Raw genomic sequence first — 72,089 nt, forward strand, 5'->3', positions numbered from 1 at the left:
GAGCAAACTGCCAGATTCTATTTTCTTCCTGAAGTCTCTCTGGAAGAGTCCCTCAATTGTCTTTCCATGGTTCTGTCATGGCAGACATGGAATATAAAATGCCTTTACTGGGACTGGGAAGGTGGCTCAGTGGTAGAGCGCTTGCCTTGCATGCATGAGGCCCTACGTTCTATTCCTCAGCACCATATAAGCAGAAAAAAGCCTGAAGTGGCACTGTGGCTTAAGTGGTAGAGTGTTAGCCTTGAGCTGAAGAGCTGAGGGACAGTGCCCAGGCCCAGAGTTCAGTCCCCATGACCGACTTAAATAAATAAATAAAATGCCTTCACTGTCCCAGAAACAATTTGACGCTTCTCAAATACACATGTACAGACATCTGTTGGTTTAGTCCATCACCTCGCTTCTTTCTGCTTACATTATAAACCCTCAGAGGTCTGTATATTGTATATGTCTTAAACTGCTTACATCATAATGAATGTTTGAATATTGGCAAAAGAGAATGACCAAGAAGTCTACTATGAGCTCAAAAGCTGTATCCTAAAACTTCATACAGTCTTGGTACTATGCCTAGGGTTACATTAAAATGTTGTGAATTGGTTATACTGAGTAATCGTGTGTGTGTGTGTGTGTGTGTGTGTGTGTGTGTGTGTGTGTGTGTGTGCTGGTACTGGGGCTTCAATTCAGAGTCTCAAATTCTTGCTTACTTTTGACTTAAAGTTGGTACTCCACCATTTGATCCACATCTGGTTTTTTGTTGGTTAACTGGAGATAATAGTCTTTCAGATTTGTTTGTCCGGGCTGGTTTCCAACCACAATCCTCAAATTTCAACCTCCTGGGTAGCTAGGATTACAGGTATGAGCCACAAGTGCCTGGCATTTGTACTGAGTAATCTTAATCTAAGAAGACGTGAACATGCTGAGTCTACCCAACATCTGATATTCTCTCCTGCTCGCCACTTCCCATTTCCCAGTGTGAGAAGGACATACAGTAACTGCCCCCCAAATACTTATAGTATGAACAAATGAGCAAGGCACTTGATAATACTAATGGGATTCTTGTATTTCAGTAACGCCTTCCAAATTTTTATCTGTTGTGTCTAGCCTTCTGAGGGAGCTGACTAGCAGCATGACATAAGTCCTCTTTGGTCTGTCAGACCAGTTAGGGCACTGATGCCATCGCTTCCCACATTCTATCATTAGTTTCACTTTACGAGTGGGAAAATGGAGACTTCAGGAGGCCATATGTCCCAGACTGCACCGTGAGAAAATAGATCAATCCCCCTCGTGCTTCTGTCCTAGCCACCCCAAAACTCCCTCAGGCTTGCTCACAGAGCTCTAGCTCAGCCATAGCAGCCCTAACAGCTGGGCCATGACGACCTGAGCACTTGCTCCACCCCAGGGCTGTGAGTTCCTGTGTATGGGGACAATGCTGTACTTGTCTCTTAGGGACCATGAGACCATGAGGGCTGCACGCATAGACAAGGTTCAAGAAAATGTTAGGATAAATGAATATGAATGGATATATCAGAGAAACTGCCTAATGATAGGTAAATTTTATAGAATGCACTCCCTTGATTTTTGGAGTATGTCATGCTAACTAAGCCTAAAAATAAACCTGCGTTAAGATGGTGCTTTTGCTTATATATTTATATTAAGGTATGAATTAGACATTTTTGTAAACTTGTTTTCCTTCTTCTAGTAACCCGGTTTGAACTTAGGAACGTGTGCACCCTCGGCTCTTTCACTCTGCTGATATTCTATCATTTCAGCCAGTTAGCTGGTTATTTTGGAAATGGAGTCTCAAGAATTTCTCTGGCCAGCCTGGCTTCAAATTGTGATCCTCTGCATCTCAGTTTCCTCCTGAGTGGCTAGAATTGTAGGCATGAGCCACTGGCATTGGGCTCCCAAACTTATTCTACTTTTGCTAAATTGAAAATGTTTTTCTCAACAGCCTTTTTCTTTTTCTTTTATTATTTTTTTTGCCTTACTAGGCATTTGACTCAGGGCCTTACTCTTTGTTTTTTTTAAATTAAGTTTTTAATTGTGAAAATATTGTACAGAGGGGTTACAGTTACATGAGCAAGGTAATGAGTACATTTCCTATCAAACATTGTTGCCTCCTCCTTTGTGTTTCCCCTACCATCCCTTCCCTCCCAGCTGGACAACTACACTCCTCCTCCCCCTGCCCCGCCCCCCCTCCCCCAGCCTCCTTCTTGAACTAGTGACCAGGCTTGAACTCAGGGCCTTGTATCTTCCCTTAGCTTTTTTGCTCAAGGCTGACATGCTACCGTTTAAGCCACTTTTCCACTTCAGTTTTTGTGCTGGTTAATTGGAGATAATAGTGTTTTGGATTTGTCTGGTTGGCTTTGAACTACAATCCTCAGATCTCATCCTCCTGAGTAGTCAGGATTATAGACGTGAGGTACTAGTGGCCAGAATTCCAAGTCTTTTGCTTTTAGTTTGTTTTTCAGTTTGGGTTTGACTGTAATAAACACCTCTTCTGCTTGCCAGAGATCTTCTCAGAGGTGACAAAGATCTGCAGCTCTTCCTACCCAAACTTTCTTCCCTTCCTCCCTCTGGTGCATGTCATGGCTGAGGGCTTTGCCCCTGGTGCCCTCCTCATGCTCATCTTCCACAGGCATTTTCTTCAAAAATACCTTCCATTTCTGATGGAATCTGCTTTTAGAAGGACCTACATTTACCTCTCCTAACTGGCCATGGTAACAGAAATGGTAGCTGAAAAGGCCAGATCTGGGGACCATGGTGGCTTTAGTAATTGTGACAGAAGTTTGAGTTGAGTTGAGTTCTCAGTAGGGATGTGGCTGGAGATGGATTGTGGCATCTAGTGCTGGGGAACATGTCTCTTCAGGTTCCTTTGGCTTCTGCTCCTGGACTCTTAGCCCCAAGCTAGTAATCCCTTGGCCGAGCTGGAATCCAGACATGGGTTGGGTTATTTCTCTCTATAATACCGACTGAATAAATATTCCTCTGGGACATTATAACAACCAAAGACATCATTTAAATAACTACTAATCAATGAGAAATCATTAAAATGAAAACATTCTTGTTTTTCTGAAAAGAGAGCTGCAGTAGATTGTGTTATCATTCCTAACTTTTTTGTATACACGGCCTGCGTTAGTCAGTTTTCTGTTACTGTGATAAATACCGAAGGATCCACTTACAAAGAAGAAAGGTTTGTTTTGACAATACTTAATGGGGGTTTCAGTCTGTGCCTTCGGACCCAGGACCAAGCAGCACAGTACAGTAGGGAGTGCAAGTTGAGCAAAGCTGCTCCCTTCGTGGTGGCCAGAGTTGAAAGACAGCTTGAGGCTGAGGCTGATGCCCCTATATCCTCTTCAAGGGTACATGCCCAATAAGGGGCTTTCACCAGGCCTCACTTGTTAAAGGTCCTGCCACTTCCCAACAGGGCGATGGGCTGCTGACCAAGCCTTTGCCAGTGTGGGCCTTTAGAAAACGTTTATGCCACCCATAGCACTGATCCATGGAGGACGTCTTGGACATTGCATTTGTTTGTTTTTGCTGTGCTGGTGATGGAAGCCAGGCCTTGTGCATGGTAGACAAGTGCTCTACCACAGAGCTGCATCCTAGCTCCTAGGTTTTCTGAGCATGAATAGAAATGTGACTCCCGTGAGAACTGTAGGTACAGGATGCTCCTTCACCTGAGTCTCGGGATGATGCCAGAGCCCCATGATGGACTTACGAAACCCAGGAGAAATAGACCTTTGTCACTGTAAAATAAGAACCAAACTTTCCCTATGTGGCTTAAAAATACTAATACTAATCAGCCTAACTGGAAACCTGAATTGCCACAATGGAATTACGCTTGAACTTATTTAAAGAAAAGAATTTTGAGTTTTCACTGAGACTAGGAAATTTCTCATCATGCCAAGGTGTCATCTCCTAGTGGAGAATTGTACCTTCTGATATGAAGAAATATGGTCTTAATATGTTCTGATTGAACTTAATGTTATCACACTGTAAGAACTAGGGGAAGAGGAGGAGGCAGTGGGCAGAACTCTAACGGACTTTATTCTTTCCAGGTAAAATAAAAATGTAATTGTCAGCTTAAGATCACAGAAAAGATCCCACCAAAAATGAAAGACAACGACCTCCAAAATTAAATGAAATCCAGGCAGAGCATAATTATGAAAATCAAGGTAGCAGCAATAAACTTCCATATATGGGAGCGTTTGCAGGCAGTCCAGGCTGCATATTGCTGTTACTTCATTAGTTACAGAATAAGTCACTTCTGTGAATTATTCCCTAACTCAGTAGCAACGAAACTGTGCAGAATAAGGGAGTTCAGTAAAAGCTCCTATATCCATTCTATCTAAAGTATGATACTCAGGGATGAAATTAAAAACCACTCATCATGAGTCTGCTACAAGAACAAGAAGCTACATAGGAAAGCACATAGGAAGCTTCATAGGAAAGCACCAGGAACGGTGAGTAACTTTCCTACAATCTACCAAGAGAGGGCAAACTGGCAAATCAGAAAAACGATTGCAAATAATGGAAACATTCTTTCTTCTAGTAGCTGGGTATGGACCTCTGATGAAATTCCTCCTGCAGTCAGTTCTCAAGTCGCAGCAGTTAGAGAAATGCCAGAATGTCTCCTAAAAGACTTGAGAAGGCCGTTTACATGATTTTAGACTGAAGATGCCATCCACACACATGTGAAACATGTCCCAAAGGCCTATCATGTGCTTGGGCCAAATATCATTGGATGGTATACTTAACTTCCTTGGGTACAGGGCTGTTCCCTAGGCTCTGTGCTGCATAACTTAGTGTCTATTTAAGCCTCAAAGCCCACACCCCCATGTAGCAGGGATTGACAACTGCTCGCCAAAATTTAATTTCCTTCCCTTTCTGCGTGGGCTAGATTGCATTTTCCAGAATCCTTTGGAGTTAGCTAAGCTCAAAGAGATAGAAAGAGAAAGACAGAGTGGGGGGGGGAGGGAAGAGGGAGAAGGAGAGGGAGAGGGAGTAAAAGAGGGAAAGGGCAGAGAGAGAGAGAGAGAGAGAGAGAGAAGGGGAAGAAGAAGAGGAGGGGAAAGAGGAGGAGGAGGGGAAAGAGGAGGAGGAGGGGAAAGAGGAGGAGGTAGGAGAGGGACAAAGAGAGAGTCCCCAAAATAGACCCCCAAATGGAGCCTTGAGTAGAGGGGGAAAAAAGCAACCCAACACTGTGCCCTTAGTAACAGTAAAGTTTTTCTAGCATTTAGCTACAGAAAGGTATTTTACAAAGTACTTCCAGGCACTTACAGCCCAGGAGTAGATGGTTTACTTTTTTTAATGAGCATGTGGCAATGAAGCATACATAGACAGCAAAGAAGGAAATTGCAGGGTACATGTTTCTAGCTACGGAAGTCCTTCAATTACTGGAGAGTGTTAGAGACTTAATATCTGCCACCCTGTCACAAACATTTTTTGTTTTGTTTTGCTTTTTGGTGTTTTTTTAAAATTGTTGTTGTTGATCGTGGGACTTGAACTCTGGGCCTGGGTGCTGTGTGTCAGCTCTTCAGCTCAAGGTGAGTGCTCTGCCACTGGAGCCACAGCGCCACTTCCAGTTTTCTGGTGGTTAATTGCAGATGAGCCATGGACTTTCCTGCCAGGGTTAGCTTTGAACTGCAGTTCACAGATCTCAGCCTCCTGAGTTGCTAGGATTACAGATGTGAGCCATCGGTGCCCGGCAGTCACAAACATTTTAAAGAAATATAACCAACATCCATTGCTTTTTGCAAACAGCCTTCTGGAGACATAGTTTACACCCTGTATGAGTCAGATATTTTACAAGTACAATGAAGTGTTTTTAGTATATTGATAGAGTTGCGCAATCAATGTCAAGCTAATAGTGGAACATTTCATCTTCTCTTAGAAGAAACTGTCCTTTTTAATCCCTTCCCTTCTCCTGCCCCTTTACAGCTCTAAGCCACCACTAATCTACTCTTAGTCACTATTAGAATATCTTATATGAATAGAATTGTATATGTGATATTGTATATGTGATATTTTTCCTTTAAACTTTTTTTCCTTTAAATAGTTGTACAAAGGGGTTTTGACTGGACATGTCAATTTGTGAGTACAATGTATCTTGATCAATGTCACCCATTTCATTCATCATTATCCCGTATCTCTCCCAACCCACCCATTCTCTCATGTGACCTGGTTCCAGTTAGTATGTGATTTTTTTTGGAGGGGAATAACTTGTTTTTTTTCAGTGAGCACAGTCTTCCATTCCTTTTTATTTCTGAATGATATTCTATTTGTGGGTATACTATTATAATTTGTTATTGCATATTTTGATGGTTTCCAAGTTTGGATACTATAAACAGTGCCGCTATTTGTATACAAGTTCATATATGTTTTTATTTCTCATGTGTCGATCCTTTGGAGTGGGATTACTGGATCCCATTGTATCTCTGTATTTAAAGAGGAAATGCCAGACATTTCCTAAGTGACTATTCCACTTTATATTCCATCAGCAATATATGGGGTGGAGTGTCTCCATATTCTTGCCAATAAGGGTTAATACCTTATTTTTTGATCATAGCCCTCCTGGTGAGTATGAAGTGGTATTTTACTGTGGTTTTGATGTGCCCTTCCCTCATGAAATATGCTTAACATCTTTTTCTATCTTTTTTTATTATTGAGTTATCATAGTTTAAAAATATTATCTGGATACTAGAGGGTGGTATTTTTTTGTCTTTGTTTTTTGTTTTGGTTAGTCATGGGGCTTGAACTCTGGGCCTGGGTGCTGTCCCTGAACTCTTCAGCTCAAGGCAAGCACTCTATCACTTGAGCTACAGCGTCACTTCTGGTTTTCTGGCAGTTAATTGGAGATAAGAGTCTCATGGACTTTCCTGCCTGGGCTGGCTTTGAACCGCAACTCTCAGATCTCAGCTTCCTGAGATCTCAGCTAGAATTGCAGGCGTGAGGCACCGATGCCTGGCTACTAGATGTTTTTTAACATTAATTTTGGCAGTATGGGTTTGAACTTAGGGTTTTTGGCTTGTGAGGCTTACTTTTGCTTGGTTGGCATTCTACCATTTGAGCCACATCTGTAGTTCTGCTTTTTGCTGAGTTGCTAGGATTACAGGATTACAGGTATGGGTCATGGGCATACAACTTCAATATATGTATTTTCTGAGGGGGATATAATTAGCATATCATTAAACTCACACTTTAAAAGTGGACAGTCTAGTGGCTATACTATATTCATAGTGTTATACAACTGTTACCACCCTCTAACTCCAGGATATTTTCATTTGCCTCTAAAAGAAGAGCTTTATCCATCAATCAGTCACTTCTTTTTTTTTTTTTTTGCTGGTCATGGGGCCTGAACGCTGGGTCTGGGCGCTGTCCCTCAGCTCTTCAGCTCAAGGCTAGCACTCTACCACTGGAGCCATAGCACCACTTCCGGCTTTTTCTGTTCATGGGGTGCTGAAGATTCGAACCCAGGGCCTCATGCTTGCAAGGCATGCACTCTACCGCTGAGCTACCTTCCCAGCCCTAATCAGTCACTTCTTACTCTCCTCCTCATCCCCCTGACCTTCTTTTCTGGTAACCACCCCTGATCTTTTAGTCTCTGTGAATTCCCCTACTCTGAACATTTCATCCAGATGGACGTATAGAGCAAATATCTGACTTTCATGCTATCTTCTTAACACATTTTTTTCACAGACATATCCTTGCTGTAGCATGTTCTACTTCTTCATTTCTTTTTATGTGATCAAATGATAAACCATTGCATGGACACGCAACATTTTGTTTATCCAGTTAGGAAGGATTTTGAGGCTAAAGCTGAGAGCAGCAGGGAAGAGAGCAATGGCAGAGGATATCTGCCAGGTGCGGGGGGAGAGAGCTCCACAGGCTCCTCGTGCGCACAGAGCAGTGTGAGGTGCCAATACATTGATATAAAGTATCTGGTGAACAGTAGAGCCTAATTTTTTTTTTTTATAGGTTCTGGGGCTTGAGCTCAGGGTATTGTCCCTGAACTCTTTCACTCAAGGCTAGTGCTCTACCACCTAGAGCCACAGAACTCCACTTCCAGTTTTCTGGTGGTTAACTGGAGATAAGAGTCTCACAGACTTTCATGCCTAGACTGGCTTTGAACTGGGATTCTCAGATCTCAGCCTCCTGAATGGTTTAGGATTACAGGAGTGAGCCTCCAGAGCTTGACCCTGTTAGAATGTTTTCTAAAAGACCTCTAGATAGATGCCGGATCCTATAATGGAAAAATAGAAGACTGAATAGATAGCTGATCCTTCCACTCTGTTTCCTTGCTAGAAAGGCAGTTGATACCAATAGTGCTTCTGAAATTGTGTAATTTATGTTCACAGTGCATCCCTGGGATTTCTGAACACTGGTAGACTCAGTAGATCTGAGTGAGAATGAGGAGAAAACCCCATTACAGGTAGAGATGGAAGTAGATGGGCTAAGATAGATGTGTGATTTAAACATGTTCTTTCCTATTCTGGGCGTTATCATTTTACTTTTCTCTATGTGTTCTGGGGAACAAACTCACAGCCTCAAGCACGCTAAGCACACACTTGACAACTGAGTTACATTTGACTTGCTTTTCACTTTCTTCATGGGGTCCTTTGAAGCAAAAAATGATTTATTTATTATTTATTTGGGGTAAGGCTGGTCTCACACTCCTAACGTAATGATTTGGCCTTCTGAGTAGCTAGTACTATAGGCATTCATTGATGCATCTGGTTAAAAGCTTTCAATTTGTGATAGAGCCCAATGTAGCTAATATTTCATTTGTTATTTGTGCTTTTGATGCTGTCTGTGAAAACCTATCTAACTCAAGATCATGAAGATCTATGTTTTCTTCTGAAAGTTTCTTCTGACCTTTGGTAGTTTAAATTAATTTTTGTATATAATGTGAGATTATATACAAAGATTCCTTATTCTTTTGCATATGGACTGTTGACCCAGAACGGTTTGCTAAAAAGCTATTCTCTCTTTATGACTCAGTGTATCGGGAAGTAAGTGAGCTCTTTATTCAAAATGGCTAGGGAACCTACCACAATCATTTTGTCCTTTTTTAGGTACTTTGCCATTGTGTTTTAGAAGTGAGCTCTTTTGAAAGGTTAAAGTGAATGAGAACAAATTGCTTTAAGGAGGTTCCAAAAAAAAAAAAAACAAACCTAAAACAAAACACAGTAAAAACCAACCTTCAAGACATCCAGGTATGATAATATTTGAGGGAGAAATAATGGGTCTAGTTCCTTTGTTCCAGTAATTAGAACATCTCCTACTGTTACAGAAATGCACACTCAAATACTGTTACATTGGGGAGGTCAAGGCACTTTTCAAAGCCACTAGTTTGCTGTCCTCTTGAGCAAATGTTGGCAACATCTTTAAAAACCATACAAAATCCCGCCACCACTAGAATGTCTGGCCTCTCTTACGGAATGCAACTGACACGTTTATGTTAATTATTGACTAAAGCTGAAGAAAAAAAGAAGCGCTTTGTACAACGGGGCGGGGGGGGGGTGATTCTCCCGTGAGGCCCCGTGCCTGGGAACCGTTACGTTGGCCTGAAGAATGCCAAAGTCAGGGATACAAAGCATGGCCTGGAGAGGCTCTCCAGCCTTCCTCTCCAGCCTCCCTCTCTCCAGCCTCCCTCTCCAGCCTCCCTCTCTGGCTCCTCGCGGCGCACCGCTGTGGAGGCCTGGTTTAAAACCGGTCTCACAGATTCGGAGTTGCTCCTCCCTTCGCGCGCGCTGGCAGCGCTTGGTCCTCCAGGCTGCTCCTGGAGCAGGGGACCAAGCAATCTAGGTTTGGCCAGACTGCAGGGTTCGAGCCCACAGATCTCTGTGCGGGCCTTGCGTTGTCCCCCGCGGTCAGGGCGGCAGCGGCTGCAGGGCAGTGGCCGCAAGCGGTGCCCGCGCGCAGGGCGCACAGGTGGCATAGGGTTGGGGCAGGTTGGGCTGGGGCACGCTGCGCTGGGGCAGGCTGGGCCGGGCTGGGTGTGGTGCGGAACAGGACGACAGGCCTGGCCCCACCCGCTCTCAGATCGGCCGAGCGGCGGGCAGATGGGCAGATCGGTGGGACTGGCAGGCTGTGGACTCTGCGCAGGGACGTGGGACCCCAGGGCGAACGCGGTGCCGGGCTGCGGGGAGCGCGGGGCCGTCGCGGGGCGTCTGTCCTCGCGCTCGCTGCTCTCAGAGGCACGATGCCCTCCCTGTGGAGAGAGATCTTCCTGGAGACTTTTCTGGGTAAGCCCGGGTCGCCCTCGCCCCTGGGTGGCTGGTGCCAGCTCCCCCAACCCTCTGTGGCGCCCTGCATCCTGCCAGCTTAACTGAACTGGGAAAGGTGTGCAGAATGGAGATGTTTATCATCCCCTGGGAACCTGTGCTGCGGAAGGAAAGGGAATTGGAGACAAGACCGAGGTGGGGGTTCAGAAACTGAGGATCTACGGGGAGAGCATGCTCGGAGCTGCCACCCCTGCCCTGGCATTACACCCGGGCAGTGGGAGGACATATATGTTGGCCTTGAACTCGCCATAGCAGGTGCAAGCCCTTTCAGCCCCCCCCCCCGCCTCCACCTGTGACTTTTAAGTTTATCGCAATGCAATTCAGGACTGAACGTTAACAAGGGGAAAGGCCACCTCGTGTCCCCAGTGTGAGCCCCGGGCGGCCATGGTACACTTGGGCAATTGGCAAAGAGCATTTTGCAGCATAATTGAAATCAGTTTCCAGACAAGCATTTGGGAGGGTTTTGGAGGTGGCACTCTTTCGAACTTAATTTCTGGAAGGCACAACCTTTAGAAGAACTCTCCAGCTCCATTTTCCTGGCTCACCTTGTATGTTCTCAGCTGAGGAACAGGACTGAGACAACTACACAAAGTTTCTCCAATGCCAGGTACTCTGTGCCCTTGCTCAGTCCTCTGGACAGGTCTGGGAGGCAGCTAGAAGTTCTCTTTTCCTGATTAACAAAGGGAGATTGTTACGTAGCTTACTAGAAAGTTACCACACAGAGTAGCTAGACAGCTACTTGGCAGGCAGATTGTTTAAGTTGTATGTGCTGTTTGCTACTGTGCACTGTAGGCAATGACTGAACTTCCAGAGTGTCAGGACTTTTCAGCTGTTTTGTTTTGCCCTTGTTTACTTAGCTTGTTTATGCATTTGAAAGCATCCACCTTCTAGACCACTGGAGTTATGGGGGTGTGAGAGACAATCAGTCTTAACACTCAGCAGAGCCTAACATAGGATTAATTACTCATTCGTGTTAATCACCATTATCATTCGAGATTAGAGTTGGTTATTGGCTGAGGTGCTGCTGACTTCAGATCTGGGCGTTCCACTTCTCTATACTGCCTCCTAAGGGCTGGGTTTAACAGAAAAATATTGCCCAACTGAAGAGCTTCTGGGTGTATTGGAGATGAGCTGTGGGAACGCCTGTTATGTTTGTTCGTTTTGGCATTCATGATATTTTTGATTACCTATGGATCAAGTTAGATAAGGGAATTATCAATCAAGGTCCTGACAAGAAGCCAGCGTCAACTCACATGGTTCAAGATGAGGAAATTGTACTAAGGTTCCACCTGCAGGCACCTGGAACAACTAAGGGAACAAAGGGATGGTGAGAGACTTACAATAGCAAAAGCCTGTTTCCCACTGGGCTGAAGGATGGGGAGAAATTCTGTTGCTGGCACCCAGTGACAGTGAAAGCAGGAAAGTGGAGGTGGGAGCAGAGGGCAGGGCTGTCTGTTAAACGATGCCAGAGGCACAATTCTCTTTCTTCTAAACATTTCTTATAGGGTATGTTTCCTGGTCTCTCTACCATGGCCTGGCACCAATGATCTATTACTTTCCCCTGCAAACACTGGAGCTCACTGGATTGGAAGGTTTTGGAATAGCCTTTCTTTCTCCCGTACTTCTAACGATTTCTCCTTTCTGGAAATTGGTTAACAAGAAGTGGATACTGACTCTGCTTCGGATCATCACTGCTGGTAAGGTTTCAAGGTGTTTCTCTAAGATTTTTATTTTATTTTGTTGGCTGTGGGGCTAGAACTCAGGGCTTGGGTGCTGTCCCCAAGCCTCTTTGTGCTCAAGGTTAACGCTCTACCACTTGAGCCACAATGCCACATCTGGTTTTTGATTGACTAATTGGAGATAAGGGTCACAGGGACTTTTCTGCCTGGGCTGGCTTCGAACTGCGATCCTTAGATCTCAGCCCCCTGAGTAGCTAGAATTACAAGTGTGAGCTACCAGTGCCCAGCTCTCTAAGATTTTTTTATTCATATAAAAATGAAATGAAGGGGCTGGAAAGGTGGCTTAGTGGTAGAGCGCTTGCCTTGCATGTGTGAGGCCCTGGGTTTGATTCCTCAGCATCACATAAGCAAAAAGAAAAAAAAAGCCGGAAGTGGCGCTGTGGCTCAAGTGGTAGAGCGCTAGCCTTGAGCTGAAGAGCTGAGGGACAGTACCCAGGCCCAGAGTTCAGGCCCCATGACCAGACCCCCCCCCCAAAAAAAAGAAAAAGAAAAATGAAATGAATGAAATGAACTGTTCTTGACAGGCTAGATGATTGATTCAAAACTTGAAGATCTTTTTCCAACTACTACTTTAGAAAAATTTACCTTCCGTAAAATTGAAAGACTAGACTGAGAGTCAATTTGATTCATGTTTCTAACATCAGACTAGAAAGGCATAAAAATCCCTGTTATAAGCAGAGAAAAGGTACCTTGGTGAACAAGGCAACTCCTGAATATGTTGTGCTCTTTCTTCCAATGATGACAAAACACAATCAAACAAAAAAGAGATCATTTAAATAATATTGCATGACAGTTATGAAGCCATGGCCAACAGATATTGTACAAAGTAAACAGTACACTAAGAAAACTATTTGTAACTCTTTGCCTCAAAAGGATTATTTCCACATTTGTTCCTACAAACAAAAACAAAACAAAACAAAAGAACATCAACTTGCTAGACAAAATGGGAAGAAGAAATCATCAAGCTGGAAAGGGAAAAGGACTGGTTCTTAAAAATATAATAAAATATGCAGTCTTTTAATTTATGCATACATATTTGTCTGTTAGTGTCACAAATGAATTGACAGAAAAAAAACATGAGTGTGCTGTGTGGGTAGAGTGGAAAAATGGTCACTAATATAATGCTTGTGCGCATGTAAATTAGGATAACTTCCATGGAGTTAATTAAGCAGTATTTATAAGAGCTGTACATAACTTATACCCAGCAACCTTACTTCTAGAAATATATCCTACAGATGTATGTAAATGATACATGTGCAAAATCATCCAGTCCTGCTGGGGATATCTGTCATAAGAAGACTGGAAGGAGCCTAAATATCATCTCTAAGGAATAAGTTAAATAACCAATGGTTATGAAACTTGAAATACCATATAGACTACTATGCAACTATCAAAAAAGAGAAGCTATTATTAATAATGAAATATGGAATGCTTTTAAAGTATAATTTGTGAAATTGGTTATATTAAATAGAGCATATAGAATGCTAATCTCTATATAAAATTTGTTTGAAAATAAATTTAGTATTTGACCAGACACAATTAAGTATTCCTAAAGGAACTTAGAAATGGTAGCATTGCTACTAGGGTGGAGAATGTGGTACCTAAACACAGGTCTGACAATGAAATTCTATGCTTCCATCAGAAAGAATGACATCACCCTCTTCATAAGGAAATGGAAAGATTTGGGAAAAGTCATATTAAGTGAAGTAAGCCAGACTCAAAGAAACATAGATCCCATGTTTTCCCTTATTTGTAATAATTAGTATGTGTCTAGGATAGTCTTGGCAGATGAGTAGAATATCTCAATAGCTATGTACATATGACCATATAAGATGATGCTAAGTGAAATGAACTCCAAGATATGGAAATAAGAGGTTTTTCTTTGTTGTTGTTGTTTTTAATGTACTATGTGATTTTTTTCTTTTATGTTTTTTTTTCTTATGGTTTATCCCCTGTTGTCACTGTATTTGATTTGGTGCCCTGGGTATTGTATATATATCTATCTGAATTAGGGAAGGCAAGGAACAACAAAATGGGGAGACAAAGAGTGAACCAATGCAATAGCGATACTCACAAGACAATATGTTGGAAATGAACTGTATAACTTGGGGGGGGTGGGAGGAGGGAAAGTGGGAGAAAAATGAGGGAAGGGGTAACAGTTTGACAAGAAATATGCTCACTACCTTACATATGTAACTGTAACCCCTCTGTACATCACCTTGACAATAACATTAAATGAAAAAAATAAATACAGGTCTGCAGGGAAAAATTGGCACTGTTACCATTTTTGTACCTTTGAATTCTGAATTTGAATAGATCACATTGTTAAAGATAATAAAAATTTAGATGTATAGTTTCTATTATGAATTGAGGTTTTAGACATTAGTAACTATTGAGAATCTTTGGAGATGAGCCAGTAGTAAAAAAAAAAAAAAAAAGCAAGAAGAGATTATGGAGAGTAGATTCAAAATGAAAAATGCCAGACTGTAGATGGGTTGGATCTGTAGCTGAAATTGAGTCATCTTGTTCTTCTGTTGTAACTCAGTTTCTCTGAGATTCCCATGTGGCATTTGTTCATGAGTCACTGCATAGATCTTCTGTCTGAATGTAGACATTTGGTGTTTTCAGAAGCAGTACCAGGAATCACTAAACAATTACAGTGCTGTTGTTGTTTTGTGTGTGTGTGTGTGTGTGTGTGTGTGTGTGTGTGTGTGTGTGTGTGTGTAACAACCCCTGGCAGATGCAGAACAAAGTAGGTGCTAAGAGATCCATGGTTTTCCTGAAGGTATACAACTCTGGTTTTTCAAAGAGCTCCAAGTCAGAAGGAATGGTGGGAAAGACTCCTGGAAACTGCCCTTTACAAAGATGACTCCCACATACATGGAAAAACAGGCCAAATGATCAGGAAAATTTCAGGGCTAGGAATGATAGAAATGAGGCTTTCTGCCCTGAAAACGGAGTACTATAGTGACCGAGTCAACTGCTGTTGGGTTACAGAATCTTCATATTGATCACTGTGGCCTCTGCCTGGAAAGCCTTAGCTCTGGAGGCACCCACTAGCAGTTCATTATTTCAGTCCAGTTCTGTCTGGTAACAAGTGGCTATAGGGGATATAAGACAGAGTAGGTTTGGGAGGGGTAGGGATGGTGATTGATTGAGGTCCTTCTGTTGTTCCCCTTTACACTGCACAGAGACAGAACTGAATCTGGTGGGAAACTCAAGTAGAGGGAAGTCGCTCAGAGATGTGAATGGAGGGCCCAATCTTTTGCTGGCAGATGCTACTCAGAGGCTGCAATTAGTCATGGCCTGCCTTGGAATGCCCTTTAAATGCTTATTAAGCCCAGGTATAGATGGCTCAGGCCTGTAATCCTAGCTACTCAGAAGGCTGAGATCTGAGGATTTCAGTTCAAAGCCAGCCCTGGCAGGATCTGTGAGACTCTTTATCCCCAATTAACCAGAAAAGCTGGAGGTGGAGTTGTGGCTCAAGTGGTAAAGTGATAACCTTGAGCAAAAAAGCACAGGGACAGCATTCAGTCCCTGAATTCAAGCCCCAGGACTGGCACATACACACATAAAATGCTTCTTAAAGACAGGTTGCATTTTTTTAAAAAAGAGTCCTGAGGGTTTTTAAATGTAAATAACCTCACAGGTCTGTTTCCTGAAATTTCACCTCTGTTACCTGAAGCTAATTACTATGTAATTAGCTAAGAAGTCATTTATGTTCACTAATTTAGATTATTTCTGATCATAAATGTTTTGATCTACTAGGATCATTATGGTAAAAACAATAACAAGTGTTTGCATGGATGTGAAGAAATTGGAAGCTTAATGTATTTCTGATGGAAACATAAGAAATATTCAGTGGTACAGCTGTTTTGAGAGATTGTTTAGTAGTTTTCCAAGAAGTTAAACAAAATTTTCATGTGATCCAACAGTCCTACGCCTTTATATATAATATATATTTATATATAGCATATATCCAAGAAAAATGAAAACTTATATGAATATAGAAATGTGTACACAGATGTTCAAAGCAGCATTGTTTACAAATGCCAAGAAATGGAAACAGCAAGTGCTCACCAACAGATGAATGGATAAATGAAATGCAATATATCCACATAATATAATTTTAATTAGGCACAAAAAGGAACCAAACATTGATACCTGTTACAACATGGATTAAACTTGAAAATATTATGCTGAGAGAAAGAAGCCGCAGAACATCATAAATTGTATGATTGTATTTATGTGAAATGCCCAAAGTAGGAAAAATCCAGAGTCAGAAAGTATATTGATTGTGTGGGAGTGACTTCTAATAGATATGGGGTTTCTCTTTGGGGTGACAATGTTCTGGAATTAGTGGTGATAGTTGTCCAACTTTGTAAATGCACTCAATGATAAAAATCATGGAGTTCTATACTTAGATATGGCTACCTTTTTTCCTCTGTGATTTCTTTTTACACTAGGCCGGTACTGGGGCTTGAACTCAGTGCTTTTCACTCTTCACTTGGCAATTTTACTTATGGCAAGTGCTTTATTACTTGGGCCATACCTCCACTTTCAGCTTTTTGCTTGTTAGTTGGATAAAAATCTCACAGATTTGTCTGCCCCTGATAGCTTTTAAATTGAGATAATCAGATCTGAGTCTTCTGGGATTATAGGTGTGAATGGCTAGATATGGTAAATTTTATAGTGTGTGAATTGTGTGCCAATAAAAGTTTAAAAAAAGATAATGCATGTAGTTAGATAATAACACAATTCTCGAGTGTAATGATAGTATCACCAATATGTGGCAAATCAGACCATAAAGTTGCAATGTCTGCTTTTCACAAGTGCTCAGCTCTGCTCACTTTGTTTGTAGGCAGTATAGCTTCCCTCAAGGCTCCAAATGCCACACTTCGACTGGTGCTCCTTGCATTTGGTGTGTCTTCCTCGTTGGTGGTACAAAGTGTGACTTGGTGGTCAGGAAGTGGTTTGCAAAGGTATGATTCATATCTTATGTACTTGTGGACATACTGGTCTGGTTAGTTTCCAAAGTGAAACCCAGTGTGGGATTTGTAAATCACAATTTAACCTTCTATGTGATCTTACACAAGTCTTTGCTTTTCATTAATTTGAACAGTTGCTATATATACAAATATATGTAATAGATATGTATATATACTACAAATACATACATTGCAATTATTATATATACAAATGTATAACTATAGATAGAATTGTAATATAATAATATGCACATTGTCTCCAGGGATTGAGCCCTTACTCTTGCTAAACACACAGTCTACCACTCACTAAAAACCCTCAGCCTTAATAATATTTTAGGAATGAAAGAATTATTACACGTTATCTAGGTAATGGGGTATAGAAGGGCTAAGCCAAGTGGATTATTTCAAATTACCAACAATCAGCTTGAGATGATTTTTTTCTATGACACTGAAATTCACAATGCACCTCGAATCATGAAAGAGTCTTTAACAGTACTTTTGCACTGGCAGGTACCTCAGAATCTGGGGATTTATTTTAGGACAGTTTCTTCTTCTTGTCCTCCGCATATGGTATACCTCACTAAACCCAATCTGGAGCTCTCTGGTGTCCAACAGGATAATACTGACATTGAGTACCATAGCCACACTGGACCGCATTGGTGCAGGTAAGTAAATGTTCAATTTATTTGGGGACTTTCTCTCTTACAAAGTTTACCTTTTTGATGTGAATGTAGCATATCTGGAAAAGAAAATTGATAAAAATAGTTTTTCTGTATTGTATTTCCATCTCAGCTTTCCTCCCTTCTGAAATAGTGACTGAACTATGGTCTAAGCACACAGGGGTGTGTACCACTGTCGATGGGAGTCTAGACTCAGCCCCATTCATTCAGCTATCTTCCTCCTCTTCTCTCTCAACCTGGCCTCCAGCAGGGGAGTCTCCATCTTACACTGATCACACTGTAAGACTGGAAAGTTACTACAATCTAGATGTAGGCAACTTCCTGGGTTTAATCCAGGGATCTGAAGCTTGAAAAGAAAGGAAATCTTTGTAAGTTAATACTACTTTCTAAGCTAGTTTCCTCCTACAGAAGCTGGCTTTCTCTGAGACATACACAAACCCTGCTTGTGATCCAACTTGAGATGGTTCTAAAAAGAATAGAGAAGTGTGACTGGAGTCTAATTAACTTGGCTTGTGGCTTTTTGCTTAACTCAGTGAGTCACTGTTCCCTTGTATATACAAGGAGAAATCACACAGATATTAATAGAAGTGTTGGCTCAGCATGAACAAAAAGTGCTTGTGTAATTCCCCTCTGGCCTCAATTTTGGCTTGAAACTAAGGTAAGAAAATGGTGCAATTATCAGTAAAGGAGTCTTAACAGGCAAATGAGGAAACTAGCAGTAAAGGAGTCATGTCACATTAACATTAGAATATTTAGTGATTTTTCTAGTCTTCTATTGTATCTTTTATAAAAACTTATTTTTTTTTTGTTGATCATGGGGCTTGAACTCAAAGCCTGGTGGGTTCTGTCCCTGAGCTCTTTTGCTCACGGCTATAGCTCTCTCCTGCTTCGAACCATAGCTCCATTATGGTTTTTTGAGCGGTTAAGTGGAGATAAGAGTCTCACAGGAACTTTTCTGCCTGGGCTGGCTTTGAACTATATCCTCAGATCTCAGCCTCTTGAGTAGCTATAATTACAGGTGTAAGCTACCAGTGCCTGGCTTCTTTTATGTTTTATAAATTACTCCCAGGTAGGTGTGTCTCTCAGGTGCATCCTGACTTTGGATCATATTTGCCTTTTCAGACTTGAATTTTCTCCTTTTTCACCTCTGTTTCAAGTTTACGTGACCCACTTGCTAGCTGGTATTCTCTTACTCTGTTTTTGCCCTGTGCCTCATTTCCAAAATTCAGACTCTTTACCTGCTCCCTTAGAGTATCTGAGCACAGAGCAGGTGATTATTATTATTGTTGTTGCTTATTTTATTTTTGTTTTACCTTATTTGTTGGGTTATAGTGAATGGAGTCACCTACCTTGGTTTACTGCATTGTACTCAACAAATTGATCTTAGACATGTCTAAGTTCAAAGCCTCCAGGCACCTGATCTCATTTTGTCCACACCATCATCTCTTCCTATGCCATCTGCATAGCTCCCGCTCTGCTTTTTCTGCTCATCCCATTCTTAGTTTTCTTCCCCCTTGTGAATCCAGACTGCCAGTTCCACAGGCACACCCCAAGGCTTCCTTCTATTCTGCAGAGGACTTCACAGAGTCACAAGTGTGTAGCCTTTCAGGCTGTCTGTGTTTAACAGAAGAAATTCTCTGGCATTATCTGCCATGGTTACATGATTGTACATGAAGTCATCTCTGGGCTGGATGGAGTCTCTTGGTTCAATGAAACTATGAATTGGGCCAGTGGGGGCCAGTCAAGTGGAGTACATGCTGCCTACGCTCCAGGCCCAGTTTCTTAGTGCTCTCTACAAGCTGTGTGGTCTTGGGCAATTAATGGATCTCACTGGGCTGGTTTTCTAATCTGTAAAACAGAGTTAGTAAGAGCATGCACCTCATAAAGGTGCTGTGAGGATTAAGTGTGTGGGAAGAAAATTCATCAGTTGATGCACTGTTGTTACTTTGAGGTGTACAGAAAGTTCAGTGAGAGCCCTGTTCCTGTGTGTGTGTGTGTGTGTGTGTGTGTGTGTGTGTGTGTGTGTGTGTGTGTGTGTATGTGTGTTGGTATAGAGGCTTCAACACAGGGCCTGAGCTCTGTTACTAAGCTTTTTTGCTCAAGGTTGTTGTTCTACCACTTGAGCCACAGGTTTACTTCCTGTTTTATGCTGGTTAATTGGAAATAATATGAACTTTCTGACTGTGTTGACTTGGTACTATGATTCTAAGATCTAGCCTCCTAAGTAGTTAGGATTATAGGCATGATCCACCATCTTCAAGCTCCTCTTTGTTTTTGCTCTACTGAGGTTTGAACTTGGACCTCTCGTTTGCTAGGCAATCTAAAGTCTTTTTCTTTCATGGCCTGGTTTACTAGAAATGTCTCACCCAAGCTGGATGACATTTATTCCCTGACTATATCATTTGCTTTTAAAGCATAGATTTCTGCTCCATTCATTCTGTTAACTTCTCACAAATTCAGTAGCTTTCTGTATTTCTACTTGTCAAACTCCAAAATACCCTTTCTTCCTTACACTTAAACTGTGCCTTATCAAGCCTTCCAGAAATAATCTCTCCTATAGAACAGCTGTTTATCATAGCACACCTCTTCTCCCCTTCTAGAATAAACTCCTTGAATCCAGGTGCCATATCCTACTTGCTGAAAGTCTAGTGAAACCAGACCCAAACTGTGGAAGTTCCAGATTAGGTCTAGTCACTTGCCCATATACACCAAATAGTCATAGTGGCTCAGTACTGGTGGTTCATGCCTGTAATTCTAGCTATTCAGGAAGCTGAGGTGTGAGGATCATGGTTTGAAGCTAACCCTGGCAGAAAAGTCTGTGAAACTCTTATATCCAGTTAACTACAAAAAAGCTAGAAGTGGAGGTACAGCTCAAGTGGTAAAGCATCAGCTCTGAGGAAAAAAATTAAGGGGAAGTGTCCAGGCCCTGAGTGTACACCAAACCCTTGGTGTATGTATACACACACACACACACACACACACACACACACACACACACGAGTCATGGTGAAGAAATGATTTATTACATGGCATCCATGGGAAAATGGTACTTCAGAACATCTTCAGGAATATAGACATAGTCCTCAGTTAAATAGGGAGAATTGGGGATAGGAATTGAGAAAGGTATATATAGTTGAAACAGTCCATGTTTCAAGTATGGCTAGGTGGGTATGGCCTAGTGGGTGGGTGGTCTGTAGCTTTTGGCTGTTCTCTTCAAGATATAAGAAGTCATTGCCCGACTGTGGGGGAAGTTAGTTTTTTGTCATCAATGCTTATCCCTGAATCTTGTTCTCCTTGGGGCCCAGGGTGATTGGAAAATGATTGTGGGAGGCAAAAATTGGAGGGATGTCCCAATTTAAATTAATTTATAGGCCCAGAAGAAAGCATGCCTTAAGTCACCCCTACAAGGGCACGTTTCTGTGGAACTCACCCTTTTTCTAATCTTCTTTTTGATCCCAGATGCTGACTGCAGTCAATTTGAGGAGAGAAAGCACAGCAAGACAGCCAAGAGTGTGGACCGTGCCTGTAGACCTTGCCGGCTGCTGGCAGGGGCTGCCTTTGGGAGTCTTTTGTTCCTCACCCAATGGATCTTTGGAGAAGTCTCTCTTGTGTCCAGATGGGCAGTGAGTGGTCATCCCCATCCAGGACCAGATCCTAACCCCTTTGGGTGAGTGTGAGTTTGGAAGCCATCAAGAAATCAGCAGTCCTGGCTAAAGGAAGAAACTTGTCCTTTGTAGGCCAGCTACAGCTGTGTTCCCGGGGCATTTACCACCCAATCTCCTCAGAGACCACACAGAAATGATTGTAGACTCTGGAATGGAGGACGAGAATGTCATTTGTTTTGTGTTTATGGATGATGGGAAAGTAGAGGGGGAGAGGGAACTAAGGATTGTGAATAAGAGGTGCTCAAGTGCTAGCAAGGATGCCGTGGGAATTACCACCTGGAAGAGCCTGCTTAGTCAATTACTGATCAAACAAACTGACACTGATCTCAAAAAGGCAGAGACTAACCCAAAGCAATACTAGGTAGAAAATGACAAACTAGGGGCTGAGAAGGTGGCTCAGTGGTAGAGCGCTTGCCTTGCATGCATGAGGCCCTGGGTTCAATTCCTCAGCACCACATTAGCAGAAAAAGCCAGAAGTGGCGCTGGGGATCAAGTTGGTAGAGTACTAACCTTGAGCTGAAGAGCTGAGGGACAGTGCCCAGGCCCAGAGTTTAGGCTATTGATTGAGATTGTGGTCTTTGTTAGAGTTGCTTAATTGTGTCCTATGACCAGTATGACTATAATAATTTAAGGGTGTGAGAGAATTCAATTGTTATGTTTCCCTTGGCCATGAGAGACTGCAGATGCCATTTGGGGTTTACATGATCTCATTGTCTATTTCATATCCAGGTTTCTCTGGGCTTTACCTAGAGGTAGAAAACATACTTTCTATTTCCTATTTGAAATAATGAGAGAGTAACAATGTCAAATGTCTTACAGTATGTTTTCTGAATTTTACCTTATTTCTACAGAGGTGCAGTTCTGCTGGGGTTGGCTGGCGGATTGATGCTTTCAGCTTGTTCGTGGTGTCATGATGCGAGTTTGATCTGGTGGATTACAGGTATATGGCATTTACCTGCAGATGAGCCATCATTGAGATTGGTCATCCATTTACTTGTATGCACAAGCAGTTAGATTGGAAGGAGATATAGCTATAAAAAATAACACAAACTGCACGCATAGCAGCTGCTAAGATTCTTTCCCTTCTTGAAATTCCAAGCTTCTTTGTTTCTAAGAAATGTCCTGTTTTGGATTCTGTTATGATGCTCCATTTTCCTTTCTCAGTTACATGTGACAATTTCACTCCCTATTCATCCATTTCTGGAACCCATGTTTTTGTGAAGGCTCAAGCCATTTCTTCCCAATTATACCTTTTAGAAATACTGGTGAGGGCTGTCATATTTCAGACTGTCCCTTTCAGCATCCTGTTAGTCTTTGTGAACATGAGAGACCCTGATATTATTTTCTTGTGACAGAATTATGCTCCTCCATCTCTTCCTCTTGCCTTTTATTTTTGGCCAGGACTGGGGCTTGAACTCAGGGCTTCAATTGCTTGGCTTTTTCACTCAAGCTGGTGCTCTACCATTTGAGCCATACCTCTATTTCTGGCTTCTTACTGGTTAATTGGAGCTAAGAGTTTTACACACATTTCTGTCTGGGCTCGTTTCAAACAAGATCTTCAGCTCTCAGGCTCCTGGATAATTAAGATTACAGGGTGAGTCATCAGCTCCTGACTCTTTTCCTTTAAAAGGCAGCAACAATTATACAGAAGTCACTGTTGGCATTAATTAAAACCCCCTTCTCTTTTCCAGAGCAATACTACATTCAATGTCTGTGAGGAAAGATGTCCTTATGTATATAATTAAGCAGGTGATTCAGAGTGCTGCCCAGATGCCGTGAGACTGTGGGTATCAGTAATAGGAAACACTGGAAGAAAAACGTAAGAAATACATTTAGGCACACCGTCAGCACCACCATCCTACGTGGGAATGTGGGTGTGATCCAAGCAGGCTGCTCAGCCAGTGGTGCTGGCCAAGTCCTCTTCCTCCTGCAGCTGCATGAGAAAACCGCTGCAGTCACAGTGACCTGTCTTCTTGCTGTATATTATATAGTCTGCATTTCATCTAGAGGGTGGGAGCTGTGAGCCTTATTTCCCACCAGGGAGCTGCTTCAGGAGATTTCTAAGGAAAGGGAACAGATCACGGTCAGTGCCAAGTTTGCAAAGGAGTATCTACAGCTTCTTAATCTACATGCATATGGAAACATGAAATAAGGCAGCAGAGGTTTGTTCTGCATTTATGGCAAGTCTTTGCTTACGGAATATAAGCAAAGTGCTTATTGGACAGGTAATTGGCAGCTCTTTTTTTTCTCAGTGAGGGAAACTTTTGAACTCTATGACAAAGTTAATCTAATAAGATCCTTCATTAAACAATTTATTGTTATGATAAAGGTGATATACAGAAGGATTACAGTTATATAAGTGACCCTTCCCTCGCTTTCTCCCAGTTTTGGCTGTTCTTTTTTAAAAACATAGGAAGAGTTACAAGCTACCACCTGGATAGGGGCACATGCCCCATTGCCCTGTATTACCCCTCTCCTGGGGTGGCATGGCCCCACTAATAAACCTTCTTATAAACCTTAAAACACACACACACACACACACACACACACACACACACACACACACACAAACACAAACAGGAGAACTAAGGAGCAAAACCACAGAATTTTAAAGAATAGAAAAGCTATGAATTTATAATCTTGAACACATTTTTCTAATTAGGGCCATATCCTTGAGAGTCAAACCCTCGTTTTGCTTACTCTTTGAAGTATTGAGTAGTAGGGGTTTTTGTTTTTTGTTGTTTGTGGGGCTTGAACTCTGGCCCTGGGCACTGTCTCTCAGCCCTTCAGCTCAAGGCTAGAACTCTACCACTTAAGCCACAGTGCCACTTCTGATTTTCTGGTGGTTAATTGGAGATGAGAGTCTCGCGGACTTTCCTGCCAGGGCTGGCTTTGAATGGGATCCTCAGATCTCAGCCTCCTGAGCAGTAAGGATTATAGGTGTGAGCCACTGGCGCCTGGCCTTGAGTAGTAGTTTTAAAGACCTTTTTTTGGTGTGTGGTACTGCGACCTGAACTCCCAGGGCCTTGAGTTTACTAGGCTGGTGCGCTACCCCTTCAGCCATGCTCCCCATCCTCCATATTTTTGTTTTTTGAACAGGCTCTTGCTTTTTATCTGGTACTGGCCTTGATCATGATCCTATTTATGTTTCCTTTGTAGCTGGCACATATCACAACATCCAGATTTTCGTTTAAGTGGTTGAGATGATATCTTGCTAACATCATTTTTCTTAGGCTGCCCTTGAACCAGGATCTTTTCTTTCTAATCCTCAGGATTACAAGCATAACTTTAAGGGCAGAACTTTTTTTTTTGTCAGTCGTGGGGCTTGAACTCTGGGCCTGGGCGCTGTCCCTCAGCTCTTCAGCTCTAGGCTAGCGCTCTACCACTTGAACCACAGCGCCACTTTCGTATTTTTCTGCTTATGTGGTGCTGAAGAATCGAACCCAGGGCCTCACGCATGTAAGGCAAGAACTCTACCACTGAGCCACCTTTCCAGCCCCTAAGGGCAGAACTTTAAGGGAAACAAATTTAAAGTTTCTAGTAGGCTATGTGTGATAGGGAAAATTAGAGCTAAAATTCAGCCACAATTCACCTCTCATTCTGATATTCCCCTCACCATGAATTGGAGATCACACTTATCTGGAGATAGTGCTCACTTTTCACTGTGTTTTACCTCTGGAAACTCTTGATAAAGCCAAGTACAGAGAAATGAATCCTATTTTCTCATTGTACATTTAAGCTTACATACCCAACTGTGGACTCACAAGAAATTAATTATGACAGTGACCAAAGAATTTCAGAAAAACAAAGAGCTGGGTACTGGTGACTCACACCTGTAGTCCTAGCTACTCAGGAACTGAAATCTGAGGAGCGCAGTTTGAAGCTGGCCCTTGCCAGAAAGTCCATGAGACCCTTATCTCCAAGAAATTACCCCCAAAAAGCTGGAAGAGGGAATGGAGCTATGGCTCAAGCTGAGTTTAAGCCCAGGACTGGTACCAAAAGCAAACCCAGGACTCCCCCCAAATCCAAACTTCCAAAGATAGAGCAGCTTTAAGTTTTGATAGCAACTAAATTAGTAATATCAAAGTCTTATTAGAAAAATAGATGCAGATGTAATAAAAAAAACACTGATAGGGCCTCAGTGTACTAAGTACAATTTTATCATCTGAAAATTTTCACCTATTAATTAACACATCAATTCTTTCGTCTTTCTCTCCTTCCCTCCTCTATGCATGGGGGTTTAGACACAGGACCTCCAGCTCCCTAGTTGCTCTATCACTTGAGCCATAATCCCAACCCTTTCTTGTTTAGTTATCTTTCATTTAGGGTCTCCATTTTTTGCCTGGGTCAGGACTGAACTGTGATCCTCCTATTTACCCCTCCTCAGTGCCTAGGAGGGGCATGCACCACTATGCCTGGCTTGTTTATGAGACAATGTTTTGTTAATTTTTTGTGTAAGTTGACCTTAAACGGAGACCAAACTATCTCTGCCTCCTAAATCGCTAGAATTAGAGGCATGTGTCACTATGCCCAACCAACATGGAAGTTGGTATATGTGTTATTGGAATATTGATTACCATGGATTCTTGATATCTCACAAGTGAGTATTTAGAAGAGATTGTTTGGAAGAGTTCAGTGTCAAGCACCAAGGTATACAGTTAAATTTAGGGAAAATTTTGGTAAAAGTGACTATGGTATGTATCATATCCTACCAGAGGTACACAAAAAGGGAGAGAAATATGTAAGCATCTATATTTCTTTATATACACAGAAAATCCCCGGGAAGACTCAGAATGAGTCTAACACAGTTTTCCTTTTCGTAAGGGACTTAGTGAATGGCAAGATTCAGAAAAATCTCTTTTGTACCATTAAAAAAAATATTATCCTCGGAGCTGGGCACTGGTGGCTCATGCCTATAATTCTAGCTACTCAGGAGGCTGAGATTTAAAGATTCTGATTTGAAGCCAGTTTGGGCAGTAAGTCTTTGAGACACTTATCTCCAGTTAACCACCAAAAAACTGGAAGCAAAGCTGTGGCTAAAAGTGGTAGAACAGCCTTGAGCAAAAAATCTCAGGGACAGTGCCCAGACCCTGAGTTCAAGCCCCACAACTGAAAAAAATATCCTTAGAATATATTGCTTGCTTAAAATATAATTTTAGCTTAAAAATACAGAAACTGCTTTAAAAACAGAAATTAAATTTAAAAAATGGAAGCAATAATCTCTGAGAGAAATTTAATAATGATTTATTTTCCCTCTGCATAATTCTTTGTAGTAAAGAAAATCATTTTAGCATTTTCAGATTAGAAGAGCATATTAGGATTCATTTCTTTAAAAACAAAATTGTCACCATAAGCCACTAAATGTGGAAAATTCAATCTCATTAAGAATCAGTGAGAGCTATTTAAAGTATCATTCAATTTTCATCAATTTGATAATGAAGTTTAGAAAGAAATGGTTTTGGCAGTTTCAAAGGTATGGTCACTTCCCCAAGTTTTCTGGATATGGAAATGACTGCAATCACTTTCCAAAACAGCACTCACAAGTAATAACTTGAAGCTGTTTGAGGTAAGTAATTAAAGATGTGGAAGAGATTTATAGATAAACAAAGGTGCAGATTGCATAGTCCCAACACCTAGCAAGGTGTTAAGAAATGAAGAGAATAATGAATACTGATGGCTTCTTCTATCATCCTAGCTACTCAGGAGGCTGAGATCTGAGGATCAAGGTTTGAAACCAGCCTAGGCTGGAAAGCTGGTGCAACTCAACCAGCAAAAACCCTGAAGTGGAGATGTAGCTTAAGTAGTAGAGATTTCTTTTCTTTTCGTTTCATTTCATTTCTTTTTCCCTTTAGCAAAATGCTAAGAGATGAAACTCAGGGCTTGAGTTCAAACCTAGTAACAGTCCCCCCTCCCACACACACAAAAGAAAGGAAAGGGAATAAAAGGAAAGGAAAGGAAAGAACTTACTGCAGAGTTGCTAAAGTACCAAGTGCACTGTGGCTATCTCAGTCATACCTTCTTTTGCAGCTGTTGGGAGAGTAAATGTGCATATTACAGGACAAGGTGTGGCATTTAGATGGGCAGAAATTACTTTAGAAGGTGCCTTCATAGAACATTATAGAAATCACACTGGCTATATGTTTTCTACTATCTGGCTGGTTATGTTTAATAAATATACATTTGGTATTGCAAATTAATTTGTTTTTTTTTATTGATGCTACAACTGTAACATTGGTCATCTCAAGACCCTTCTTCTCTCCCCTCCCTCCCTTTCCTTCCCAGAGAATTAGCATTGGCCTGAGTTTTACTGCATTCTACTTTCCAGCTGGGCCTGTGACTGGTCTGCTGATGCTGGGCAAATCACATTAACCAAGGTAGACTTTGGTTTTCTCAGGGGTCTGCAGATTGAAACAGATACTGCTAAGGTCCCTTCTACACATTGGTCATCCTATGAACTACTGCTCTCTTGTCTCTCTCATTCATTCTTTTTTTTTGCCTCATAAACAGGAGCGGCTTCAGCTGCGGGTCTCCTTTACCTGCGCACATGGGCAGCGGCGGTGTCCGGCTGTGTGTTGGCCATCTTCACTGGGTCCATGTGGCCTCAAGTACTGGGGCACCTGATTAGCTCAGGGACAAGCCCTGGGGAAACCATGACTAGTGCCATGTTAGTGTATGTTCTAGAAATCGTTTTTTGTGCCTGGTGCACAGCCTTTAAGTTTGTCCCGGGAGGTGTCTACGCTAGAGAAAGATCTGATGTGCTTCTAGGTGAGTACATTTCAAAGGTCTGTGTTAAAGAAACTGATCAAAAATATTCCTAAGAAATGGCCAGTGTTGAGCACTAACAGAATCAACAGGGTGATCCTGGTGAAGAAATAAAACCTGGAAGGATGTCTGAATGATAATTCAAAACAAATTTCTTAATTCATTAGTGCATTACAATAATGTTTGCCACTCTAAAGGCCTTTAAATGAATTAGTTATGAAAGATGTTTAATCATTAATAAGGACTAAAGCATAAACTGGGTAACACATAATGTTAGGAAAGGGCATGATTTTGATGTCTGTCATAAATACACATAGTGATGGGGACAATGTTGGAAGGGGGGACATTGATCAAGATGCACTGTACTTTTAATCTGATTTGTATTGAAACTCTTTTGTACAACTACTTAAAAAAAAGCTGAGTACTCGTGGTTCATGCCTGTAATCCTAGCTACTCAGGAGACTGATATCTGAGGATTATGGTTTAAAGCCAGCCTGGGCAGGAAAGTCTGTGACACTATCTCCAATGAACCACCGAAAGGCTGGAAGAGGTGCTGTGGCTCAAGTGTTAGAGCCCTAGCCTTAAGCAGAAAAGCTTAGGGACAGGACAGCGCCCGCATGCTAAAATCAAGCCCAGGACTAGCACACACAAAAATAAATAAATACACAGAGGGGGGTTAGTTTTATCAGTGACTTTTATTTAGCATAGTTGTACTAATAAAGTATATTAGATGAACAATAAATTTCCAAATCAAGGAATTAAACACATTTTTCACTTCCTTGGTTATATAGTCATCATTATTAAGATGCCATCAACTTTCCTCAGTTTAAAATTTAAAAAATAATAATCCTTTGTCCATAATGAAATTATGAACGTATATCAGGTATATACGAATTAAGTACTGTCAGTAACTTTTGAAGTTTAAGTACTATCATCATATCATTCTTCAGTAGCATCCTAGAAAATGAGGAGATGATAACACTAAAAGAACATTCAGTCCTTACCTATGCATTCAGTAGCCCAGTTGCTTGCTTATTTGTTAAAAAAAAAAAAAAAGACGAAAAAGAAAAAAAGGTCATGCATCCTCTCTCATTCCTGGCCCATGGAATGATAGACAGGCTGCTTTGGAAGATGTGTCTTTAATCACATGTGATATTTTAGAAACAACTTCACTGGATTTGAGATTTCTGGGCAGTGCCCAAGCTCCTGTCTAGTGTGAGATGTGCACTTAGCTGTCTTTCCTCAGTAGTAGCTTGCTTTGCAAATGTTGGCTTTTCTTCTGCTGTCTTTCAGGTGGCTGTACTCTGCTCTGTGCTACTTTCCTGTCTCATGCCCTGCTTTTTTTCCAGCTTGCTTAGGGGTCTGCCAGGTGAAGAAAATGAATGAAAGTAAGAGCTGTTTTGTGTGTAAATTTGTGTCTTTAGAATGCCATGACTAAGGAGCTGTTGAGTTCCTCTCTGACCGCGTGAAGAACTGTAGGAAGCATGCAGTGTTACTGTTTAACAGAAATAGAGTGGTGTTCTGTTGATGATGCCCAAAGGCCAACAAATGTTTTAACGTTCAGAGCAGCTGTTAATTCAACTGAATTGAAAATCAGTACTAATCAGAGATAAGGACAAATTTATTTTCTAAGTTTTGCTATTTTCTGAAAAATTGGACGTGACTTTTTTTTTTTTTGCCAGTGCCAGGGGCTTGAACTCAGGGTCTTACACTTTTGCTCAACTTTTTCACTCACAGCTGGTGCTCTACCACTTGAGCCATGCCTCCTGTTTGCATTTTGCTGGTTAATTCAAGATAGAATCTGCCTAATCTGGCTTCAATCCAAGATCTTCAGCTCTCAGCATCCTGAGTAGCTGGAATGACAGGTGTGAGCCATCACCACTGGATATCTATATCTATAAATTTGGGCTTATATTTCAATTTGATTACATTATGAATTGATATACATATTGTGCCATATTTCGACTTACATTTTTATGAATGATTTAAAAAATATGCAAGCTATAGATATGCTACTTTCTAGTGCTTCCAAAGATAACTCAACTTTCTTGGCTGGCCTATGGGCATTCTGAAATTTCTGGCCTGAATCCTTTGCCAGTACCACATACCCAGAGAACTATGTCCTAAGCACATTTGTTGCCATAGTTACACAACTTGTGTACTATTGCAGTCCTCAACTTGGTGCATTTGTGGGCTCTTTAGTAGCAAAGGTTGATTCTCTATGGAAGTTCAGAAGGTTCTTTTCTTTTGTGCTCTGTTGTGCCTTTCTCTCAAATGCCATCAGCATCCCAACAACCAGGAAACAGGAAATTTGAGGCCATTCGTTGCCAGGAAAAGGCTAGCTAGAATTTCTAAAGTGGTTCCTCCTAGACCCTTCCCTCATTTCTTATGCATGTCCCTGTTAGCCAAAGTCTACTAGAGTAATTGCTTAGGGGCTGAGTAATTCAATAATTGAATCGCCTAGGTGTGTTCAATTGAAAAGAAATCCTGACTCTTGAATTTACCACTGGAAGAATTTTTGGATTAAACTAGACTACATTCTCACTTTCTTAACAGGGACGGTGATGCTAATTATTGGGTTGAGTATGCTATTTGGTCCTAAGAAAAACCTTGACTTACTTCTTCAAACAAAAAACAGTTCTAAAGTGCTTTTCAGGAAGAGTGACAAATACATGAAACTTTGTAAGTATAGCCTTTTCTCAACTAAGAGCTAGGTGTGGCATGCACCTTATTATTTCAGCTATTACAGGAAGCATAAAATTGGTGGATTATGGCCCAGGCACATATCCAGGAAGAAAATTAGGCCTTATCTGAAAACCTGCCAATGGAAAAAAGGATAGATGTGTGGTTCAGTGGGAAGGGGGCCTGTCTAGCAAGCATGAGATCCTGAATTCAAACCCGAGTACTGACCCAAAATTTATTTATTTATTTGTATGTAGAAAGGGTCTCGCTATTTGGCCAATGCTGCCTTTGAACTTGTGGCTTTGACTTCTTGAGTGGCTAGGATTACAGTCATGCAGTTCCATACCTTATATTCTGACTCTTAAAGTTCCCATGTCTAAAGCTAATGAAATTTATTCACATGTTATTTTTCCTGATCATGGAGGTTTGTTTCATGTTTTAGAATTTATTTTTAAGTGCAAGGCTCTCAGAACATGTTCAGGCATGTTTTTTGACATCTGTATGAAGTATGTATGTAGGTGATCCATGATAATTAACTTGCAAATTAGACATTCATAGACAAGCTCATTAGATTCAGTAATTCTGGGAACCAAATTTTCTTTTGTATATTTTTTCTTTCCGTTTAGTTTTGTGGCTGCTTGTCGGTGTGGGATTATTGGGATTAGGACTTCGGCATGAAGCCTATGAGAAGAAATTAGGCAAGAGGGTAAGTAATTGAATTGTTTGAAATGGAATTTTATAATACACACGTAAACATATATGTATTTTTACACATCACTCTTCTGATTGAATGCTAGACCTAGAGAGAATGACTATCTAGGATCCCATCTGATATTGTAATAACAACTGTTAAAGAGCCCAAGAAAGAGATCATGATCTCTTTATCACTATTAATGAAAAGAAGAAAAAAGTTAAATGGCTTCTCTTGTTCATCTCTGTAGCTATTGAAGGCATGGCATATCCTCAGGACTCAGTAAGTGTATAGCTATTTCTTCATTATGTCTATTAGAAAAGAATAACTGATGTCATATCAGTCAGGAACTGTTTTAGGAAGGAGTCATTTGAAGTGAATGTGACACTGGTTCATTCATTCATTGGTTCATTATGTGACAAATGTTTATTGGATGTCTCTTGATACAAGATCCCTGCTGCCCAGGAATTTGTGTTCTAGTAGTGCTAGACAGTATTCAGAGGCACAAATAAAGACTGTAACTTTTTTTTTTTTGTTGGTCGTGGGGCTTGAACTCTGGGCCTGAACGCTGTTCCTCAGCTCTTCAGCTCAAGGCTAGCGCTCTACCACTTGAGCTACAGCGCCACTTCCAAGACTATAAGTCCAATGACTGTGTAGGAAATAGGATTACAAGGTGGAAAGTGATGTGGTCGTTAGTGGAGGCCACTGAGGAGGTGATATTTCAAAGAGAGAACAGGCTCGCTGTTCAGACAGCTGGGATCCAGAGGAAATGTGAATGAAGAATGGAGGGATAACCATTTAATGTCTGAGGTGTATCAGAGTGACTGGCGTGGCTGGAGTTTGGTGGAGTGGTAGAAGATGAAGTTGGAAAGGCTGTGGAAGGCAACATCATACAGGGCCTCAGAGACCACAGTGAAGTGCTCTCATTTCATGTATACTTATGGCTGAAGCCAGAGGGAAATGTCTGAAATGAAAGCAGAGAAAATGATGATCTATTTGGCTGCTGAAGGAAGACTGGCTTGTAGGGGGACATTGAAGGAGAATAGGAGTGGTGGAAGGGAGTTCTGTGTCTTTTTTTAGTGGTTCAAGGGAAAAGAGAATGGTGATTTTGATTGGTGGGGGGCCAGTGGAGTTGGAGAGAAAGTGGAAGGGTTCAGACTCTATTTTGAAAGTAGAGCTGATATGACTAATGAGTGAGTTGGATGTTGCTGAATCAGGAAAGAGATGAAACCCATGCTTTTGGCTTGAACTCCTGCAAGGGAGAAGATGTCACTTTCTAAGGTGATAGCTTATGAGAAAGGATAGCTTGATGGATACCATTCTCTGTTCATGACATTGACTGAAGTCCATAATCCTTCTTGTATAATGATGAAACACTGGTAGAATTTTTTAAACGCAAAGATGTTACCATTTCCTTTTCCAGGCCTGAAACTGTACAGTCCAGTTTGAGTTGGGTTTTTTGAGTAGTAATTAGTGGAGATTCATTTTGATTTTTTTTTTTTTTTGGTCATGAAGCCTGAACTCTGGGCCTGGGCTCTGTCCCGCAGCTCTTCAGCTCAAGACTACCACTCTACCACTTGAACCACAGTGCCATTTCCAGCTCTTTTTTGTTATATGGTGCTGAGGAATCGAGCCCAGGGCCTCTTGCATACAAGGCAAGCACTCTTCCACTGAGCCACCTTCCCAGGCCTAGAGATTCATTTTGAGAGGATGTTTAGGGTTGGGCAGTGCAGTCTCTGACTAACTTTTGGGCTGTGAGGAGCTGTAAAAAGGGGTTGTGCTTGTGGACCTTGGGCTTGCCAGTATGGTAAGCAGTGCCACTCTGGAATAGACTGATCACTTTATAAATATGGCAAAGGCCTCTCTACATCCCTCTACAACTGACATATACCTTGCAAGGTAACCATTCTTAAGATAGCATAGTTTAACAATGATCATTTTCATGCTTTTCTGTACATTATTATTACCCGAGATAGATTTCCTATTTCCCTGTTTCCATATTTTTAACTTTCTCTAAATGATATCCAGCATGTATTTTGCAACTTGCTTTTTTTTAAAAAAAAACTATAATCCTCTCTGGGATATTCATCCACGTGGATGAATCTCATTTATTAGGGCTGTGTAGTGTTCTATTGTATGTACCATCCTTTGTTGATTTTTTTCTTGATGGACATCCAGGTTGTTTCTAACTTTTTTTGGTATTATAAGCATGGCTTATTATAAATATTCATTTTCCCAACATTCCCATGTACTTTTAAGCTCTAAAATTCACAGAAAATGTGTTATGACCTTATAGCAATTCATCATTTTAATGAGTTAAATGTAGACAAATGTGAAGAAATTCTTTCACTGAAATAAGAATTTTGGTAGAGAGGTAGAAAAGCTAATTCTCTGGAAGGCTCATTGTTCACTATTCTCCTAAATTCCCATTAAAATGATTTCTCAGGCACCAGCCAAAGAGTTCTCTGCTGCTATCTGGCCTTTCAGATTTGGATATGACAATGAAGGATGGTGTAGTCTAGAAAGATCGGCTCAGCTGCTCAGTGAGACAGGTAAGTCTTTCTAGAATTTGTTCTAAGCAAGATCATAGAAGAAGGGATTACCAGATTATATACTTTGGAGGCTTTGATGGGTGGAACCACATCTGTCTTTTTTCCCTCTTTCCCTCCACCCCCCCCATCTGTCTTTAAGAGCAATTAATCCAGTTGCTTCTGAAGAAAACTTAGTGCTGGGTATCTGCAGGAGACGAGTCAGGCCCTTGTTGGAGCTGCTCCTGCTGGCAGCTGGTCACCTGGTCACTGCTGGGACCAGGCAATCTCTGGATTAAAATGGTCAAAAGTATGGAACAGACAAAACATGGGCTGTAGTCTTTGTTCGCATTCCAATCGGGGGGCGACTCTCCCCACCCACAGAGGCTGGGGACTTCTTCCTCATGAAACCGTTAGACCAGCTTCCCCTCCATCTGCCCAAGATTGTCCCATGTACAAAAGAAGATAATAATGAAGCAACCAACATGTCACAAAGATCTAACTGTTCCCACCAATACGTCAGCTGTAAGGTTTTCAGGTAAGGCCTGGGAAGACTTCATGGAGCATCAAAGAGGAAAATGAGACTGTGGCTACAAAAAGGAAAAAAAAAAGGACATTTAAATGAGGTAGATAAATGGAAGCTAGCCTACCCAGTTTTGTCCCTGCCATACTGCACCTGACTTTAGGGGCCCAAAAGATAGTTTCTTGTGAAGTCATGCCTTTCCTTCTGGAATTGTAAGCATTCCCAATATTGGGCTCACCTGTTTCCTTTGTGAAGTGAGCATCCTTTTAGGGGACCTACCACCCTGCGGCGCTCATCACTGCGGAGCTGAGCACACCTCAGTTTTGTACCTGCTGATGCTGCTGGAAAATAAATTTTGAATGCTTCACTACCAAAAAAAAGGTCAAAAGTTAGGGTGATTTGTGAAGAAACTTGGTTTTAAGAGTCCCAGGACCAACTTTGTTTTTGTACCCTAAGATACTCATCTTTGTATAAAGCATCCTTTCAAACATCAGAGAATTTGCTTCTTGCTGCATGGAGTTTGCAGCAGGATAACTGAGGGCTACATCGTTCCTGGTGATGGCATTGCTCTTGTAGAAATTTCTGAGTTTCTCTAGGAACATAATGCCACAAACATTTTTTCTGGCCCTTGGTCCTTTTTATATCTTGATTGTAAGCCTCTTGATTATAAGCATCAGGCCAAAGTCTAAAGAAGTCAATAAATTTACTTCCAGTGGAAACACTACAGAGCTGTTCACCTTGGAATAAAACGCTACTCTGTGCCTTTTTATTGTTAGAAACAATACATGTTGGAATAAATTAGGTCTTTGTGAAAGACATTGATACTACTTGAAATGGGGGTGGGGAAGATGCTCAAATATGCTTTCATTCTTCCCAATATTTGCTCAAGGTGTTCTGTGTTTTAATTGCATTCCAAACACAGGAAACTTGCCTTTAGAGCTCAGATTTGAACCACTTCCCTGTTGTGACTTATAAAGGAGTTACTTTGTTTGAGGTTTATGAGTAAAGGGAAAAAGGTTAAGGATGAGAATAAAGGGAGGGCTTGGTTTAACCACCTGCCTTCCAAGCACAGGGTCCCAAGTTGGAACTCCAGTACTGTCTAAAGAAAAAAGGTAAGGGAAATAAAATAAAATTTCCAGTTATACATCTCAATTCTGTGTGTTTAATTAAGGTCTGGTGTTAGTATTACCTCTTTGGGATTATATGATTGAGAAATGAACTAAAACAAACATGAAAAAGTTAATTTAATGGCATACCATACTGGAAATCTGAAGAGTGACACCAGGGTTAAATTCCAATTCTTGTTCTACTTCTTTTAAAAAATGATCAATATGCACATGAGTCATTTAAATATACTAGATTACTGGTGTGTTATTATAGCTTTTCTTTCTGATTTGTCAGGCATAGTTTGGCAGCACAAAAACACATTCAATAAAAAAATGAGTATATTGAAAAAAATAAGAGGGCTGGGAAGGTGGCTCAGTGGTAGAGCGCTTGCCTTGCATGCCTGAGGCCCTGGGTTCGATTCCCCAGCACCACATAAGCAAAAAGAAAAAAGTCGGAAGTGGCACTGTGGCTCAAGTGGTAGAGCGTAGCCTTGAGCTGAAGAGCTGAGGGACAGTGCCCAGGCCCAGAGTTCAGGCCCCACGACCGGACCAAAAAAAAATGAAAAAATAAGAATAAATATTTGCCAGGTGTGATGATTCAGGCCTATAATCCTAACACTTGGGAAAAATGAGGCAGGAGATCATGAGTTTAAAGCCTGTATGGGCTACAAAGTAAGGTTCTATCTCAATAAAACAACATTTATTTTATTTTGTCAGTCGTGGGCTTGGACTCAGAGCCTGGATGCTGTCCCTGAGCAGCTCTTTCCTTCAAGCCTAGTTCTCTACTGCTTTGAGCCACAGCTCCACTTCTGTTTTTCTGGAGATAAGAATCTCACAAAACTTTCCTGGCTTTGAACCACAATCCTCAGATCTCAGCCTCCTCAGTAGCTAGGATTACAGGCGTGAGCCAACAGCATCCAGCAACAAGTTATTTTCTGCTATTTTCATTTCTGATTTCTTTTTTTTATTAATAAGTTTTTTTATTGTAAAAATACCATATAGAGGAGTTACAATTACATGAGCAAGGTAATGAGTACATTTCTTATCAAACATTGTTGCCTCCTCCTTTGTTTCCCTTTACCATCCCTGCCCTCCCAGCCCCCCCCCCACCAAATTGTAAAGTTCGGTTTTTGACATAGTGTCTTGGTACCTCTCATTGTTGCAATGGCTCCAGCTGTATCCCTATTTATACAATTTGTTTTTTCCCTTCCCCTCCACAAATTATACCAACATCAAATACAGTGAAAACAGGGGTTATACCATTGGGGAGGGACATAAAAAGCAACAAAGAAATCACCTTATAAATACGTTAGAAACAATAGCAAGAAAGAAAAACCATTTGAGTCCTTATCTTGGGGTTCATTTCGCCTAACCTTAACTTATCTGACCATTTCTGCTTATCTCAGACATATACTACTTATTGCAAATAAGGGAAACCATGGGACCTATGTTTCTTTGGGCCTGCCTTACTTCACTTAATATAATTTTTTCCAAGTGGTTCCATTTCCTAACAAATGAGGCAATGTCATTCTTTCTGATGGAGGCATAGATGTGTGTGTGTGTGTGTGTGTGTGTGTGTGTGTGTGTATCTCACATTTTCTTGATCCATTCATCTACTGAGGGGCATCTGGGTTGGTTCCAGATCTTAGCTATGGTAAATAATGCTGCAATAAACATAGTTGTGCTGGTAGCTTTAGTGTGGTCTTGTTTGTAAACATTTGGGTAAATGCCCAAAAGTGGGATTGCTGGGTCATAGGGGAGCTCTATGTGGAGTCTTTTGAGGAACCTCCATACTACTTTCCAAAGTGGTTCCCTTCTGGCCACATCCCCTCTGATTTCTTTTCTTTTCCTTTCTTTCTTTCTTTTCTTCCTTCCTTCCTTTCTCTCTCTCTCTTTCTTTCTTTTTGTCAGTCATGGGGCTTGAACTCTGGGCTTGGGCGCTGTCCTTGAACTCTTCAGCTCAAGATTAGTACTCTACCACTTGAGCCACAGTGTCACTTCCAGTTTTCTGGTAGTTAATTGGAGATAAGAGTCTCCTGCCAGGGCTGGCTTTGAATCATGATCCTCAGATCTCAGCCTCCCGAGTAGCTAAGATTACAGGTGTGAGCCATTTCTACATTTTAAAAATTGTATGTTTTTCCCCCTTTTAAATCAGGTGCAGATTTTATAACAATTTTGGAGAGTGATGCTTCTAAGCCCTACATGGGAAACAATGACTTGACCATGTGGCTTGGGGAGAAGCTGGGTTTCTATACAGACTTTGGCCCAAGCACAAGGGATCACACTTGGGGGTGAGTATACCTTGAACCAGGCTTGAGCATGGTCACGAAAGAGTGGCTCAGGATTGGAGTAGAGAGCAGAGATGATCATCTTCATCCTGTCACGGTGTCCACTCCATGCTTCTTGGGAAATGGGAAGGCGCTGGGACTATGCATATACCTTAATTTTTAAAGCAGGTTTCCTGTTGCTGGTTATTTCTAATTGAGGTAACAGCAGCAGGCCTATCTGACCTACTGCTGTCCTCAGAGAGCTTAGGATCAAGTGTAAAAAACCAGGAGGGGCTGGGAAGGTGGCTAAGTGGTAGAGCGCTTGCCTTGCATGCATGAGGCCCTGGGTTCGATTCCTCAGCACCACATAAGCAAAAAGAAAAAAGCCGGAAGTGGTACTGTGGCTCAAGTGGTGGAGCCCTAGCCTTGAGCTGAAGAGCTGAGGGACAGCGCCCAGGCCCAGAGTTCAGGCCCCATGACCGGACCCCCCCCCAAAAAAACACAGGAATTCACTTGACCTCCATATGCATAGATTATTTATTCTGGATTCTACTGGCCTCAGATGGAAACTATCTGGGAAAAAAATGCCCGGCAAGTTCCACAAAGCAAAAGTTGAATTTCCCACACAACGATTATTCCATTAATAGTAGAACCAGTTATGCAGATGTTGGCAGTACATTCCCAGTGCTTCATTCTCATGCTCCCAAGCACTTACTAAAACAAACTTGATGGTGTGCTGAGCACCGCAGCAACACATGCTAACTGTGATGTGCAGTGAGCTGACGAGCGGACTGCCCCGTGTTTCTGCCACATTCCTGCTCTGGATGCAATTAGGGAAAGGCTGTGTGTGTCATGGCAATTTCTAATGTGTTTTCTTTGTCCTGGCTGGAGGACATGATGGGGCTCATGTAGTTTCTTCTCATTCCCTTACAGGATTATGGTGCTGTCCAGATACCCAATTGTGAAATCAGAGCATCACCTTCTTCCGTCACCAGAGGGCGAGATTGCACCAGCCATAACCCTGACTGTTAACATCTCAGACAGACTGGTGGACTTTGTTGTGACACATTTTGGGAATCACGAGTGGGTGTCTTTGGTTTACTTAAGATTACAACTACTTAAAGATAATAGTAATAATAGTAATGTAAATTAAAAAATAATATATAAATGCTAAGAAATATTAGCATATAACTTCATTTTTTAATGATAATTTTTCTTAGATACTTCTTTTCTAACCTTCAAATGATTGTTTTCCCACATTGTAACCATCAGACATAGGAGTCTTTGAGATGCAGGCAGAGATGTGCAGTGCGGGGCTGAGGGAGCCCACAGTTATTGGCTTGTGTAGTCTGTCTCTGTGTGGGTGATACACCAAGTTCATTTCTGCATGCAATCTTCAATCTGTAAAGAGCAAGTACCATTATTGCCCCATTTTACAGATGAATACAAGTGGAAGAGAGCAGTTAGGTGACTTGATAGGATCTGAGTCACTATTTACTGAGGAATCAGGAAATTAAAATTTAATACATAAATTTAATACATAAATGATTTGGACAATAGGGTATCAGTGCTCCTATGGACATGCTAACACATTCCCCAGCAACGCACGGGACATATAAACCTGCCGGCCCTGCCAGCTCCTCTGTGTGGGTGGAAAGAATGGGACAGAAAATACTCTTGCTTGGAAATGGATAGATCCAAGGAAAAGAGAGAGGGAAAGGTTTGAGAGAAGCCATGTCTAGCTAATGCTTCCCAACTGAATCAATTAGGAAAGTGCTCCCTAGTAATAAAGACGGGAAGAGAGACCCGTGATGGTTTTCTAAGTCAATTCCTCTACAGGGAACATGGAGAAATGAAGAAAGAGTTGTATCTCCAAGAACAATCATAAGCACTGACTTAGTACTGACCAGTTCCTTACTAATTGCAACCAAGCCACTACGATATGGTAAAAGCAAAACTAAAAGTATACAATTTATACTCTGCAACATGAAACAAGATGTTAGGTTCTATGTGCTACAAAATAAGCACCAAGCTCCTGCCCACCTTAGTGACAGAAGAGGTCACAGGACTATAAAGTGACTAACAGAATATTAGAAAGACAACAATGGCCTGTGTCTTCTAATCAACAATGGCCTGTGTCTGTTACCTTATTGTTTTGGTTATTTCTGTTTTTCTCACACTAATATTGATCTGTGAAAGCATACTGAATATTTTTCTGAAAGAAGATAGAGTATTAGCCATACAAAAAAACCATCTAAATCTGAAAAAAAATCTTTATGACTCATTATCAGACTCATACCTCTTTACAAAAAAAGAGTGAGCTGGAAGACAGCTGCTATTGATGGTCCGTATATATTTTTCTGTTGCTAGACACTGGTTGCCTCTCTGATTCCTGTTTAGCTTTCAATTACCTAGGTAACTAATTCCCTATATTGAATTCACTTGGAAACATCTGGAGCATTTCAGTTTTCTTGGCTGGATCATGTCAAATATGATGACCTATTTTCTACCAAATGGATTGTAAGTCTCCCAAAAGCTTGAAGTATCTGACTAATTATCCTTTTTATGTCTATAGTAATTAGTGTAATAAAAGCAACATGTCCAAACAGTGCTTACATAGAAGCCAAGGAGGCTTTCAAAAACAAAATGTTCAAGTTGGGTGATGGTGGCTCACACCTGTAGTCTTAGTTACTTAGGAAGCTGAGATCTGGGGATTTCAAAGCCAGCCCAGGCTGGAAAGTCTGTGAGACTCTTACCTTCAACAAACTACTCAGAAAAAGCCAAGAAGTGGCACGGTGGCTCAGTGGTAGCCTTGAGCAAAAGAAGCTCAGAGCAAGCCCAGGCCCTGAATTCAAACCCCAGGACCAGCACGCGCACGTGCGCGCGCGCGCGCGCGCGCACACACACACACACACACACACACACAGAGTTCAACTGAAGGAGCTGTGTAGATTACGTAAGTCTGGTGTGCTCTGTAATTGTTAGGATTTTCCTTCTTACTAGTATTCTGACCTCTTCTGTTTGACAGTTCCTTAACTATAATACTGCTTCAATTGAACAGTTGGACAAGCACTTTATTTAGAATAGTTAATTTAACTTGAATCCAAATTATTTGTGGAGAAAGACCATGCTGTTCTGACTCAGTAGTCACTCTCAGTTCAAGCACTCTATGCTTTATTTGTTGCATAATTTTAAAACATTTGGCCAGATAAGAATTGCTTTGGGTTGGTACCCTGAAGATATTCTTTGGGAAACTTAGTTACCTAAGGGTTAGTAAAAATGGTTTTACAACTATAATAGAGTACATTTTTGCATTTTTTTTAGAGATGACCTTGACAGGAAACTGCAGGCTATCACTGTTTCAAAACTACTGAGAAATTGTTCGCATCAAGTGGTATTTTTGGGCTATGTCACTTCAGCACCTGGTTCCAGAGATTACATACAGCTCACAGAACATGGCAATGTGAAGGTAACATACTCTTAATAGGATTTCTGGTTGATTAAATAATCTGCCACTTTTTTACACACCCCACCCCTCCACAGCCTAACAGCATATAATCTGATTATCCACTGCTACATGAAAACCATCACAAAACATATGCTGATTTAAAACATCAGCAATCTGTACTTTGGACAGGGCTCAGTGTGGTGCTCACCTGACACTGCCATTATGAACAGATCACAGGTGGTAGGCAGGTGATTTAGGCTTGAGACCATGGTTTCTTTCTCAAGGTATTTGAGCATCCTCCCCTCAGGGTGGCTGGGTTCTAAGAGTGAACATTCCAGAAAATAAAGAAGAACGTGCATTGTTCTGTCTGACCTAGCTCTCTACATCATTTAGTATTGTTGCTCTTTCCATCACCCAGTATAATCACATTCAACTGGAAAAAAAAAACCCATAAACCTCATCTCTTGTTGTGCGGAGTCTCATCAATTCATCAACTATATGGGCAGGAGAAGGAAAGTGAGATCGTGTTGTGGTCATGTTCAGAAAGTACAGTCTACCACATTGTAAAAGTTAGTTTAGGATCTGAGAGTAAAATATGATATGAAATGTTACATAAGGAGAATGGCTTGCTCTGAATGAGTCTTTGGCTTTTTGGATCTAAAACAATGGAATTCTTCAGTGTAGCCAGATCTATGCACTGTTTGGAGAAACTGACACAATTTTGTTTTGCTTTTTTAAGAAATCAAATCCTCAAGAAGGCTGGTAAATATACCAAGCATACCAAATACAATCTACTGAGAAACATAATTGTAATATTACTATGCAAATTTCTGGTTCTTTTCATCTTGCTTTTAACTTCATGTCTCAAGATAATAGCTGCAGAGGAGAAAAAAAGCTTATCTATCTTAGGTTTTACTATTTTAACTCTTCTCAGAGTGTAACATTAAAAAGACAGGGTTTTCTGCATGTGGCAGAAAATGTAAATGATGGTGGTTTGAGTAAGAGAGGGTGTGTGTGTGTGTGTGTGTGTGTGTGTGTGTAAAGGCATTGGTTGTCTGGATTTGGTGCTTTTCAGCCACAGCCTCATTCATCCAGGACTCCACTCTCATGGCCTCTACTGCCAGTGATTCAGTCATAGAGAATAATAACATTGATGTTCTAATTTGCAAGACAAGGGAAAGGATAACAAAATGGCCAAAAGCATATGCAAATTATTTTGAAATGAAAAATTCAGAAAGTTGACCTCCAATTCACTTGCTTATGACTGGATTTTTGTCACCTAGCCATGTTTCACTGTTCACAAAGTCAGCAGGTACAGTATTCGGACCTGATGGCTATAGATCCAGCGAATCTGATCCTTGAAAGAAGAGCCAGTATTGGGGAGATGAGTTAGATTCTGAATTCATGGAGAAGGCAGAAGTAGAGTCTTGATGGATTCTGATTTCTGGCTGCAGTTAGTGGGTTTATGATAGTGACATTTATTATTATTGAGAATACATAAGAACAATTTTGCACAGACAATGAACTCAACTGTGAGCTGAGCCTGAGGTGTAGATGGGACCTTAGTGGAAATTTGCATGGTCAGGTGAATGTATGGGTCTGGAATTCAGGAAGGTAACCTTAATTAGAAATATGGATCAAGGAGTTGCCAGCATATAGGCAAGTATTGATACCCTGGAAATAGATAATAGTATTTACAAAGTTAAAGAAGTACAAAAGGAAGACCAAAGAGAGTCCCTTCAATTAGTGTGCCATATTGAATACCTGATTCTGGGTACTTTATAAAGAAACGAGGCTTATTTAACTCACATTTGGGAGACTAAAAGTCTCAGATCAGTTGGTCTATCTGTTCTGTGGCAGGCCCCTCACAGCATCAACATGGTGAAGAGCCGAAGGGGAAGCAGCCATGTACAAAACAGGCCAAGGGCATGGCGTAACTTCCCTTTTTAATAATGCGCTCCAGTGAGGTGTAACTCCCTCTGTGAGATCAGCATGAATCCTCTCGGAAGGAGTGACTCCATTCACCTAATCACTTTCCATCAGGCCCTGTCTCTTGAAGGGCCTACACTGAGGACCAGGCTAGCATCCCATGACACTTTGGGGGATGCACTCCAGTGACATGTAAACCCCAATAAAGGCATGAATATTGTTATCATGGGAGATGGTAGTGAGGAAAACGGAGGTAGGTCATCTGGGGAAGGATCTTGAGAGAAGCTCGAGTGTCAGGGAAAATCTGCATAAAATCAGGATGTATTGCTTATTCATCATTATGCAACAACTAACCTCAGCCTTACTGTCTTAACACAGTAATAGTTAATAGTCTATGGATCGACTGAGTGGTTTTCTGTTCTCTGGGAGCCGCTTGGACTGCCAGCGAGCATCCTTGCTATGGCTGGAGGGTGGAGTGTGGCTTCCACTCCTACCTGTCACACGTTGATGCTGGACTTCTGTCTCTACACGGTTTCTCATCACTACTAGCCTAGATGGTGCCTCATTCATCAGCTGTGTGATTTGGGGCTAGTTACTCAACCTTTCTGGGCCTCAGTTTCCTCATGTGAAGTAGAGCTAGTAGTATCTATTGTATTAGTGTTGCTAAAAGGATGATATTTCATCCTTCGTAATAAAAAGTCTGTAAAGTCCTATCAGCTTTACATATTGGATTATGTGTGTATGAGTCTATGTACAGAATCAAGATAACAGTATAAAAGCTTGTTGGATAAGAATTTTTGCATCTTAATAGGAAGGGCATTCTTACATTTGTGTGTGTGTGTGTGTGTGTGTGTGTGTGTGTGAGAGAGAGAGAGAGAGAGAGAGAGAGAGAGATGTTTGAACATGGTGTTAGGGAAGAGACATCTTGTTTGAATTTTTACTTAATCCTTGGTTGGTCTCCATTATCATGTTCAAAAGTGCATTTGAGATTGTCAGTAGATTCTGATATTGCTTTCTCTATTAGGGAGTTTATTAGTATGTAGAGGAATTTTAATCATACATACTTGGGTGAGCAGATTTTTGTGTTTAAGAAATGAGTACTTAAATTCTGTGGTCTTAAAGTTTTTATAGCATCCTTTAAAAACCTAATAAAATAAATAAACAGTCATACATACATATAGCTAAATGACTCAAATTTTTATCTCTTTCCAAGGTAAGCCAGAACAATTCTTCTTTTATGCATTTGCCTTTTTCATCATTAACATCTTTTGACTATTATTAACATTTAAAAATTTAATTTTTGGGGGCTGGGAAGGTGGCTCATGGTAGAGCAATTGCCTTGCATGCATGAGGCCCTGGGTTCGATTCCTCAGCACCACATAAGCAAAAAGAAAAAAGCCAGAAGTGGCGCTGTGGCTCAAGTGGTAGAGCGCTAGCCTTGAACTGAAGAGCTGAGGGACAGTGCCCAGGCCCAGAGTTCAGGCTCCATGACTGGACCCCCCACCAAAAAAAAATTAAGTTTTTAAGACTTTTACACTTCCATCATATATACACAAGGACACATGTGACATAAATAATAACAGAGATTCATTGGCACTCATTTACCAATCACTGAGCTGTACCCCCCCCAATAAACTCAGAAAAAATAGTAAGTTGTATATTCTTATTTATTTATTTATTTTTTGGTCTGGTCATGGGGCCTGAACTCTGGGCCTGGGCACTGTCCCTCAGCTCTTCAGCTCAAGGCTAGCGCTCTACCACTTGAGCCACAGCGCCACTTCTGGCTTTTTTCTTTTTGCTTATGTGGTGCTGAGGAATCGAACCCAGGGCCTCAAGCATGCAAGGCAAGCGCTCTACCACTGAACCACCTTCCCAGCCCCTGTATATTCTTATTGATTTAAAGTTGCATTTAATTAAGTTGTAATAGTGAAACTCAGGGTTGGTAAAAAGTCAGGTATATGTTTGCTTGTAGAATATTTAAAAAGAAGACAGTAGATATTTTTCCCATTAGCACAAATAGTTCCATATTTATTGTTTTCCCAATGCAGTACAGAAGAAAACCATTTCTACTCCCCTTCTCAGATGAGAAATGACCCTGGTTTCAAGCTTTCAGCATGAAAAAGGCTTCTGATTACTCCCCAGATGTGTTTACTTCCATGATTGAATTGAACAAACACAGCTTGAGCACCTGCAAAACCCAGGCTGCGTGCTAAGTACCAAACAGCCAAAGTGAATTCTGAGTCTCTGTGCTCAAGCAGGGGAAGGGGAAGACATAGAAACTAAACACTGTGGCTCCATGGTATGGCTGGTGGGTGGATTGACTGGTAAGAAGTGCTCTCTTGTTCTCTCGATAAGAAATTTGTTAAGCTGCAGGAGGGTGCAACCTAGAGTGTAAGAGCCCAGTTAGCTGTCTCACTCGCTCTCCAGACCATCTTCATCTCTGTGTTACTGATGTCTAGTTCAGAGATAGAGGGCCAATGAATGAACAAATAATTTGGAACTTAAAAGATCAGTAGGAGACAAGAGAAAATAGCATGCATGCAAGCATATTTATCACAATAGCTCACATCTTTTAAAAATAATATTCAGAATAAAGCATTGTTTTGGGAGTACTTAAAACACTCTCTGCTCTGTGATAGGATATTGACAGCACAGATCAAGACAGATGGTGTGAATACATTATGTATCGGGGGCTGATCAGGTAAGTGTGTAAGCTGTGGCTCAGGTGGTAGAGCACCTGTCTTGAACAAAAAGCTGAGGGACAGCACTCAGACCCTAAGCTCAAACTCCAGAATTGGCATACCCACAAAAATTCTTTGCTGCTTGTGGTTTCTTCATTTTTCCATATGAACTCTTCAAAATAAGAACTATTTGGATAATGTCTATAAAGTATTTCAAATTTCTTGGAGAGCTGAAAGCTCTAAGTCAAAATAGAATATGGATTTTTTTCTGATACATACAATCTTTTATTTTAGCCTTGTAAGTGCGGCTGAAAACATGCATGTGGTATTTGGGTTTTTAAAGGTAAGAAAGAATTTAGGCATACATGGGGTCCTGAAGAAATCCTGTTAGTAACCAAAATCATAAACATGTGGGAAGCAATTTGTATAGGCAGAATATTCATTAGTATGTAAAAGGAAAGTAAGGTTGCTAAGTATATTTATTTAAACAATGTGACTATTCCTTATTCATTTACTATATTATGAAAGAAATATTTTTAACAGAGTAATGAACCATGTTAATTGTGAGTGTAAAGTGAGACACGAGAAATTGGCCAACTAGTATACCTCATCAGATTGGGAGAGCACTGGTGATAGACCCCAGGTTCTTTCTCTACTCATTAGACTTTTTTATATGATAATAAAACCTTTATAAACCATTGCTACTTTTGCTACAGGTTGGGGTATGCGAGAATCTCTCACGCTGAACTGAGTGATTCTGAAATTCAAATGGCCAAATTTAGGATTCCTGATGACCCCATTAATTACAGAGACAACCAGAAAGTGGTCATAGACCACAGAGAGGTTCCCAAGAAAACTCATTTCAATCCCAGGTATGTGGTTCCTTTATTGTAGTATAAACCACCATGTCCTTTATAGAAACCTAAATATTGCTTCAAAAATGAGCTGAAGATTATAATACATTCTAGATAGTTGTTCCTGGTAAGGGAACCTAAGGCAAAGATTTTAAATTTCTGCTTAGGTTGTAGTTATGGTCCCTCTTTTCTGAAATGGAGATACATGGAGCCCCTTGGGTAAAAAGGTGATGATGTCATCACCATCATCATCATCATCAACATTATCATCATCACCACCACCATCCATCACTGCCATCACCAACTCTACCATGATGATAATAGTGAATAAAGTTAAGTGCCTTTCTGTCCCATATCCTCTTCCAGGTTCATTGTATGCTATCTTAACCCCCCCCTCAATGAATTGCTAATCCTATTATCCACATTTTGTTAATAAGGAGGCTCAGATTAAGGAGTGTGAAGTTCACTGGGGATTTTGTGGCAGAACTGTTTCATCAGCATGATGGGGTTGCTGTTGAGTCTCAGCTCTGGCTCCACACTAGATCCACTTGGACAGCTTTTTGAAAATACTATTGCTTAGCTAGGTGCTGGTAGTTCACGCCTGTAATCCTAACTAATCAGGAGGCTGAGATCTGAGGATCAAGGTTCAACCCAGCTTAGGTAGGAATAAACTACCAAAAAGATCAGAAGTAGAGCTGTGCCTCAAGTGGTAGAGTTCTAGCCTTGAGCAAAAGAAGCTCAGGGACTGTGCCTAGGCCCTGAGTTCAAGCCCAAGGGTCAGCACATATGTGTGCGTGCGCACACACACACACACACACACACACACACACACACACCATTGCTTGAACTGTATCCCAAACTGATTCATCAAGACCTCCTGTGGTAGAACCTGGGTTTGAGGGTTTTAAAATCTTTTTTGTGTTAGTTCATTTGCAGTTAGAATTGAGACTATGGAGTGTGGATAATTTGTTGCAGATATTCTACTGTGTAAAATAAAATGGGTTTTAATTTTGTTCAGATTTTAATAGAGGTTATTTATTTGTAACAAAGCATGATTTGGGGTATGTATTCATTTCACTACCATGGTTGCATGATTAGAAGAATTCTACATAAAACAACATAAGGTTGGGTGCTGGTGCCTTAAGCTAGTAATCCTTGCTACATAGGAAGATATAATCACTACTTGAATTCTTTAGCTTTTGTAAGGGTATTTTTGGGCATAATAATTGTCCAAATTATTGTTTCAGTGATGGAACAAATGCAAAAAAGTCTTTTTTCCCCCATCTTAAAATTTTAGTTTGCTTTTACATATGCATGAATCATTTATGTTCTAAGTGATTTTATAAGTTGATTACATCAATCTTGGTTTTATAATAGCTAAGTAAAACTACAACAAATTATGGCTGAACTTTTATACAGGAGGCTATCTTTCTGAAATAGTTTTACATATCAATTATTTCTTTCTTAGGTTTGGATCATATAAAGGAGGACACAATTATGAAAATAATCATCGCTTCCACATGAATACTCCCAAGTATTTTTTATGAACTATTTAAAACAAGAAGTCATTGACTGTGAAAATATAAAAAAAATACTGTAAGATCAAATGAAAAGATTAATTAAAGCGGGAAGATACAAACAACCTCAATTTTTAAAAAGCATAGAGCTATGCAGTAAGAAACTTCAACAATTTATAAAATATATTGCCTAACAAAAGCATTTGTCCAAATCACTTTTTTTTTTTTTTGGGTCCAGTTGTGGGGCCTAAACTCTGGGCCTGGGCACTGTCCCTCAGCTCTTCAGCTCAAGGCTAGCGCTCTACCACTTGAGCCACAGCGCCACTTCTGGCTTTTTTCTTTTTGCTTATGTGGTGCTGAGGAATCGAACCCAGGGCCTCAGGCATGCAAGGCAAGCACTCAACCACTGAGCCACCTTCCCAGCCATGTCCAAATCACTTTTCCTAAAATTTTTTCTTTTTTTTGGGGGGGGGAGGTCTGGTTGTGGGGCCCGAACTCTGGCTGTCCCTCAGCTCTTCAGCTCAAGGCTAGTGCTCTACCACTTGAGCCATAGTGCCACTTCCGGTTTTTTTCTTTTTGCTTATGTGGTGCTGAGGAATCGAACCCAGGGCCTCAGGCATGCAAGGCAAGTGCTCTACCACTGAGCCCCCTTCCCAGCCCCTTTTCCTAAAATTTTTAAACAAAAAATAGAATGTGCAGTCATGTAAAAAGTTTACTACTAGATAATTTTTTAAATGACTTATCTTTTAAATTCTGTGAAACAGGAAATTGACCTATTGAGTAGCTGAAAGACTACTTCAAAAAAGAAAGCAGCCTTAAATCCTTGGGATAAAGCAGGCCAAAAATACTTACAGACCTAGTCTAATTGTTAGAAGAACAATATGTCTGTGTAGCTATTAGTGACTGCAAGCATTTGTAGCTGTACCACCCCCACCCTTCCCTGAGCTGTGAGACATTGTCTATCTTTTCTCCCATGCTTAATATCACTCCATGGTTATAGACGACACCTATGTGGATTCTACCAATCCCTAACCAGTGCTAAATGCTGTCTTTAGTGTGTGCTTCTAGTGAAGATTATCTTGAGTTCTGGGCAAATAAAGGGAAAAGTAACATGTATTCTAGATTGATGGGTTGGGAACTTAGGAAATAAATGACTGTGATGAAGAAATAAATATGAGCCAACCATTTTGTTGGCCACTACTAATCAGTTCTTTGGAATCTTGTGCTTTAAATTGAGGCATTGCCCAACAAAACCCGGAGCATGTTTTAAGGCAGCTTTTCTGCACATTACAAATGAGCTTTTTGATAAGCACTTCCCAGTACAGGGCATATGCTTTATTGCTTAGATTTTGTCACAGGAAATCCTCAGGTTATCTCTAGCAGAAGGCACTGTGTCTTTACTAAGAAGCTCTGTTTCCATTTTTCTTTATCTCAAAATATTAAAAGGATATTCCTTTTTCTTCTACTAACCTTGTCCTTTTTTTCTTGTCATTGGGGATTGCAATTGCTAGAATACTCTTGAGGTTTAAATTTATGCTCAAAGCCTTTGCAAACACCCTCTCCCTGCTCTTTCAAAGAACTGGGCTTTGCTTTATTGGCTACATAGAAACCTGTCTCATTTTTTTTCTCCCACAAAATACCCAAAGCATTGAAGAATACCTTGGAAATCGACATCATAGGTAAGCAGTGGAAAATGCCCCTCCAGCTGCTTCTGAATGTGCCCATGCTGAACAGCACATCTCTTATGCAGAGCTAGGACTTCAAAGTTACACCAAAATTAAAGTTCAATCAAAGCATCATTCACTTGGAACATTTTGGCTTTGTGGTTATCAAGCAGCCTCTTACTTGCAGCAGCTTGAATTTCCATAAAAGGAACAACAGGAGTGCTACATTGCATTACTTGGCAGTGAAGGTAGCTGTTATTGTAAAGAGGAAGAAATGAATATAGAGGGAAGATTATAGGAGCAGAGTCAGCTGCAAATGAAAGGCAGAGTGTCTGAGCACTGTGGGAGGAGATCAGTGGGAAGGGGAGGTGTGCCCATGCTGTAGGTCCTCTTATTTCCCTTATTGTCAGTGTCTGAGGCCTGTGGAATTTCTGTGGCTTGCCATTTGGTTTGCCCTACTTGTCAGGAAAACTGGTGTGCCTCAGAGAAGTGCAGTGGTTTCTCAAAGGGCAAAAGTAGGGCGGGGTCTCTGCTAGGTTTGCATAAAGGCAAATTTCTGGGGTGCAGGAAAAATTATTTATTACAATTACTACTCTAGCTCATTGTATCTTAGTGTTTTGAATGTCAACTTTTGGATTGTGTTGATAGCAATGCTATTCAAAGGATATCCATCATATATGTATATATTGATTAGATAGATAAACATGTAAGTATTAATAAGTAAATATATATAGAGACATATACTCTACTAATTAATACATATGCTTATGAGATACACCCAGAAGCTTTCACTTGTGGATGGCCTAAACAAATATCTGAAGTGAAATCACAAATTCTCTTCCCTTATTTTGTCATTTTGCTAAGTAATCCTGGGTTAGCAGAGGGCATTTAGCTTCTTCGGTTTGCTTCCCCACTCTGGAGTTTGAGGGTAAGGTAAGATGTCACCATCTCACAAGCTGTTGTGAGTTAAGTGAGTACCCAAAGCACATTGGGAGCCTTGAAGCAGAAACCTGTTCTTTTCCTGGCTAGTTGGGGAGCCCATAATATCAACAGTTTAAGTTTTTTACCCTGTTGGGGTAACTCCATTAGTTCTAAAACACATCAGCATGTTAGATGTATGGAAGCCATACATAAGGTCTCTTATAGTCTACCGTACTTTGATATACATTGAGAAGCCTTGACAGGAAGGGCAAATGGAGAGAGCAGTGAACAAAGTTGCTCTACATATATCCTTTCCAAAAAGTGCCTATAACTTTCCACTAAAATTCAAATCCACAAGAAATGGTAGCATTGAGTGCTGGTGACTTACAGCTGTAATCTTAGCTATGGAGGAAGCTAAGATCTGAAGATCATAGTTTGAAGTCAGCCCAGGCAGGTAAGTCCATGAGACTCTTATCTCCAGTTACCCACCAGAAAACCAGCAGTGGTGCTGTGGCTCCAAGTGGTAGCTTGGTAGACTTCAGTGAGAGCTCAGGGACAGTGTCCCTGAGTTCAGGCCCCACAACCAACAACATCAACAACAAAGACAAATGAAGAAATACTAGCGATTCAAGATATTGTAGATGGAAACAGTTCGATATTACATTATTGCCAAGCACACTAGAAAAGTCACATGACTGATTATTCTGAGGGAGTAAGCATTCAAAGTTCTGACTTAGGCTGCACACGCTTCAGCCTAGCAGCTGAACACTGCTGAGTGCATTCCTAAGTATTGGTAACAAGTGTTGGCCAAAGCTTTTTGCTAAGATCCTTTAGAAAGTGTTCTAACCTTTTGTGTATGAGAATCGCCTGGGGGAGCCTGGGTAACTGGTACATTACTGGGCTTTGCCCCTAGAGATTTTGATCCTATAGGTATGAAGTAAGGCAAGAAATGTGTTTGGTTCAGAAGCTTCCCTGGTGATGTGATTGCAAGTGGTTTGCGCAAAAGAATTTATGGTTTTTGAATCACAGATGTTTTTTGGAGCTGTTAAGTACTTTAGAGCTCATTTGGTGTAAGAGTTCTTCATCTTTTTTCTTCATAAGAGCCGAGATGATTGCCACAAAGAAAAATGCATGACACTTTCTCATTAATATATTCTGATTTGCCAAAATCACAATGTTAGAGAGAATGAAAAATGCTACAGTTTGAACAGCAGCAATTCATTGCAGACGGAGGCATAGATTTTTCAGTGTATTTTACTCAGTGTTCTACTGTTGAACTTAATACTACCTCTTCAGAAAACTCTTCAGAATGCTAGGTAGAAAGAATAAGCAATAACACAGGGTGACCCTGAACTCAACTCATGTTTCTGGAATTGTTAATAATTTTGAACATGCTATTAGCGATTGATTTCCTGGTGATACGAAACACAATTGGCACATGTCATTGTGTCAGAGCTAGTTGTCTCCTGGAATTTCTGCTCCTTTTCTTCCCTGGGTGAGAATCTTCAAACTTTAGATAGGAACACAGATACCCAGAGAAAATATAACTCCCGGCATCTCTTACAACTAAGCATGACCATCGGACTAAGTTCTTACCAACAGGATAAAAGGAAACAGTGTGTGGGTTCCAGACAATGCCCATTTGGGTAAGGTCATTCACCATGATTATTCAGTTTCAATAGCTTTCGTGTAGCTTTGTTCCCACCAACTGAAGCTCTACCCAAACTCAGAGATTTGCTTTTCTCAGGAGGTGAGAATACTATTTAAACTACAGATCCCAAGGGAGTGGAATGGGACAAGAGGCACCATTATCAGGAGGAGAAATATGCCGGATCTTTGGAGGTTAATTCTCTTTGGTCACCAGGCTGTAGAGGGATAGAACAAAAGATCCTGACATACATACATACATATGACAAGGCTAGTGTGAGCAGGGAATTAAAGCACACAGCTTTCAGGTAGCGTGAAAAAAGGTGAAGAGGAGAAGATTTACCCACTGAGTGGGGTTTTGCAGTGCTAGGAAATTCAGCCACTGGCGTAGAGAGCTAGACACCCTCCAGGGTGTCACATTGAGGAGGGGTTAGGTACTGACTTCAGGAAGTTATGGCCAGCAATATGCTTTGAGACTGACTCAGAGGAAAAGCAGTCAGGAGAGTTTTACTACTGGCTTAGTCACCTGGGCTGATACATATACAAACCATAGAAGGTTGGGCTTAAGCAACAGATAATTATTTCTTATGCTATTTGGTTCCTGGCTAGTAGATGGCTGCTTTCTCATTATGACCTCAGTGATAAAGAGATGTAGTCTTTCTTCCTCTTCCTCTGGGGACATTAATGCCATCACAAGGTCCCCATCTTCATCACATTATCTAATTACTGCTCACAGGCCTTATCTTCTGATGCTATCATGAGCGAGGGGAGGGCACAGTTTGTTTGGACTACCAGAAACTGGGTGGTGTATAAGCAGCACAAAGTATATACAGTTCACTGTCTGGAGGCCAGGAGTTCAAGATCCAGATCCCAGTAGACGAATCATCTGGAAAGGCCGGCTTCCTGGTACATATGTATTACCTCTCTGTGTGTCCTCATGGGATTGAAAAAAATCAGAGGAGCTCTCAGGAATCCCTTTTATAAGAGAACTAATCTCATTCCTGAGAAGGGTGTTACAGTCACCCACCGAATATGTCACCTCTTAGTGACATGACATGGGGATGAGAATTTCCCCTTATGTATTTGGGAGGAGGAGGGTGGCTAGAAATGTTCAGTGTATAACAGCTCCATCCAGAACTTGAATCAGGGCAATGTGAGAAGGTATAAAATTCATAAAATAAGGGGAGAAAACTGAAAAAAAAAAGGATTACATTGCACAGGTGATGATTTCATTAGTGATCTGGAAGGTCGAACGAAGAGGTTTATCTAGAATGGAAACATTTAAAAAGAGTCCATGAGGGAGGGAAAATTAAGGCCCACAGCGGATAGGTCCAGAAGTTTGTGCATTTGTGCAGAAACAAATTATAAGGAGAATGGAAAGAGGAGAGATAATAGAGATATGATGGACCATAACCTTCAAATCCTGAACAGGATGAAGGAAACTGATCTACATTAAGTGATACCTGGGGAGACATTTCAGAGGTCACAGGATCTAGGGAGATTTCATGTTACTTCAGATCATGGGGTTGGGAGTTATTGCTTCAGTACCTTAATTCCTGAAATAACTGCTCCTGTGCTCTGCTGACAACATGTGGGACAAGTAGCCAAGAAATATGTCTTAGCTGATGTGCCTCAAGGGAAATATGATCCCAAAAATAATATGTTTAGATTCGAGACATAACATCACATATAATGGGATACAACATAATAGTGAGATAAACAATAATAACAATAATTCATGGGTGAGATAACTATATTATACTTATGCCTGCTGGTGAAGCCTCATAGAAAATGGACCCAAGAAACCTATTGCTATGCAAGCTGAGTTTATTGAAATGTGCTGAGAAGAATGACCTTGATCACACCTCAGTAGAGGCCCCAAGGAGGAAATGGGAGGAAGTTAGGGAAGGGCACTTATAGGGAGAGAAATATGTATTCTTGATGCCTGGGTACCAAACCCTAGTACAAAGGGAAACAATAACAGCAGTGTGAGACATCAACTAACCTAACATACACAACAGATCTCCTGTAGTTAAAAGTACACAGTCTGAAGTCAGGCACCAGTGGCTCATACCTGTAATCCGAGCTACATAAGAGGCTGCAATCTGAGGACTGTGGTTCCAAGCCAGACAGGGAAGGAAACATTCCATGAAACTCTTATCTCTAACTACCAAAAGGCCAAAGAGGAGTCTCTGTAGCTGAAGTGGTAGAGTGCTAGCCTTGAGTGTAAAAGCTAAGGGATAGTGCCCAAGCACTGAGTTCAAGCCCCAGTAAACACAAACTTTGCACCTCCCCCTTCCACTTCCACATCCATACCCACACTTACACCCACACACAACCACAGAAGTACAGTATCTGAAAACTTTCAGCATGTCCTTCTGACATTCCTACTGGAAGTTAATTGAAATGGCCAGGGTCACTGCTTTTTTTTTTTTTTTTTTTGTAGGTCGTGGGGCTTGAACTCTGGGCCTCGGCGCTGTCTCTCAGCTCTTCAGCTCAAGGCTAGCACTCTACCACTTGAGCCACAGCGCCACTCCTGGCTTTTTCTGCTTCTGTGGTGCTGGGGAATTGAACTCAGGGCCTCATGCATGTAAGGCAAGCATTCTACCATTGAGCCACCTTCCCAGCCCCAGGTCGCTGCTTTTATTCACTGTGGTTCAGTGAAATGGTTTTATCATGTTTATTAAAGCCAAGGAAAAAGTGCTGGTTACTGCATTTGTTTAAAGTTTCTGTTGCATTAACATTCAAATCTCAACTGCAATTGGCAAGCACAGAGAGAAATGGAACAAAGCAGCCTACATAAGAACTGTCCATAGGAGTGATAAATCTCAGCGTTGTCATTTGGACAGGTACTATTCCTTTATTCTTTGGCTCTGTTCTCACCTGGATGGACTGTATTCATAGGCAGTTCTACCTGAGTGCAAAATGGTCACAAAAATCTGTCTATTCTCACCACCCCAACTCCCTGACCTCACCTTGTCTTTCTTTCTTGAATTCCTTTGGCTTCAGCCACATTGACTTCCTTTCTGTTATTCACATATAACCTAAACAAACCTGCCACAGGGCATTTGTGATTGCTGTTCCCTTTGCCTTTCTGCTTAGAGCAATTGTTCCAGTTATTCACATGACTCATGGTTAAACTCTTCTGACACTCTAGTTACATAGGAAACAGTGAAGCCTTCCCAAACATGGTTTAAATTACAGCATTACGTCTCCCCGAAAAATCGCAAATCATGTTATCATTAGCCAGATCAATATAGAGAATATTATATATTATATATTTGCCTGCATATTTCCATTTGTTTCCCATAGTTTCCAGTACATTATAAGCTCCATGAAGAAAAGGCTTTTAAATAACTATATTGAAATACAATCTACATGCCATATTTTTGTCTTAATGGAAAGTGTATGACTCAATACTTGTATGTGGGTTTGTAACTATTTCTTTTTTCCTAAACCTAACCCTACATTAATGGGAATACAAATGATAGATAACCTTAGTCATAATTATAACTGAATCATTAAAATGAGTGCTCTATGCAGCAGAAATCAGGAAAGCAACTCCTTTTGTAATAGCCCCACAAAATAAAATACCTAGGAGTAAACTTAACTAAAGAAGTGAAGGACCTCTATGAAGAAAACTTTAAAAATCTGAAAAAGGAAATTAAAGCAGATCTAAGGAAGTGGAAAAACCTCCCATGATCCTGGATAGGGAGGATGAACATCATGAAAATGGCAAAGGCTATCTACAAATTCAATGCAATACCGGTTAATATCCCAGCCTCATTCTTCAATGAAATAGAAGAAACAATCCAAAAATTCATATGGAACAATAAAAGACCCCAAATAGCAAAAATAATCCTTAGAAAAAGAACAGTGCTGGAGGAATAACTATACCAGACTTCAAACTCTACTGCAAAGCCATAGTAATCAAAACAGCTTGGTACTGGCACAAGAAGAGATCTGAAGACCAATGGAATAGAAATGAAGACCCAGAAATGAACTCATAGACCTATAGCCACCTAATCTTCCATAAGGAGACAAAAAAATAGAATGGAAGGAAGATAGTCTCTTCAGTAAATGGTGCTGGAAAAACTGGTTAAACACTTGTAGAAAACTAAAGCTAGATCCTTACATATCACCCTGCATCAGAATTAACTCCAAATGGATCAAAGACCTTGAAGTAAAAGCAGACGCCTTGAAAACATATAAGAAGGAATAGGAGAAACTCTAAGGCTCCTTGGCATAGGCTGAAATTTTCTTTTCTTTTTTGTCAGTTGTGGGGCTTGAACTCTGGGCCTGAGTGTTGTCCCTCAGCTCTTCAGCTCAAGGCGAGCGCTCTACCACTTGAGCTACAGCGCCACTTCCGGCCGAAATTTTCTTAATAGAGATCCAGAAACTCAACAAATCAAGGAAAGTTGGACAAATGGGATTGCATGAAACTCCAGAGCTTCTGCATGCAAAGGATATAGCTGGCAAGATCAATGGAAAGCCCACAGACTGGGAGAAGATTTTCACTAGCTATAAAACAGACAAGAGCCTCATATCTAAAATATACTTAGAACTCAAAAAATTAAGTCACCCACCCCAAAAACAAATTCTCAAAGAAACAATCACCCCATTAATAAGTGGGCTAAAAACTTAAAGAGAGACTTCTCTGTAGAGGAAATAAGAATGGCCAATAGACACATGAAGAAATGCTCAACTTCTCTGGCCATAAAAGAAATGTAAATCAAAACAACATTGAGATGCCACCTCACCCCAGTTAGAATGGCTATAATCAAGAACTCTAATAACAACAGATGCTGGAGGGGATGTGGCCCAAAAGGAACCCTAATGCATTGTTGGTGGGAGTGTAAACTTGTTCAGCCACTCTGGAAAGCAGTATGGAGGTTCCTCAAAAAACTCCCCTATGACCCAGCACTCCCACTTTTGGGCATTTACCCAAATGATCACAAACAAGGCCATACTAAAGCTACCAGCACAGCTGTGTTTATTGCAGCATTATTTACCATAGCTAAGATATGGAACAAAACCAGATGCCCCTCAGTAGATGAATGGATCAAGAAAATGTGGTACATATATATGATGGAATTCTATGCCTCCATCAGAAAGAATGACATTGCCCCATTTGTTAGGAAATGGAAAGACTTGGAAAAATCATATTAAGTGGTTACCCAGTCCCAAATAAATTTAGGTCCCATGGTTTCCCTTATTAGCAATAATTAGCATTCATATAGGATAATATTATCAGATGAGCGGAAAAGCTCAAAAAGCATGTACAAATGACCATATAAATTGATGCTAAGTGAAATGAACCCCAAGATAGGGACACAAGAGGTCTATCTTTATTGTTACTGTTTTAAATGTACCATGTGATTTTATTAGTTTTTGTTGTTGTTTCCTTTGTGTGTTCATTCCCCTACGGCATATCCCCTGTTGTCACTGTACTTGATTTTGATACCCTGGATCTTGTATATACATATGTCTAATCTGGGGAGAGGAAGGAGAATAACAAAATGCTGAAACAAGGACACAGGATGACCCATTGCAACAAAGATACCTACTGGACAGTATATTGGAAATGAACTTTTTGACTTTGGGCAGCAAGGGAGGAGGGGGGAGAGGAATGAGAGAGGTGGGGAAGGAAGGGACAACAACAAGGAAGGGAAGGGGTAACAATGATCAGTAAGTAATGTACTCATTGCCTTCCTCATGTAACTGTAACCCCTCCGTATAACATCTTAACAATAAAATAAAAATTTTAAAAATAAAAAAATGAGTACTCTATTTTACCCAAATTCTAACTTTGATTGTACTTGTAATTCTCAAATTGACTTTCAGTTTCATCCTAAACTTTTTACGGTTTTCCTAACCCCCTACCAAACCTCACCTGGTAACCCTAATCCTAATTATACCCCATGCCGAATGGTAATAAAAATGTTCTAGTTTTCATTTATCCTAACTTCAATTCCACTAGTCCTTTGTAAAACAAATTGCAGTATTGCCCTTTACCTTAGCCTTTCTTACCCTACCCCTAGCCCTAACTGGAAAACTAACCCTTGCCCTAACCCCACTGATTACCCAATCCTACAAGTAACACAAATACACTAGGTTTCATTCATACTAATTTGGACTGGGCTCATAACTTATTAAAATTCATTACAATTATACCCTAACCCTTACTTAACTGGATAACTAATGATAACCCCAACCCTAATTAATATCTAAAACCTAAAGTTAACAGAAATACACTATTCCACACCCATTCTAGCCTTTACTTTACTTGTAATTCTAACATTAACTTTCATGTTAACCCTAAACCTTAACTTTTCCTAATTCTAACCCTAACTCTGGCCAGAATCTTAATTCTGATCCCAATTCTTGTTATATTCCAATCCTAATAGTACCAAAATTCAATCTAGATTTCATTCAACAGAATGAATTCTACTCATCCACTATAAAATTAGTTTCAATTTTACCCTAAACCTTATCCATTTTTTTACTTGAGCCTTATGGGGAACCCTAAATGTCATACTGACTAATTAACTGAAAATCCTAATGGTATGAAAAATACTCTAGTTTACACTGATCCTTTTACTAAACTCCTAGATGCTAAAAAAGAAGAAAAAAAGGTTTCAGTTTGATGCGAAAACTAAGCCATTTACAAAGCTTAGCCCTAAATGGAACCCTAATCCAAACCCTAACCCCAACCATAGGTAACCTGAACTGTAATCAGAAGAAATAGACTTTATTTTCCTTTAATTGTTCCATTTATTGCAACTGTAATTCTTAATATATAAAGAAGTTTTACCCAAACCTTAGACTTTCATAAACCTAACCCTAACTGGAAAACTCTTACCCTAAAGCTAGTGGTACCCTAATTTTAAATATGTGAATTTTCAGGCATCTAACTCTGACTGGATTCATACTTTATAAAATACCTTGTTATACCCTAAAAGTTTCCTTTCTTCTAACCCTAATCTAAGCGGAAGACTAAGGGGAACTCTAGTCCTAATTCTACACTATTCCTAGAACACAAAGGCTCTATTCTATTGAAATTTTAATTTTCATGCTGCTTTTAATTCTAACATTTACATTCAACCACTGTCTACTTTTTCCTTTTCTCAAAACTAACCCTAATCCAGGTTACAACCCTAATCTTAATCCTAATTGTTCCTCATATCCAATAGTAACAGAAACATACTCTAATTTTCATTCATCTTAACTTTAATTCTACTTATTTTTAATAAACTAAGTAGTTGCTTTGCCCTAAATCTTACTTTTTCCAAATGTAACCTAACCCCAACTAGAAAAATTACTCTTTCTCTAGCAATACTATACCCTAATCCTTTAACACAATTACACTAATCTTAACTTTGATTTTACTCATACTCTTATCCTTTTCTTAATCATTATCCTTACCCTTATTGGATCACTAATGCTATTTCTGACCTTAAGTATACCTGAATCCTAAAATGAACAGAAATGTTCTATTTTATATTCATTTTTATTCCACTTGTAATTCTAATCATATGTTTCTTTATAACCTTAAACCTTAACTTCTCCTAAACCTAATCCTAGCCCAGGACAGAACCCTAATTCTAACCCTAATCTGTATTAAACTCCATCCCAAAACAAGTTGCAGTTTTGCCCTAATACTGCTCATATCCTGTCCTTAACCTTACCTTACAGGGAACCCTAAACTTACAGCTGATTCTGATGAACTCTAAATCCTGGTAGAGAGAAAAATAGTTAACACTAATTTTTACTGGACTAAGTTCAGTTTGACCTGAAAGCTAACCCATTTTTTTAAATGTAACTCTAAATCTGAACTCTAATCCTAACCATAGTTAACCTGAATTGTAATTGTATGAAAAATAGTGTTTTCTTTCATTCTTGCATTAATTGTACTGGAAATTCTTACTATATAATGTAGTTTTATTCTAAACTTTACCTTCTTCTTACCCTAACCCTAACCCAAACTGGAAAAGTTACCTTTCCCTAACCCTAATGACATGCCAATTCTAAAACTAAGAAAAACACATACATTTTCATTCATCCTACCTTTGACTTGACTCAGACTTCTTAAAGTAAGTTGCAGTTATATCTTAAATGTTTCCTTTTTCCTCACTCTAAATGGAACACTACTGGAAACCCGAGCCCTAATTATAACTGCATCCCCAAACTAAAATGAATGCTCCATTTTTCTGAAATTCTTTACTCCATTTGTAATTCTAAAATTTACTTTCATTTTCACCCTAAACGTTTTCAGCCTTTCCCTTATTCCAAGCCCAATCTCATCAGCCCCTGGAAAGGCAGAAGACAGAGCAGGCCTCGTGAAGGACTCATCAGGGACTAGAGAGACATCAACGCAAGGCCACTGCTTGGGTTGTTCCCAGTGTCTGGACACTTAAGTTTATCTCCTACGCATTACCCATGGGACTCCACTCAGCTCCTCGGAGTCTCCTCTCTCATCACCCATCTATACTTTGAATTTTAGCTTTCTATGCTAGACTTCAGGGTAACTTAGAGATCAGGGACCTATTTGTGAGAATAGTTCCAATGGGTGAGGAACAGAGCATCCCTTTCTCTGAGAAAACCTATCTTCACAAAAAGGCTCATGGTTTAGTAAACAGAGTCCAAACCCCCTTTTACCTTATGCTCCTTTGTGTCGTGCACAAACTATACAACTAAACACAGAAGCTAAACCAGAACCTCTAAAATGTGCTCTTGGAAAACTCACTTACCATTTCTTTGCATTGCTTGATAAAAATGGCAGCTTTACTTTGCTTACATGATTTGAGGAATATCTCCTTGCATACACGTAGCCTGAGGAAGACAGTAACCAGGCTGTATTGACTCAATATGGTATGCCTAGAGCTGAATGCAGTGTGTGGCACATCAAAGGCCTTTGATAAATAATGGTTGTTTCATGAATGGACAAGCAAATAAATGTTCGTGTTATCTGTTCCTCCAGGACTGGCTTTTTCAATAAGGTTGTAGCCATAGTTTCTGACACCTATGAGCCCATAGGCAGGAAAGGCTCTCCTCTTTGATTCTAAGTTTTAAAATGTCTGGGAGAGGTGCCAATGGGCTCAAATAGGCTCCTGGGCTTATTGAGGAGTAGTGGAGGGAGGAAAGGATTCCTAACTGGGATTCTTGTCACAGTTTTGTTTGGTAAAAAATAGGATGAGCAATTCCATCTAAAAGAAGAGGCAGTCCTTTCCAGCGAATGGGAAGCTACACAGAAACAGATCCTGATAGCTCCCCATTGCACCCCCCACTCCGCCTCTGGATCTTTGTTTCCTCATCTATGAAGTGAGAGAATGTGCTGAGCTCACCTCTGAGGTTTCTGAGCCCCAACATTCCGTTCCCTTTTGTCCTGGGGTTCTGGTTCTGCTGTCAAATTCTGTTCCAGTGCAGAAGGCGACACGTGGAGAAAGACATGACTGTGGGCAGCCTCAGTCAGGAAAGAGTTGATGGAGGTGAGCTGGGAGGGCCAGGAATGGCCTTTGAGGCTGGCTGGGGAGCAGGCCAGGGTGGTGTCAAGCTACTGTTCTCTTTCTCTCTCTCAGATATATTTGTAAGGAGTAATATCTTAACTCATCTCTCTCCCCATCCCCCCCCTTTTTTTTTAGCTTATCCAAGAACAGCAAGGCAGTCATCCACAAGTCTCTGAGGGCATGAGGCATTGGACAGGTAGGTCTCTATAAAGGGCATGTTAGTCAAAACAGGTCTTGCTTACCTTGGGTTCTGTCTGTGTTCTGGGGCTGTGTGGGAGAAATACTTGCAGGTTTGTAACATGTACTAAGGGTGTAGGTAAGTCAGATTTCTGTTGCAGCCTCCCCCACCTCCCCTGCAAACCAACAAACAAAAAAGAGAATACATGATATAACAAAGAGAAAGGATTCAGTGATTCTAGCCCATGGCCAATCAGCTCCATGGCTTTGGGCCTGGGGGGGGGGGGAGGCAGTACATGGTAGTGGGAGCATGGGGTGGTGCTGAAACACCCACATTACAAGCCAGGGAGGAAAATGAGGACAGGAAGAAACAGAAGTCTTATAATCCCCTTCAAGGGCATTTCCCCAGTGACCTCAGGGACCTCTTTCCAGGATTCACCTCACCAAGTTGGGAGGGGGAGGGAAGAGGTGGAGGAGAGGGAGAAATCCCAGATCTAAACAGCAAAGAGGCTCAGGAAAGCAGGCAAAGAACTGTTTTCATTTCATGAGATGTTAAAAAAAAAAGCATGAGGCTCTTACCCATGTAATCTTCCTCAGGATCTTGGGAATACACAACTCTTGGCCACTTACCAATTCCCTCTTCCAGTTCTTCAGGCTATCCCTCTGTGGTTTGCTTTTCAGAATGTGGTTCAAGTTTATTTCAATTTTATGCAGCTTGTGAACAGAGTTAGGACCAAACAGTACAATTTGCCCTCTCTCACTGAGGACAGGGCTGTAAATGGGAATAGTCTTTCAGGGACAGTCAGGGACAGACCCAACCTGTGGAGCCAGGACACCAGGACCCATAGCAAGGGCCCTGAGTGACTACAGCAAGGAGTTGGGACAGGGGGACAGCTTTTGAAGGGCATGTGGAAGATGTGAGCAAGAGGGGCAGTTCTGAGCTGTGTCCTGGGGCACAGGGAAGCCAGGGGCTTCCAGTGACCACAGGGCCCAGCATGTGGGCCTGTTTTTGGATCCTCTCATATGCTTAACAAGGAAGGGTGATTAAAGGCCCAAGCTCTGTAACTGGACAATTGTGATTCACATTGACACTAATGATGGGCAGAGAAAATAGATTTGTCTTGGCCTCAAGGACTGTGCAAAGTGGGACTGCTGACTAGGCTAGAAAAATAGACACAGATCCAAATGAAGAGTGTGTTGGGGAGGGGGCCTGGGGTAAGCCAACAAGCCTCTGTTCAATGCCATACAAAGGAGCAATGTAACACAATGATTAAAAACACAAATTTGAGGCAAGCCTGCTTGGGTTTAATTATCTCAGCTCCATACTTCGTGTGACTTTGGACAAATTATTTATTCACTTGTGCTTAAGCCTCCTCACCTGAAAATAAATTTATTTATTTATTTATTTATGTGTGCTGAAACTGGGACTTGGGTGCTGTTCCTTAGCTTTTACAGTTCAAGACTGGCACTCTCCTACTTGAGCCACAGCTCAACTTTTGGCTTTTTGGTAGCTTATTGGAGATAGTCTCACAGCCTTTTCTGCCTGGACTGGCTTCCAACCAGTATCCTCAGATATCAGCCTCCTAAGTAGTTACGATTACAGGTGTAAACCACGGGTGCCAGGCTGTAAAATGTGTTTTACAGAAGTACCTACTTGGGATGATTAGAAGGGCTGAATGAATTAACTTGTGTTTTCAGCTGGTACAGAGTGAGTAGAACCTTAGTGCTTGCAGTATTTCTAGTCCCCAGTAGCCCTGGGCTCAAACTATTGCCCTGAGCAACAGTTTGCTTTGGGAATGAAGATTTTGAACATACTAAAGTGGTGGTGATAGGCTTTTAAAGCAAAAAATAAAAAAAGAAGATTTTGAGTTGGAGGGATGAGGAGTAAAACACAAATAGCTGTGGCTCAAGGTTATACTTTCTGTGTAACTTACCAGCCTGGGCTAGGGGCAGGACAGCAGGAGGCTTAAGACACAAGGGGAACTGCCATTCCTGGAGCTCCAGTGTTCAGGAATCAGGGGACACCGCCATTCAATGAAAGAGAAGGCATAGGGAGATAGTGATGAGGAAACCTACAGCCAGTGGGCAGAAAAGCAAGTTTGTTGAGGACCCACTTTGGAACTGGAAGAAACATCTAGAAAGAGATGAAGTTTATTCTTGGCATTTCTGTCAAGAAAGAGCATGTCTCCTCTTGGGCTCCATGTGTAGTCCTTCATCGTGCTCTGGAGATGCAGCCCAAAGCGTCTTCCTTGCTCTACCTCTGCTCCCTAGTCTGGAACCAGCTCCTCTGCCAAATTCTCAGATATCAGCAGACATAAGAAAGAATCTTATTCCTACAGAACTCTACTGATAGTTGACTAAAGCCCCAGGATTTTAAATGGAAATACCTGTTAACTTGAATGTCCCATCTAGGAACTCTTACTGTAGGAGGAGCAGGAACAGCCCACCCAACCACCCCTACGTTACGAATAATAGCACTATTATTCTCAATGACTTTTTTTGTTATGGTTATTATTGTTTGTGTGCTGGCACTAGGGCTTGAACTAAGTGCCTGGGAACTGTCCATTAGCTTTTTTGCTCAAGGCTGATGCGCTACCACTTGAGCCACAGCTCTTTGGTGGTTAATTGGAGATAGAGACTCATGGGCTTTCCTGTTAGGTATGGCTTTGAACTGAGTGTCTTAGATCTCAGCTTCCTGACTAGTGTTGCAGGCTTGAGCCACTAGTGAGATTGTCTTCCTTGGTAGCCCAGGCTTTGCCTGGAATTTCCTATGTACAACTCAGGCTGGCCACAAACTCAGGATATTCCTCCTGAGTGTTGAGAGGTCAGATGTATGTCACTATACTCATCTTTTCAATGAAACTTAAGATCAGTGACCTCCAATGATGGGGCACTGTTTAACCTATCCTGGCTAAGGCAGGGAGCATTGAGGTTAGTTGAAAGAAGACTTTTTTTTTCCAGTAGGATAAGCTAGGTGTGTGTGTGAGTGTGTGTGTGTGTGTGTGTGTGCATGTACAGGCTTGGATAGGTACATTTATATGTGCTTCTAGATTCTTTTTCAATTTTGGACCTGTCCATTTTCCGTAGGTACTTGAATGTGTGGCTTTCTTCACCAACACGGCTTTCTAGAACAGGAAGTTCTTGCTTCCATACTATGTTATCACCACCAAGGAAGTGAACATATAATTTTCAGAACTCATGTCCTCCTCTTCTCTCCCCTTGTTCCTACTGCTGTCTGTCTCCCCTATCCATTCTCCCAGAATGCTCCACTCCACGATAATGAGATGCTCAGCTGCCGTGCAGCTACCGTCATGTGGAGATGGATGGGGTCTCCCGTCCTGCCCTGAGAGCGATGTTAAAAAGACATTGTACTCATGAAAGCAGGCTACAGAAGGCAGGAGAAATGAAGAGACTGACAATACACAGAAGCCATTGTCCAAGTAAAATGGTTATTCTTTCTGCCCATCTCCTGCTAGCTGAAGTAATTGAAGCAATGCTATATTTATGGAAGTCACCATAAAGGGCAGGCATTGTTTAGATTCAATTGGAAAATTCTACCTTTTGAGATTGAATTAAATGCAGCATCATTAGGACTTGATTAGCTCAATGTAGAATAAGATGGAAAAACCCAATACAGAGAAACATGTGGTAATGAATGAATACATTTTTATTCAAATGCTGTTAATTCCCTAGGCAGGTGTGATTTCCATAAAGTAAAAGGCCCTGGGTAAAAAGAAAAAGAGTCAATTTATGCATCTTATATCTGTGTTGGAGAAAAAGACTGGCAAAAAAGATTTATTAATGCTTCCTTTGCAGTTGTGTGTTGAGAAATCATGGGAGTTAGAAATAGTTTTTAAAACAAATGAAATTTCCCTTGTAGCTACTAGAGGCAAAAAGCAGCTCATTGCTAAAGAAAATTAAAATTGATATACTGATGTGAAGCCTAATTGGAAAATTTTTAGTTTTTTTTTAAATATTAAAGAGGGATCCCTAAGATGGCTGCTTCATAAGGGAAGAAGCAGTTTTCTAGAAGATTAAAAATACAGATTCATTTTTACTTAATCCTGTTCCTAAACAGGGAAATTAGCCAACTGTACCTGAGTTAGGTTCACAAGGAAATAATGATGTTCCATAACAGAGTCAAAACATTTATTTGAGATTCCCTCTTTTACTCTTAGGACTGTACATATTTTATCTTTTTGGACCCTTATTCATCCTCTGAAATATCACTTTGAAGGAACTGAAGCCCAGACAAGTTGAGATTGGGTCTTACTATGCAGCCCAGGCTGGCTTCAAATTCCCCATCTTCTTCCCTCTGCCACCTGAGTGCAGGGATAGCCACAGGAATTCTTCTGTGTCTATCTAAACTCCAATATCAATCAATTTTAAGTAAGGTACTATTCAAAGAGTTTGAATATTGTCGAGTTAATATTAGCTGCACTTTTTTTTCTATGCAAAGTCTCACATCTAGCTTCAAGCTAAGCTAGTTTCACATTAACGAAGGATGCTTTTGTATCCTAACTTTATAAATTCACTAAATCCTAGAAGCAGGGAAGAAAGGAAGCCAAGTCATAAAGCACAGTGACTGTACAACCCAGGATTAGTTTACAGGAAAAGAAGGATGTGGGATGACAAACCGGCTGTGATGGGGAACGTAATGGGGAGCAGAGTATATGCAACAGTACGTTTAACAACTGCATGATTTGTGTGGGATCAATGAAACATCACTAGGGTCCGAGAATTCTAATCTCTTCACTCAATACTTTCCATTTGCCGCTTGCTCACAGCATCCCTATGTGGCAGAGCTTATGATCTTCACTATTTTGTAAAAAAGGAGGAAAAAAAAGGCAAAAATACTCCCTAGGCTAAAAGCCCAGCCAAGAGTTGATTTAAGAAGGTTTCTGTCAATTTCACGTGTTAGTGTTTGTTTGTGACTTGGAGGAATGCCTCAATAGAGGCTGCTATGAAAGAAAGAAAGAAATACCGGGCGCTGGTGGCTCACGCCTGTAATCCTAGCTACTCAGGAGGCTGAGATCTGAGGATGGCGGTTCAAAGCCAGCCCGGGCAGGAGAGACCGCGAGACTCCTATCTCCAATAAACCACCAGAAAACCGGAAGTGGCGCTGTAGCTCAAGTGGTAGAGCGCTCGCCTTGAGCTGAAGAGCTGAGGGACAATGCCCAGGCCCAGAGTTCAAGCCCCATGACTGACAAAAAAAAAAAAAAATGAAAGAAAGAAAAAAAGAAAAAAAAACAGAAAGACAGAAAGCAAGCAAGCAAGCTGGGCACTGGTGGCTCACGCCTGTAATTCTAGCCACTCAGGAGGCTAAGATCTGAATATTGTGGTTCAAAGCCAGCTTGGGCAGGAAAGTCCATGAGACTCTTATCTCCAATAAACCATTAGAAAACTGGAAGTGGTGCTGTGGCTCAAGCGGTAGAGCGCTAGCCTTGAGCTGAAGAGCTGAGGGACAGCGCCCACACCCAGAGTTCAAGCCCCACGACCAAAAAAAAAGTCTTAGCTGGGTACCAGTGGCTCCCAACTGTAATCCTGGCTACTCAGTATTCTGAGATTTGAGGATCATGGTTTGGAGGCAGCCCAGATAGGGAAATCAACCATCAAAAAGCTGAAAATGGAGCTATGAATCAAGTGGTGGAGCACTACCTTTGAGCAAATAAGCTCAGGGACAGTTCCCACACCCTGAATTCAAGTCCCAGGACTAGCACATACACACACACACACACACACACACACACTCACAAAGGAGTTCTATTAATATGCCCCCCACTCCAGTAATTTATCAATTCAATAATGCTTAACTGTACTAGAAAGATTAGAAAGCAGTCATGTGCTTGTGCTTAAATGTCAGTTTTCTGACTTAGACACAGGCAGGGAAAAAAGCAGGCCATGCCATGTTGTTAGTATGAGGATGTTAGTTAAGATGTTGTTGCTGGACAAGGACATACACCTCTGTTTGTTCACATTGACTCTATAATTGTGACCTGTCTACATGCAGATTCTGAAAAGTGGAATCAACATTTTTAATCATTCTCATAGCATCTAGCAAGCAGCTATTTGCTTTTCTATGTATATGTATGAAAAGCAGCATATGTTCCAATGACATTCTGTTATGAAAAGCTAGACAGATGAAGCGGTTTTTCAAATAGCACAGTCAGTCCTCATTGGTTAAAAGGTTAATTCCAATAAGACTGAAGGGGGTTGCTCCTTTTCAGATGAAATATCAAAGTAGAGAATGTATCATATTCAGCAGAACCTCATTTCGTACCCTGGATAAATAATATCATTAAAACTACTACAAAGTAGAGAGTTGTTGTTGAAATAAGATCAAAAGCATAGATAAAGAAGGATCTGTAATCAGGAAGTAATTTTTCTGATTCATCCTTTCCATAATAGAGTCATCTACAAAGGTACCTGAGAGTTCAGAAGTTGAAACCTGGTTGAAGAGTTTAGAAGTTTAAGCCAATTAACATCTGGGTTCCCTATCTTTTTAAATCACATTCACATCCATATCCTTATAAACAAATATGTGAAGTATGTGGGGGTATATATTAACTTGACTATAAGGAGAGACAATCATTCATGCTATTCTTTTCTTGCTTGAATTTTCCATACAAAGATCTAATCTAGGTTATGACTATTTCCAAATATATCTGATTAAAATTAATAGCCCTGTGCTATTAATCTTAGTTACTCAGGAGGCTGAGACTGGGGATCGAGTGTTGAATCCAGTCAGAGCAGGAAACTATGTGAGACTCATCTCCATTAAACTACCAAAAAAGCCAGAGGTGGAGCAGTGGCTTAAGTGGTGGAACCATTAGTCTTGAGCAAAAGAAACTCAGGGACTGTGCCCAGGCCCCGAGTTCAAGCCCCAGGAGATGTGTGCATGCGTGCACGCACACAAAATTAGAAAATTGCCCAACGAAATCAGGTAACACTTAATATGAAGTAATATGCTTCAATATTACCCTAAGGCACTAACCAAGTAAAAAGAAATGACATAGATGTATCTCCAAATATCTCTACCCATCTCAATCCTAAGACACTCAATCATTAATTCCCCATCCTGAGATTTGAATATTAATACATAGAAATATAACATTATAAATGCATAGAAGTAGAATGTTACCAATGGGAAGAAAAGTTAAACAGTGCACTGTAGATTGGGAAAAATTTCCTTAAGGGATTTCATAAAAAGGCCATATCCCAAATATGAACCAAAGACTTCAAATCAGAAAGGGGAGCATATTAGCTATGTTTGGAACTTAAGCTTGTAATATTTGAGCATGTATCCTGGGGACAGGGATTGACTGGGGAGTTGGGAACTTGAGTTTTTAATGTCTGCTTTGTTACTAACTCCAAGTGACTTGGATCATACATTTAATTCTTTTGAACTTCAAGTCTCATTTTCTTAAAATGAGGAAGTTGGATTTGATCATCTCCAAAGTTGCTACCAGATATAAAATTTCACCTTAAGCAACTTTCAGTTCACATTTAGGAACAATGAACTAGGGCCTGCTATACTAGGATGATAAAGATAACTATAACAAGTTTCCTGACCTGAAAGGTTTATAATCCTGTGGATTACAATGACTTTAATACTTGTAGAGTATCATGTATTCATTTTATTATACTTTTTTATTACTTATAAAATATGAGGAGCAGAGATCTTAGCAGTTTGAACCTTGCATGTACAGCAGACCTATTATAGCCGTCTGGGCAAATTATTGTGTAGTTCATGTGAAAATAATTACACTGACCCAACTAACAGGTATAATGATAAATAATGAAGATGGCATAGTCTATACAGCTTTAAGGAAATCATTTATGTGCCAAGGGTGTGCTGAGAGGGAAAAAGCAGCAGGCAGATGCTTCACAGAATTCAATTATACAATTATAAACTTTCATTTCAGTATAGCAAATGGATAACTAAAGCAAATTGTGGACTTACTTTAGGAGTGTCATGAAGCAGTTCTCTTCTTGTGCGTTGAGAATAGTGTCTTAATCCTGAGACACTGTGATAAAAAAAAGTAACAACACTTCAACCATTACACATACAAATGCTACATACAAGAGATTAAAAACTTGTATAAAATACATTTTTGCTTCCTGGATGCAGATTTGGTTGCAAATACAAGTGGAATAAAGAATGCAGGAGCATCTTGATCTTGGAGTAAAAGCAGGTTTTCTTCTTAGGATCCCTTACTTACCATATTAAAGGTACTAGAAAGGGTGCTCTATGAAAGGTTCTTGTCTATGAAAGGCTCTGGTCTTGAGAAGATTTGCACTGGTCACTTCAGCTACAGTTCTGAGATTTTGGATTCGATCAGGTGATTCATAAATGTTTGGATGATAAAGGCGTCATAGAGATAAAATTACAAGGATTTAATTTATTAGGAGGAATTGGGGTCAGGAGGTATGAAGCATATTACAACCAAGGTGATGCAGAACACGACTGCTTTGACCTCTTCCTTTCAAATATCTTTTTAATTGTATCATTTATGTCCTGATTAAAAAAAATTCCGTGTGTGTGTGTGTGTGTGTGTGTGTGTGTGTGTGTGTGTGCGCGCGCGCATGCGCGCTCGGTGATCATCTCAAAGTATTGGTTTCATATACTTAAAAGTCAGGGCAGAACTCATAAAAATGGTGCCAATTTTTTCACCTAGGAAACTTAAGGATCAGTGTTCATCTCTATTAAGACCTTCCAAGGTTCCCCCCCCCTTTTTTCCCCCTGACAGCTGCTGGGTGACAGTGACCTTAGGTTTTCTTGGATGAGCACAGCCCTGGGTGGGGGTGGGGGAGAGTCTTGATGCTATTTGGAGGCCTGAACGAACTGTCTGAACAAGGCTTGAAGCACCCAGCCCGTTAACAGCCCGTTTGTGCCGTTAAAGGGGGAGAAAGGGAGAAGAGATATGATGTCTCTGGAAAAATAAATGCATTGCGAAACGGGGGAGATAGAAGCTGATTGTAGGAGAAACGTAATTGTTTCCCACTAGAAGGATCCACTGGAAATAAAGACGCAGCAATTCTTTTCCCAGTTCCTTGCTAGTAGGAAGCAGCTGGCAAGAGACGTCCCAGTCCAAGCTGAGTGAGGACAGAGCCGCTGTGCGGGGCCTGCGGTGGGAGATGCCGGGCCAGCGGCCGAGACCCAGGTGCTTCGCGCCGGCGCTAGGGAGGGGCCGACTGCTTTACCCCCGGGAGTGAGATTCCAGCGAGCCCAGCACGTCCGCTCGCCCGCTCGCGTTCCGCGGGCAGCATTTCGCGTGCTTTGTTTCGGACGCCGTCACGTCTTCCTCGGTTGGTCCCCAGGTCCACCAATCCAAGTCGCCTCAGGGCGGAGCTTCAGGGTCAAGGTGGACCAATTCCCCAGCCTCGCCCCTACACGCGCTCTCGGACCCCCGGGGATGAGTGACAGCAACCGGCTCCAACCTGCGGCTCGAGAGCGTGGCCTCCGCTGGGGGCGTGACCAAAACGAGGAGCTAGAACCAATCGTAGTGCACCTCGGGGGGCGGAGCCTGGTTGCCAGCTCCAGGCCGGTGCCACCGGCACTGCTTTCCACAAATGAGAGCCGAGTAGGGGCGGTCCCTCGGCCGAGCTCCAGCCAATGAGAAAGACGAGATGGGCGGTCCGGGAGCTATAGGTGGCCGGTCCTCAGCTCCAAGCCGAGGTGCGGAGAGCCGGTGGGGGAACCGCGAGGCAAGCGCGGGAGTCGGGGCGGCGAGCTGGGTGTGAGCTGCCCGAAAATGCACTCGGATGCCGCCGCTGTCAGTGAGTAGCGGAGGCTGAGCGGGCCGAACGATGGCCTGCACTCTCCCC

The 72,089-nt window shown here is 41.1% G+C and overlaps 2 protein-coding genes across 3 annotated transcripts in view; both read left to right on the top strand.

The window, feature by feature from the left end:
* Positions 1-10,204: 10,204 nt before the first annotated feature.
* On the top strand, positions 10,205-48,554 carry Cwh43 (cell wall biogenesis 43 C-terminal homolog (S. cerevisiae)). The gene is made up of 16 exons (XM_013008961.1): positions 10,205-10,247; positions 11,792-11,983; positions 16,887-17,007; positions 17,524-17,678; positions 21,153-21,360; positions 22,210-22,298; positions 27,866-28,123; positions 30,677-30,802; positions 31,429-31,508; positions 33,940-34,045; positions 37,806-37,941; positions 38,851-39,000; positions 41,242-41,386; positions 45,934-45,995; positions 46,692-46,847; positions 48,298-48,554. Exons 1-16 carry the CDS (start codon positions 10,205-10,207, stop codon positions 48,374-48,376), a joined length of 2,106 nt encoding a protein of 701 aa, XP_012864415.1. The 3' UTR covers positions 48,377-48,554.
* A 23,381-nt stretch (positions 48,555-71,935) lies between these two features.
* Positions 71,936-72,089, top strand: part of Dcun1d4 (DCN1, defective in cullin neddylation 1, domain containing 4) — a 65,991-nt gene continuing 65,837 nt past the window's right edge. For both annotated transcript variants that reach the window (XM_013009109.1, XM_013009111.1), the window contains exon 1: positions 71,936-72,041. In XM_013009109.1, the coding sequence (XP_012864563.1) occupies positions 72,017-72,041 (25 nt within the window). In that variant the 5' untranslated portion in view covers positions 71,936-72,016. The remainder of the gene's footprint in view (positions 72,042-72,089) is intronic.

Source organism: Dipodomys ordii, unplaced genomic scaffold, assembly GCF_000151885.1.
Source record: "Dipodomys ordii isolate 6190 unplaced genomic scaffold, Dord_2.0 Scaffold8, whole genome shotgun sequence".
Classification (NCBI taxonomy): Eukaryota; Metazoa; Chordata; class Mammalia; order Rodentia; family Heteromyidae; genus Dipodomys; species Dipodomys ordii.

What these genes read in the sequence shown, in the direction of transcription:
- Cwh43 (XM_013008961.1), top strand. Translation starts at nt 10,205, where the DNA reads ATGCCCTCCCTGTGGAGAGAGATCTTCCTGGAGACTTTTCTGG. An exon ending in TCAGGAAGTGGTTTGCAAAG is followed by an intron (nt 17,008 to 17,523) that starts GTATGATTCATA and finishes TTGCACTGGCAG; the next exon opens with GTACCTCAGAATCTGGGGAT. An exon ending in TGACAAATACATGAAACTTT is followed by an intron (nt 30,803 to 31,428) that starts GTAAGTATAGCC and finishes CTTTCCGTTTAG; the next exon opens with TTTTGTGGCTGCTTGTCGGT.